Consider the following 72089-nt stretch of genomic DNA (forward strand, 5'->3'; position numbering starts at 1 on the left):
ACGTGATGAGTTAGTCTGTTACCTTTAGCTGTGGACAATCAGGAGTTGAACTGAGACAGTAGCCTTTAAACCAGGACGTCTCTGTATTCGTCATTATTTAGCAAAAGCAATAGCAGCACCAATAAAAAAAATGAAATAAGTTAAGTTCAGGACTGTAACTGTGGACTAAAATTTGTACTACATTGATGTAGAATAGGATTGTGGTTAGAGTGTAGAAATTGTTATCCAGTATTGACTCTCACCGTCAGACTACAAATTCAAATGGGCCGCCCTCAGGTTGGATGGAACTGTTCTGTACTACTTGCATCTATTTCCCAGAATCCTTTTTGACCTGTGTGTGTGCGTGGGTCAGGTCTTCAAGAACAAAGACTGTGATGTTTTAGCTGTCCTTTTGAAGCACCCGTCCTTCCCATCCAGAGGCCCAGATCTGTGGAAGTGTGTGTGGTGAAAAACGACCCTGTGGATTCCCCACACTGTACATATGCTGTGCATTTGCTAGTTGGACTTGGACATATTTATAAATTCCAGACTTATTTATTTGTTCTGTGGGCTGACCTATTTTTCAGTTTCAGGTTTGTTTTATCTGCCACTGTTCACGTAGGTCTGCATGACATGGCAACGCCGTGGATAGACCACCAAGCCAAGTGTGCATGTAATAAACCATTCTTTGTAAACAACTGAGATTGCTTTTGACTCTACTACGCCATCAATTCTACTTTGTTTAGCAATAAAGCAATACAAGTCGCTAAGTCTTTGCTTTTCTCAGCCTGCTCCACCTTTAATGAATTTGGGAAAAGTTTATACATTATGATAAACCAAATGTTTATATTTTATTTATTTTCTGAATCAGGAGTCCGATGTTTACCAGAGCATTCTGTCATTATGTTACTGTTTCTTCAGATTTTTCAGAACAGGATTATTAAACCTCCACTGCCACCTAGTGGCATAAGTAGTGCATTGTATTTGTTCATTTCATTAGTATATACTATTATCCAAATATAAACAGTGTACAATCCAGACACTTTGCCATCTGTTTTACTGCAGATGTTTAACATTGCTTATTTGATCAAATGTACATAACAAAACTAAAAAACATTCTTGACATTCTACCACAATTAATTCAAGCCATGCCTTGCCATGCCAATTGCATGAAACAACAAATCTTACAAATTTTCCACACAGAAGTCCTACAATACCAGTCTTTCAACTCCACACCAACAGTGGAGTCTCCATCTGCTCTCGTGGACATTTAACCAGGTGCCCTGCCTAGCCTTTAACATGCCCATCAGCATCCTGACACCCTGCTGTGCCTGGCCCTGCACCCTGCCATTTGCTCCCAAACACTCGGCGCACTGTATCATTTCCCTGTCACCTAATGACAGGCTGGCTGCCGTGGCGGCATAATGAGAGGAAGAGCCGGCAAAGGAAGACACACTGGAGGGTTGAGTCCTCGTCTCCCTCTGGAAGACACAATACACTGAGTCAGTACCCCTCTCTCTGCTGAGGGGCCCTGACAATGTGGCGGCCACTTTGGCTCCAGGAAGAGATTAAGAACAACAACACTGAGGTTATTTGTGGGCGAGGAAGGGGGCTCGTTCTCACTTGCGAAGGAAACAAGGACAACAGTGGTGATTACTTCCAAACTGGAAACACGTTCGCATGCTCCTGTTTCAGGTTGTCGCTTTCAGGGTAAACGTGTCCATTTGAAACAGAAAGCTCACAAACGCAATCACATACGGGAGCTAAAATAGACTTGGTGCCGCGAGAAATTTCACTTTTTTCGACTATTCACAGGTTTGCAGGTTGTTTGGAGAGGTGATTTTCTCCTACACTACCTGGAAGCACCAGATGGCGTCATAGTCCAGGAAATGTGCAGGCAACTACCCAATCAACTGAGATTACAGCTTCACCGAACATGACCCAAGGCATCAGGGCCATCGCTGAAAACATAAAAGAAACACAATTTCAACCTAGAATGCAAGCTACAACGAGTACAAACTCAATTACGAAACACCCTGTCCTATTTTGCATATATTTACTACTGAGTAGCGTAAAACAAGAATGTAAATTTAAAAAGTTCATTCTAATTATTGGACACCATTTTTAATCTTGGTGGAGCTGGGCTCTTTAGTGGAGATTCAAAAAGGAGTTCCTCTGGGTCGGATATGATCAGAACCTTGACTCTAGACCCCTCGTAATATTTCATCCTGCTTTGCCATACACCACAAAGCTCCCACAGCATCAATCATTCTTCAACGCGACACACCTTGGAAAAGCACACTCTTCTATGCAGCCGCACTATCCAGGTTTAGCATATTTAGTTAATCAGGTCTTTTTTTAACCCCCTCTCTCCCCCCCCCCCTCCCCCTCATCTCCCCCCGTTATCACACGAATCCGCTACAGCACAGAGGTCATCTCAACAGTTCTATGCACTGTGGATCGGGGCTCTCCGATTGTGCTGCTATCGGCTCGTCGGGTCTGTGGTTTTTATATTCTGTCCGTATCAAGTTAATCAGAGGCTAACATAGCGCAGAGATAAAGGATTGGATCATCTAATGGCGTGCCTCTCATGGAAGGCTATCAGTAGAAGCCTTTCAATGGCTCTCTCGTGGGGCAGAATGAATTACACTAGTCTGTTAGCATTCTGCCGCAGGCGTACAAAAGGTCAATGTCAAATGCACCTCATTTAAAAGTCAATAGCAGCCAAGCACATCATCTCCTGGGAATTCTAGGCTGGGACCCCTCCAGACGGTATTGTGTATCATTCAGTTAGGAGAGGGCAGCCCGAGAGCTTTTTTAATCTTGACCTTCCAATAAAATATGCTCCGCATCTAGAATTACATGGTCTAAATAGAGACATAAGCGCTCCACAAATCATTCCCCTAAACGCATAGTCTCAGGGGAAAGGATTGACACAGTTTCACACACACACATGTTTCTGTCCACACACATCCCTTCCTCCCCTCACAACACACTGATAGCCACAGCGTATTCAAGTTTGTTCATCATTTATTCCCTGGACGTGCAGTAGCCTACATGACCATAGGGAGTAATACTTTTCAAACATATAACACTGATTTGTTTTCCATCCTCACAAAACTGCACTGTTGATACCATAATACATTGCCTTTCAGAAAATTGGGTAATACAAAATATAATTCCAAAACATCTTTACAGCCAAACAGCCCCTACCAGTCACACATCCACCCTGAATTACTAAGAGAAGATTTGACACACAAAAAAACAAAACAGAATCAGCATTGTCCGTTTGACCAAATGAGTCCCCACTACCCTCCTGACCAGGAAGGGCGGGGGACTGCGGCCCCTCCTCACACAGACAACAGCAGCGCCACCCCAGCCATGACCCACTTTGCAGGGGGCTGCTTGGTCCGGAGGTGGAGGGTCCACACGTAGCTGGCTCCACGGAGCTTGGTGCGGTACACAGGGCACTCGTACGTGTTCCTCAGCTCCAGCTGCTCCGAGGGCACCGCCTTGACGTAGAGCACCGGCATGGCCGGGGTCAGCTCCCTCAGCACGGCCTCAGAGATCACCCCCGCCTGGGTGTCCCACCTGGCACCTGGGGGGAAAGAGAGAGAGAGAGAGAGACAGAGAGACAGAGAGACAGACAGAGAGACAGAGAGACAGAGAGAGAGGAGTTCATAAGGCTGTGTGTTAAATACACTAGTAAAGGTTTCATTACCTAATAGAGCAGAAACGTAATCTCCTCTGGTTTCACAGACATACAGATCAATACATTAGGATGCGAAGGGATTGATGGCGGTCAGGTTTTGACCAGCCAGGCTCTCACCCTCCATGTACAGGCCATGGATATAGGCTCCTTCCCTGGGTGGGTGGCCGTAGTCCTCCCTGCTCTTCTTGGTGACATCCACGGTCAGCGCCATCTTGTCCAGGGGCCACTGGTTTTTACGAGCGATGCTTTGCATGACAGCTGAACACATGTTTCCAGGTCAACGCCTGAAAACAGCCTCTAAACAGTCCCAACATAGCCTCCACACAGCCTCTACACAGTCCAAACACAGCCTCTACACAGTCCAAACACAGCCTCCACACAGCCTCTACACAGTCCAAACACAGCCTCTATACAGCCTCTACACAGTCCAAACACAGCCTCTACACAGTCCAAACACAGCCTCCACACAGTCCAAACACAGCCTCCACACAGCCTCTACACAGTCCAAACACAGCCTCTATACAGCCTCTACACAGTCCAAACACAGCCTTTGCGCAGCCTCAACAAAACTCCAACACAGCTGTAAGTGTGTGTGTGTGTGTATGCGTGAGTATAAGTGTGTGTGTGTGTGTGTGTGTGTGTGTGTATGTTCACCGGTGAGAAAGGACTGGGGGTTGAAAAACCCAGACAGCCAGACCACAGCAGGCAGAACCAGATCCTGGCTCCAAGAGTCGAGCTCACGACAGCGACAGAGGACGTCACTGAACCTGCAGCAAACATGAACGGCACACCGTAAACATTCCTCCGAAACCCAGGAAGCTCCCCCTGTTGAGGTGTTTTACTACCACACCATAGTTCATGGGCTCCGTTAGTTACCATTGTGCAAGTGTGTTGGTGGAGGGGTAGGCTAGCCGGGCCCAGGATTCCGGGACCGTGTTGTAGAACAGGGCTGACTGGAGAGTCTCCATGTTGGAGGAAATGGTCAGCTCTCCCTGAACACAAAACACATCTCCCATCATGCAACACATGCCTCAGAGACTTGTGCATCTGATAAAAGTTTAATATGAGACCCCCCCCCCAAAAAAGAGTAAAAAATACATATTTAAGCGTTTGGAGTTGAAGTGCTCGAATGACCTGGCTGGGTTCTCTTACCTTCAGCCCCAGGTCCAGCTCCTTCAGAGAGCGTCGTACTTCCTCCAGCAGCACGTTCATGCGGTCGCACTCCTGGAAGCACACCAGGATGTAGGGGCTTCGCTCGGGCGTCTTGGCCATCACGTCGGCCATGTTGTACTCCTCCGGAAGCTTCTCCAACATCTCGTCCAGCACCTGCTTCACCTGCAGAACAGAAGTGCGGAATAAAGGTTTGGAATGGTCAAGCTGTTAAGATGGTGATGGTTGGTGAGGTTCGATTTGTTCTACTGTTGGCCGCTCGGCTGGTATTGTGTGGATATTCAAGACTGGGTCTGTAATCTCTGATACCTTCTCCTCTGAGCTTTGCGCAGCCCCCTCTCCAACAGAGCAGTGCTGGGGCTGCAGTTCCAGCAGCGTCCTGAAGAGGCAGTGTGAGGTGACCGTCAGGAAGTCCAGCTCAGCGTTGGGGTGCAGGCCGTACAGGACTGGGTTCTCCGGCGGAAGCTTGTCGTCCACGTAACTGTGGTAACCGTTGTAGTCCATGTACGGAGGAGCCAGGAAACCAGGGCTTAGAAAGAGCTCACCTTCAAACTACAGGAAGAACAGGGCACAGTCTTCTCAAACAAACATGTCTGCGAAGGAGTTTACAAGAGACCAATCGTCTATACAATAAGTTCTAGAATGCCCTCAACCAAAAGTATGGTTTAGGTGCATTTTACAGAGCTTTGCTTGGAACAGAATGGCACCAAGCTTTTACTCAATATAATAGACAGAGGTGGGCACATGTGGATGTGCAGAAGGAGAAACAGTGGTGGATGACTGCTAGGCCGGGCCAAGTGGGACCCTGGGAGTCAGAGAGGAGCTGGACCAGGCAGGTGAGGGAGTTTCTGCCAAGGTTGAAGTCTCACGTTGGGGAAACTTTTTTTTTTTTTTTACCGAGCTCTGTATGAGTGATTGTTCACCGGATAATTCTCTTCTTCTCTAAGAATGGAAACCTGACTAAGTGGCTCGTGACAAGGAAGATAAACTGTAGTTTTGTACCGACATCTCAAGAGGGCACCCTTTCACTATGGTACACAGCAATACAATGGGCTTCTCATTGAGCTTTATATTATCGGTCAGTAAAAATGAAACAGTCTAAAAAATGAATATAGTGTATATACATACTGTAGTGCCTACATAAAAGTAACCACGTGATTGTTTGCTTGAAAAACCAAAATGTCTGCAATGACAATAAAGTACTGTCTACAGAAGACTGGAGGCCTATGGCAAGCTTTCCCACACCATGTTGGGATGCATGTACTCTTGTAGGAAGGTGCGACACAGTCGTCGGTCCCAGTCGTCTGTGATGTGTCCTCCGTACAGGATCTCCCCAAACAGGTAGCACAGATCCTCCCAAGGGACCTTGGGACACAACACACAACACAGAACATAAGGCTATGGTCCAGTTACCCATGACGTATCTGCTGACATATTCATTATTGTGCAAGTTAGACATCTACGAACAAAGTCGTACAATGTATTGTCGCCGCATACATCCGAGTGAACATCTATGATCACCTGTTCTCCAGTCGTTTCTCATTATGATTGGAGCATTCTTACAGCGTGTCGTTCGGACTCAAATGAGATTAAGTTAGAGGGATGTTTTGTGACATGCTTTGCGCCATTTCCCGAAAGAAGCGTCGCGTTCTCTGCGGGAGGTCGCGATCCGACCAGGGTGAAGGAGGAAGAAAAAGAATATGGGGGAAAAAACGACAAAAGACAGAGGCGCGCAATCATTTGTACCTGCATTGTTTAGCAAATTGCTTCCTTCATCATCTCTAATTGCAGTGATCACTTATGCAATGTTGTGAACTGTCACATCAGCTGCATGTAATTACATTTAGGAGAACGCTTCATTGCCCCCCTAATGAATTCAGTGTATACGTACATACAGGTTACTGTTTGGTTAACATAATGAAGGACATTCGTTTTTGGAGGGTAGAATACCCTGGAGACATAATTGGTTGTGACCAGAGTAATAGGAGCGAAAGGAGAAACACATTAGGAGTTCTGAGGGGCGCAACGGGATCAGAATGGATTCTTTGTCTCTCTCAAATTAAGTAAAATTATAGGTAAGGTGTTGGTGGCTGTACGCATGAAAATATGATAAGGATCAAACATTTGTCACGCTTATCGGCAGAACAAAAGACTTCTACATAATGGGAGAAAGTGTAGGATAATTCGTTATCGCTGTCTGAATCTCCAAATTCTACAACAGTTTTTCCTTGTACACAGCTCAAATAGAGGTGGACTAGAACACAACACGTATAATAAGAACCTTTTTAGTCTTGGTTTGAATATAACTGCTACTTTGGTAGCTTGGCAGAGATAACTGGGCAGAGTCCTCGTTTGGGAACTGGGCAAATAAGTAACTGCCTCGTTGCTAACTAGGCAGAATCCTACCTTGGTGTTGGCCTCCAGATAGTTGTAGAGCACGTTGACAGAGATGGCCAGGTCCCCGGTGTTGAAGGGGTAGCTGCGGTTCCAGCCCTGAGGCCCAAACTTGCGCCTCTCGGTGACACAGGCGTGGAAGTAGCACAGGGAGAAGAAGAGGCCGTTAAACTCCTGCTCCCTGGAGCACATTTCCAGAGTGTCCTGCGGGAGAGATCCGACTTGAATCACTTCATACTTTCATGAGTTACACCCAATAATTAGCAACATACCAGCTAAAGCAGAGTAACCTGCACGGAAGGTGAAATCCCACTCATAAAAAAAAATCTTAAGCCATCTGTGACACTGCTTGTAAAATGGGCTATACAAATAAAATTGTATAAAAACAAAAACATTATTAGTTCACCAATTCTTTTTACTGTACATTGTACAACAACAAAAAAACTAAAATTTAGTTAAAAAAAAGAAAAAATGGAATCATAACACAGGTTTCCAGCCACCAGGCCCTCGTCGCCCTCCTCACTTGAGAGAAGCCATGAAGGGCAGCATGCAGGCTGGCGTGCATGCCCGTGGGCGGCTCGTTGGTGATCTTGATGGCGTTCTCCAGGATGCCTCGGGGGATGACGTGCTGCTCCGGACTGGGCGCAGGCTCTCCGCTCATGAACACCCGGTAGTTAGGGTGACAGTCCAGCCCTGTGCTCTCCAACAGACCCTCCAGAGTGGGCAGCCAGCCAGCCACCAGGTGCACGTTCTGACCAAACACAAACACCAGGTCAGACCTCTGACCAATCGAAACATACCTTTAAAGGTCAAGCACGATGCTGACGCAGGAGAATACTGTTTCATAAAAAACATAATCAAAAACTGTAAAAAAAGGAATAATTAAACACAGGAACTTCAAAAGACCATCACAACCCTAACTCCTGCGATGCACAAACAAGGTGTTTGGTGATGTTTGCTGTTTGGAGAACAGTACACCAACAGACCTACTGTTCAACAGCTGTGATAGTTGTGTACTGGCATAAACCTTGTTTGTGCCTGTGAATCTTCATTTGTATTTACCGTATGTGTGATTATCAGGGAATCTTTTGCATGAAAAGAACACTGTAGAGCATATATAAAAGAACCAAGCACCTACCGTACCATATGTCTCTGTAAGCCAGGAATAGCTCCAGGCCTCATTTCCAGCCTCTCACTAACGTAGCTGATTTACCTCATCATGGATTTGATTAAACCAAATTGACTTTGTTTCCCCAGCTCAGGAGGTGAGGTAATTGTCGAATCAGGTGCTCGACTACAACAATGACGGGCTGTTTCTCTGCATGAGCCTCCTGGCTTCCCTCAAGCAGCTCTCTTGTACCCCGGCAGGTGTCCTACCTGCAGAATGACCCAGTGGCCCAGCTGTGAGGCCTTCTCCAGGGCCCTCTGGGCCACCTCCTCCTGACCCTGGCCCAGAGACACGTTGTGCACAGTTCCCTGGTCGATGGAGAAGCCCAGCCTCAACCCTGAAACAGCCAAGGCATTGGTAAACACTGTGTACACTATACTGTACCAGTGGCATGTCCAGAGAAATACAAACAAAATGGTATATTACTGCCTATCGTACCTCAGCTCATTTGAATACTTTGGTTTGTTAGTATGTTTGTTTTGGGGGCGTTTTCTGCGAGGCCGTACCTAGTTTCTCCACGGCATGCAGAGGGTCGACTCCAGGAGACAGAATGAAGAATACAGGGGTGGAGGGGCTGCTCTCCTCGAACGTCTTGTCAAACTCCATCCGAGCCGTTTCCACGTACCGAACACCCAAACTCTCCTCCACAAAGTTCCTGTCGACGTAGCACAGGCTTACGGAATGATGCTCCCCAGGGTGTTTGATATGTCTGTCTAACGTCTATCCTCTGGTAACACCGTTAATTGCCGTTTTAGTAATACTACTAATCCTGAGCTGCTGTACTGACGACACAGTATATGCACTATTTGTATGTCGCTTTGGAGGAAAGTGTTTGTTAAATGAAGAACTTGCTCCTTTTGGATGAAAAATGAAAACCTGACCTGACCTGAGGGCGTAGGTCATTCTGTCGGGGCGGACAGCCCTCAGAATGAGAAGTTTTTGCAGGGAGCTTTTGCTCTTCCACTCCTGAGGAAACCTCTCCCTCTCAGGAAACTCAGACTCCACCAGCTTCCTCCAGCGTTTGGCAGAGCCCTCGATGTCTCGATCCAGCCCCCGGAAGCCCTCCAGGGCCGAGATGGTCTGAGAATGTCAACGGATCTCCTCACGTCTCTATTTATCTCTCAAACACACACACTTTCACACTTTTACACTTTCATTCTCTCAAACGACAAGGTACCGACTCGTCACTTATGCGATGCGGTGAGCTACGATAGCCTCTAAATCAACAGGCACACGCAGAGAGAATAAGTAGCTTGTGGAGGAGCCCCTACAAGGTCGTTGAAAACCATCACTCTCATCTCAGAGAAAGTAGTTATCGGTTCTGTCTCTGACACACACACACACACACACACACGGAGCTCCGGTCATGGCTGAGTGAATAAGACTCACCCTGACAGCCCCCCAGGCCTGAGGGGAGAGAAAGGACACTGGGCTGGATCTGCTTGGCTCCACGGGGAGACGCAACAGGAAGTCCATCTCCTGCGCGTCAACCAGACCCCTCGTGAGGAGAATCTGGCCAGCGGGAAAACAACCCGGGTTGTAGTTAGTCAGCACAGTTCCATGTAGCGTTGTTTATAAAAGGTACTGTGTTACAGTGAGAGCACACATTGAGTTAGCAAGCTCTCGGAAGCAGGGGGTGGCAGGGCCAGATGAAGGACAGCCCCTGGAGGATAACTAGAACTGAGACGAAAACAGTTGGTGCCCTGACAGATACTTGCATAATGCCATCAAAACACACCCCCCTGTCAGAGACAACTGGCTGCATTGCAGTCAGGAGGCCAGGTGGGAGAGCTAATCAATAGGAGCGTGTGGGCCCGCTGACTGGTTTTAATTGAAGTTAATGTGGGGGCAGAAAAATGCTTTGATTGATGAGGATGACAGGGCGGCCCACCTTCGGGGCGGCCCCCCGGGGCCACGTACCTGGAAGGCGGTGTGTGACAAGAAGGTTAACTTGTCTCTCTCAAACAGGCCCAGGCTGGTGTGCAGGAATACTGAGTAGGTGATGGCCTCAGTCAGGGAGAGAACCCTTGCCCTCACTTCTTCGTTCCACGCCGCCTGGCCCATGGCTTTGTGGAACACAGTGTTGAATGTCTACAACAGACACCGGGAGGAAGAAACACATAGGACACCGTGAAAGGGGTTTGGTGTAGTACTGATACAGGTGGCACCCTAAGGCCTAAAGAGATACGTGAGGAGAAAATGGCTTCTGAACCTTATATCCAAAGTAAATTGACCAAAAATTTGACAAAGACTGACCGTATAATGTTTGTGTATACTATATTCGGTATTAATGTCATAATGTAACAATAAGATGCAACATGCTACATCTTAGCAGTTGTATAGCACATCTGAAGCACAAAGCTGAACTCAGGCGCTGGTCAAAGGGCTCACCTTGAGGGAGAACTGGTACATGGGGTTGATCTTGTGGAGGTCGTTGATGATGAAGTAGAGGAGTGACGCTCTCTCAGCCGCTGGGCGGTAGAGCTCTCGAGCCTCGTTGATCTCTGTCTCGTTCTCCCTGGCCTCCACCACCTGTGCGTGCCGCAAACGCCGTGAGCTATGAGCCTTTCAGTCACGCTCCAGATCGCCCCCCCACCCCCACCCCTCGCATTACACGTGTCCTTAAGCACACATCGTTTGGAGTTCATCCAATGAAAAGGAAGCATTTTTTTCCGTCTTCTTTTTATTTTATTTTACTTGATGAGACCCTCCAACACTTGAGGGATGCTTATTGTTGAACTCTCAAATCAACAATCAAGCCGAGGACTTATCTTGATGGACGCCGCTTAAGGCAGCAGTCATTTCCCTCACCGCTTTCCGTTCTAGGGACAGGGTCTGGTTCAGGAAGTAGGCCCGTTGCGGGAAGGACCCTGCGGTCGCAGGCCTCACCTTGCGGTGGATGTGGGCCGCTGTAGCCTTGGTGCCCTCCAGCTGCTCCACCAGGGCGAGGTCTCCCAGGAAGTTGCCCTGCGCTGCGGAGAGACGGCTCAGGAGCTCGTCCTCCAGGCTCTTCAGCTGGATCTTGAAGAGGTTCTGCTGCGTGGTCAGCTCCAGCTGGGAACCCGTGGAGAACACGTCACCAAAGGGCCCGCTCACATCCACAGCAACTTGCATGCTATGCACAGGGACTAACTTCCCATTCAAGGCCGTATCATTCCTTGTGTGAGGGTATTTGATAAAAAAAAAAAAAAAAATGGTCCCAGATGGTGAAGCGCTAGGTTTACCTTCAGGTTCTCCAGGTCTGGTCTTTCTCTGGTGACCACCTGGCCCAGGAGTTGCTCCTCCAGGCCTGCAGGGGTCACTGTGAAGTTGATGAGGGTCATCTGAGCCTGCAGCTCCGGGGGGAAGTGGGGATTGGCTAGCTTGGTGTGGAGGAGGAGCCGGAAATGGCTGTTGTATTCACACTCCTTACCCCCAATCCGTATGTACCTGCATGCAAGTGCAAACCAGGACATTGAATACATTGTACTGTATGCTTACTGTATACCCAGAACCAATATTTCCAGTTCCTAGTTGTCCTGTAGTACTACCAACAAACATCTACCAAGTCTTGGCACACCGCCCTTTTGAGGTGAAACATTGGCTCCAAATGTTAACTGAGAACAAAAAATCTTGAATAACATCTGAAAGATTATCTGCACAGCGGCCAATAGTTCTCTGCTCCTGCATTTCAATTAAATCAGCAGTGGTTTGACAAACCCGGTGGCTTTTCATTTTTCTCTAATTACCCCTCCGGTGTCAGACAAGGCCCCAATTTCACAGCACAGGTTCCTCATGGCTTGGGTCTGGTTCAACTCTATATCTTCACAAGCCGGAATTAATGTACTATTGATAGAACCATTACTCCACCAAATTAAAGTCCCTGCTGATGGATTGGCTGGTAGTCCTCCATCAGCCATGAAAGGAATAATTAGTATTCATTACTTCACACTCTACAACATTCCAATTATTAATGAACTTCAGCTGTGGAGCTTCACCAGATCCATCATGGCGGCCGCAGCAGGCAGTATTAATCAAAGGCAGAAGCATGTGCGCGGGTCATGTACAAGGGATGAACTTATAATCAGATTTACCACAATGAGGTGTCACGGGTCGACAGACAGGACTCCAGGAGGAGTTCAGAGAACGTCCCCTCAGATGTTCAATATTCACACTCCGGTAGAGAAAACAAGGAAGGAATTCGAAGGAAGGAGTGTTCAATGTGGTTGTAAGCATTGTCGATTTACAGTATGGTATTTTCATTTTCCAATTGTTCAGCTGTTAGTAACCACTTTATGGAATTTGTTCAAAGTAATGTGTTTTTCATTAAGGGGAATGTCAGAAATAATTCATCAACGATAATCACAAACAACTGTGTTGCTCTGATAAATTAATATTGTTGTTGGACTGATTCAATAGGACATATGCTGAGGAGGTGCAGATCAGTGTTTTAGACTGTCTTAGATATCCGTCCATAAAACATCCCTTTACGGGACTCCATAATAAGACCATTTTCATGAAATGCTTTTCTGATTGTAAATATAATGCAACAGAGAAGCACCATTTACATATATCATAATCACCACTTGAGCCTGCTGGAGTTTGATACAAAGTAATGATTAAATGATTAAGCGCAAGGACTTTAACGTGTTGTTCTCCTCTTTAGTGAGAAATAGACAACGTCCTTAAAAACCATAGGCGCTGCCCACAATCCTTGGCGTTAGGAACAACTGCTCAGAATTCAACACACATAAAGCATATCTGCACACAAATATACATCTATCACCGGGGCTTTGAGAGGCCAATCAATATGTCTGCCTCTGGGGTTCTCAACATGCACAACAAATCCATCTATAACCTAAAGAGCAGGCAATCATACAGCATTCAGTCATGTGTCTCCGGTGCTCTGGTGCTCAGCAAGACCCAACCATCAGGCAAATCCTCTCCCATTGTCTCCTACATCAGGCTAGCATTTAGACATGCTGGGGCCACATTGACATGTGTATCAAAAGGGATATAGTCGGCAAACCGCAGGTCGATTCGGAATGTTCTGACGGAGAATACCGGTTATTAGTACACCACAGAGAAAAACGGCTTGTGGTAATCACCGTATGTATGGACAGTATAGCAATAATACAAAACCTCAACCGACAAACCCTACCCTTGTTGACTCACAGACTAAAACAAGTTTATAGTTTTGTTCGGTTTCATGGAATGGGTTTCTTGCATACAAACCTCCCTCTCCTGATGGTGTTTCTGCAAAGCAGAGGTTCCAGAACTGGGTCCACCTTTTCCTTCAGGTTCTCAATCAGAACAGTCTCACCACACGCCAAGGCATATTCAATCACCTCCAAGTAGCTGGGAATAACAGAGAGATTTCAAGGACTGGATCATAATATATATATCATAGTATATTTTACTGAGCATGACTGTCGGTGTCTCAAGTCCAACTCTCTTTTGTAACTTATACATTACTCTCTCATATATACTTAGCCTATAATAACTTTTCCTTTACAGTCCTCAGACAAGAAGATTGAGCATGACAAACTATTAGCAAATGGCATTTGACAACTGAACCTCCCTGACAAATACATTCTGATTTCCTGTGATTCCATATCCCGATGTTTTTGCTGGAACATATCCATGGAGCATATGCTTAGCGCTAATTATTCATGCTCAACAACAGCTTTCTAAAGGAATTACACAAACGTTACCATCTGTTTCCCTAATTCGCTCCACGTCTCCCTCTACATTGCATCAGTTCTCTCATCGGTTGGGAAAAAAGGAAGAAGGGGGGGGGGGGGGGGGTTCTCACCCCTTCTGTCCAAGCTGCACCACCCTCAGGCCCGGCCCACACCGGTTACGGATCCACTTGATGCCCTGCTGCTGGGGGTCGACCATGAGTGGCCAGCGCTCGCTGGTGGTCAGGATGGCAGCGTTCTCCATGGACATCCTATCTCCCGGCAGGCCCTGGTTATGCCAGGCAGCCACGGTGGCGTCGTCTGTGAGCATGAGGACGGGGTCCAGGCCTTCTGTCAGTGGGATGGGGGTCTGGAACAGACAGAGGGGGAAGGGGTGTCACTGTATAGTGTATATGTTCAGTGTAAAAGATCCATGTTTAATGTTCAGTGTACAGAATGTATGGTCAGGGTTCAGTATCCGTGTTAAGTGTTCAGTCTCTATGGTCACTGTACAGTATCCATCTAATATAGGGATGGCAGGATGATCTAAACTCATCAACAGGTCTACATGTCTACAGCCCCTGGAAATGCCCTGGGTAGACCCTGGATATACCCTGGGGAGGCCCTGGGGAGACCTTGGGGAGGCCCTGGGGAGACCTTGGGGAGGCCCTGGATAGTCCCTGGGTAGGCCTTGGGTGGGGCTTGGATAGACCCTGGATAGACCCTGGATAGACCCTGGATAGGCCCTGGGGAGGCCCTGGGGAGACCCTGGGGAGGCCCTGGGGAGACCCTGCATAGTCCCTGGGTAGGCCTTGGGTAGGGCTTGGATAGACCCTAGGGAGGCCCTGGGAAGACTCTGGGTCGTGTCGGGATCGACCCTGGGTAGGCTCTAGGTAGACCCTGGGTAGGCCCTGGGGAATCTTGCCTTCTGAGAGCGGAGGAAGGGGATCCAGGCATCGCGGAGGAGTTCCTGCCGGTAAGAGAGGGTGAAGTAGCCCACGTAGGAGACGTACGCCGCCGTGAGGAGCACATCTCCACAGAGGGTCTCCTGCTGCGCCTCGTACTGGACCATGGCCAGGGACCAGCGCTCCTTCTCTGACTGCAGGACACACACACAACAACAGAGGGTCAGCTGCAGTACCACAACCTCACCAGAAATGTAAACCAATCAGGAAAAAACCCAAAGAATGCTATGCTGGTTGAGCCTTTATGAAACACACATGTCCACCACAACTGTCAAACTGCACATGCCTGGTGTGAGGACAGTGCCTTCTTCGCATGTGCAGCACCCTTTGTGATTTGCAGAGCACAGTGACTGTGTATTTCCTGAGCGTCAAAATAGGTTAGCCCTTTAATCAGGACTGATGCATGAGGACAGTCTTCCCCACATCTACTGCAAAAACTATAAGAATGGGAAGCAGTACAGTATACATCTCCAATTTCTCTAAAGTAGCTTTGAAAGTTTGGGCTGCATATTTACTCAGTATCAATTTGGCGTCTTTTTAAGCCCTCACTAATATGACTATGACAGCCCAACAACAATAAATCATGTTTGGCATTTCCTCACAAGAGGCTGTGGTACCAGAATTTGCCGCATACTAAATTCCCAGACAGTTAAAAATCACTATAATTTTACCCTAATGCATTATGGATTGCCTGTAATATCACTCAGTCTGGGGTGAAGTGTTTTTAATTTCCAACAGCTGTTGAGGCTTTGAGGTAAGTTAATGATTAAATATAGACGGTCTGATTTATTAGACTAAACACTATTGCTTCCAGGTCAATGCCATAAAGACAAAACATTCATCTTGATGTGTTTAAAAGCCAAGCTGTCTCATGCAAGCCACATTTATTTCTCAGAATAAGAAAGTCAAACGTATAAAATGGGCAATGAAAAAACAATGACTAATGTAATCATGCATTACAAAAACACAGAGAACCACTTAAATCTTAGACCATAGAGAAAAACAGTTCCACTTCAGCCAGATTTGAAGGGATAAAAGACAAAATAAACAATTATAATTCTTTCTAATCTACCCACAATTTTGCTTAACTACTGGACAGACCATTAGGATGAATACAATAAAAATTGCAGAGAACAAAAGGATTTCAGTGTGCTTATTTCGTCTGTGGAACCAGAACAGTACAGCCACCCAACCATGAACGCTCGCAGTCTCTTTCCCAGACCAGTCTGCTGCCCAGCTTGAGTGTTCTGTTTGCATTGCCATCCTGCCATCTCTCTTCCATTCTCCACCTGGACGTGCGCCAGACAGACAGTCGCGCTTCCAACGTACTTCCGTACCTGCCTCCTACATCGCCGACACACTGCTTAGCCAGAGCAGGGAGAAGCTCCACTCACACCACACACAGCCAGGGCCGGGCCTGGGGATCACAGATCTCTGGCCTGGTTAGTGATGCAGCTCCGTCAACACCGCCTCTCCACGCACACCTCACTATCCACCGGTCACCCAGCGCCAGGTCGGGGCCACTCTGAACGCCCCTTCTCCACCCCTCTCCAAGGCCCTCTGTCCCTCTTTCGCCATGTTGTTTTCTCCCTTTCCATCTCTCGTTATCTCTCCTCCCTCTTTTTCTCTATCACTCACTCTCCTTTCTTTCTTTCTCTCTCTCTCGCCTCCCCCCACCCCCTTTCTATCTATCTATCTATCTATCTCTCTTTTTGCCATCTCTTTCGCCATCTCTTTTCTCTCTCTGTCCCCCCATACCTCTAGACCCTTCACCAGCCGGTTGGCCAGCTCAATAGTCTGGTTGGTGCGGGTCACTTCCTCCTGGCAGCGAAGCTTCTCAGCAGCGGCCTTCTCAAACTGTGCCGTGAGGCTTTGGAGGTTTTCATCCAAGTCCTGCAGACCAACACCACACCAACACAGGGAGACACTGCAGAGACTCGCTTTGGAGGACATTTCCAATGTTTTCGTTTCAAACACGGTTCACATTCACACTTACTTCTAGTTTCTTCTGCACAGCCAGCAGTTTGACCGTTGCAGTCTCCAGCTCTGTGTTAGCTTGGGACAAAGCTTGCCGTTTGGGTGCTACGTCGCAGTAAACCTGCAGATACAATACACTGAGCAACTAAAACATACTCACACAGCATGCCGGGAATTATGCATGCTTTCCGAAGTGTTTGTGCACTACACAGACTTCCAAAACATTTAAGTAATACATAAGTAGGGGAGTCAGGTGGCTGAGCGGTTAGGGAATCGGGCTAGTAATCTAAAGGTCGCCAGTTCGAATCGCGGCCGAGCCAAATGACATTGTGTCCTTGGGCAAGGCACTTCATCCTACTTGCCTCGGGGGAATGTCCCTGTACTTACTGTAAGTCGCTCTGGATAAGAGCGTCTGCTAAATGACTAAATGTAAATGTAAGTACACTTAATTGATAAAACAATGTAAGCACAATGACAAATAACAGTCAAAAAATATCGCCATTTAGCTCAATCTATGTCCAGAATGACAACAAACAAAAAAGTCCATAAATGTGCTGTCAGACCTCGTAGTATCTGACGATGTTTAAGGCCCAGGCACAGAGGCCAGCCGCGGCAGTGGACTTGGTTCTGACCAGGTCGGGGTGGAACTCTGGCTTCCTCAGGTACTCCTGCTTCACTACGCTGAGGCAGGACTCGGGGATGTGCTCCTTGTCGTACGACACCAACGCCAGCAGGAAGTCATCCACCTGGCGACAGGAAGAAGACAGAGTGGCTCAATAAAGATGCTGGGAAGGCAGACGTATTGACATTCAATGACAAATGTAGCTTTAGTTTTAGACGTATTCACCTAAACATGCTAAAACACATCTATTTTTTCTTCATATTTGTTATCGTTTCCTGCTGTATATTGTGGGGGATCTGTGGCTTCCATACAGCACCCAGCCCGCACCCCTCGTCAGCCAGCATATTCATACAGCCCTCTAGCCAGTAACAGTGTATGGAGACGAGCCAGGAGGGGTCACGGGGTCAAGGCCCGCCCAGACGAGAATGGCATCAATCAGTCATTGACACGCTGACAGGCTAACCTTGCCCATGAAGGCCCTCGCAGCCTTCCAGCTCCGCTCCTTGGGCACCCGGCCGCGCGGCGCCAGCAGAACCATCACCGCCGCCGCCACGTTGATCACCGCCGCGGGGGGGTTGGGGAACGTCTTCAACTCCGTCAGGTTCACCTGGAGATGGGAACAGTAAACAAATCAAATCACCTTAGTAAAAGAGTGTTTTGACACACTGGGAGCAGGCCATGTGAATCGCTCAGGCTGGGGTTGGACTGGCTGGTTTTCTTAGGGGAGCAGGAGAGGACCTTGTTGAGGGTGTCCAGGGCTGCTGTTGCAGCTTCCAGAGCCGGCTCTGCCTTGGCCAGGTCTGTTTCACAGTCCTGCTGCTTCAGAGACACCTCTGCCTGGATGACAGCCACCTGCATAACACACACAGCAGACATATCCTCATAGTATCCTGCCTCAATCCTCTCAACAGAATCAGTCGGCAGCAATAATATCGTCATATCGTCATATCGTATCGTGGCTATCATAATAGCGCAATGGTATCTTCAAATGGGAAAAGGGCGGGTGGTCTGTGCAACCCCTGCTGCTGTGGTTGGTGGAGAGGCTCACCTTCTGCGCCTCCACATCTGCGGCCTCTCTCTTGCGGCTGACCCTCTCCGTCTGAAGGCCTATCTTTGCGATCAAAGCCGCAGCGTCCTGGTTCTTCACGGTGAGGTCCGCTTCCTGAGACGCCAGTTTGGATTTCAGGTCCTCAACCTGAAGTCAGGAACACAGACACAGTCCTACAGATTGCCTCAGACGACGCTGGTCCACGAGTTCAGCATGCAATTCACCACGTGAACGGAAAATGTCTATATAAATATGTATACAGCCTAACGGAAACGACGTGTCATAGCTATCTGTGGCGGAGCGATAAAAAACGTGATTTACATCCAAGATTCATGAGTGTTCCATCAGAGATGGGCAGAGGGGACATTTCACATGTACAGTATGCAGTAGTCTATGACTGAAGGCATTGCTAATCTCGTGCCTCAGCCTTGAGCTCGGCTGGTTCTCGATATTAACCCTGCGACATAAAGCTGGATCCCCTACCTGGGAGGCAGTGGTCTGGAGCTTCTGAAGGCCGCTGACGAGCCGGTTCATCTTGCTCTGGAGGTGAGTCCGACTCTTGGCCAGCAGGTTTGCGTACAGGGTGATTTGCTGGAGAAAACTCTTGGGGGTGGTGTAATTGTACCTCTGCTCATTGCGCCGGTATTTTTCACTTGCCCGGTTGACACTGGTGTGAACGTAGGCCATGAAAAGACTGATGGATTCCTGGACGGCGGGCTGTAAAAATAAGCAGAGGTGCGGGGAAGAGGGGGGGGGGGGGGCACAGGGCGCTCTGGATTGAGTGGAGTTTAACATGGCAAGCTGATGGAGCCTGAAATATTATCTTCATAAATTCTGAATTAATCTACAAGTTTTGCCATTTTACTTGGCTAGCTTCGACTTACTCAATCTGAAATTTTTGGTGCAGCTGGCAGGAATGATTAGGCTTTGAAACCACTGTTAAAATAATGTGTTTAGGCCGCTGACATGCAGCTTGGAAAGCAGGATCATGGTTCACGTTATACCTCATGCTCTCCAACTTTCTCTGTTCTCTGTCGGAGCTGTGCCACGACGCTGCTCTAGTATTTATCATAAGGTGCTCGATGACATGGCGTCTTATTAATCATACTGGTAAAGGATCAATTAATGCAGAAACAAACGAGCATAGAAAACAGGGATCAAACATGAACATAACTCACATAAAAACCATTGTTAACGATCAAGAATCCAGCAAGGAAATAAAATCATTATTAATTAAGACCTGACATTATACTTTTTGACAAAGCGTGCGCGTGGAGTTGAGATGCGAGCAAAGTTCTCATTGATTTGATTTACTTGAGCATCAGCTATTTGTCGGTTGTGCATTTCTAACTTCAAATAGATGACCATTTCATTTGTTGTCAGCCCGCTACTTTAATAAGATAAACAATCTGGGATTTTTTGTAGAATATTGATTGCTTTGGACATAATTTTTCACAAATAGTGATTTAATGTTTTCAACCCCTCATACAAGGCACATTTCCATATAGTATATTTTATTGATAAATACACCCCAACGTAATTTTAAGCTAGTGCTATCTATGTTAGCTGGTAAAGTGCAATCAATCATGTCTTGTTATGGATACACCATGCGACAGATGTAACATACTCTGGACCAACGGTAAATCAAAGTGTACATATGACAAACACACACCTCAACAAACACGCGCACACACGACACACAAACACACACGCATGCATCGAGAAAGTCCTAGTTTGCTATGCTGGCACGCGGCCACCGCAGCAAGTGACGGCACTTCCTGGCGGTGACAGCTGTGCCTTCTGAGAGGGTCGTCATGACGCTTATTAATCACTCCACTCTCATTAACATAAATGATCCTGGGTAGCGATCGTTCCACTGCCGCAAGGGACAACAACGATACGTCTGCAGTGTTCGCTCGTCTCCGGGCATGTGATCAGCGATGCATCAGCACCTCAGAGGAGAACTAACGATGAGGGATCTATGGCAAAGGTAATACAGCTGCACTCTGGTCATTACAAGATGTTCATTAAAAGTCTAACTAACTAAGTCTTCCTCTCTTGGAGTCTCATTAGGAAGGACATCCCCAAACATAGGACGGTGTCAACTGTTGTTTTTGTATATTGCGTAGGTATGTTTTTGAATTTGTCTTTATCATGGCCATAACATAGCTCCAATCCAGGAAATATTCCTTGCACGAATCACCATCTCATAGCAGAGAGGAGATGATGAGGGGGCCAGGTCGCATCAGTTGTGAAGGATTTGATTAATACCAGTGAGACAAGCCCACTGGTACCAAGCAATACGAGTTAGATGACACGGTTCAGAACCAGACCAGATTGGGAAGCCCTCACCTGGATGCCCTCAATCTCCTGGATGAACCTGTGGCTGACGGAGCGCAGGGCCTCCGCGGGCCACAGGTGGAACCAGTCCACCGTGGTGCAGTGGACCAGGGCGGGGAAGCGACGCGCCCGGACCCTCAGCCCACAACCCACTGGAGACAGACACAGGACCACCTGCGGAGCAGGAAGCAGAGAATCACAACACCGTCACACAGCTCTGGGAGACGGTGGGGGGAGGACGAGCGTGCCAGACTGGCCGCGCTGGCAACACCCACCCAACACACATATGTGCCCGTACACAAACACAGACGTGCGAGGAAGGGGGGTGGGGGGGTGGGAAAGCGCTGCCAAACGTACGCGTGCAAACCCAAACACCCAGTTTTTAGACCAGAAATGGTCCAAAACCAACTGGCAGGTCTCTTCTATGCACCCGCTCGCCACTGCCGTCGTGGAGGGTCTCTGGCACGCCGAGGCCCACTGTTGGACCTAGCAGACGGAGGCTGCACCAGAAGGTCTAACCCACGCATCAGATGGACAGGGCACATGTGCACTGACACAAAACCTCTTCTTCCTCCAGCCCCCCTCCCCCCCTCTCTCCTTCCTCCATGAGTGTCTGTCTGGCCCGGTCAAGACCTGCCATGTTCTCAACAAGCCACATGTTATAACAGGCTCTGTCGATCGGCCTCTCCAACGCAGCAACGACATTTGAAAGGGAGAAAATGGAGAGAGTGCTGAACGGTGTCAATTCTTTGACATGCGTGACCTTGAGCTGTAGCCGGACGCGGTTGATGAAGAACCTCCAGCAGTTCTCCCTGCTGTCCTGCAGGCCCAGGCCCCGGACCGCAGGCTTCACCCCGGCAACGATGCCCTCCATCTCCTCCTCACTGAAGAGCTCCGGGATCTCTCCTGGAGAGGGATGGGGAGAGGGGGGCGGTGGGGAGGGAGTGATGGGGGGATGGAAGAATGGAGGGGATGGAGGAACGGAGGGGATGGCGGGATGAGAGGATGGGGAGATGGGGTGATGGAGGGATAGAAGGGATGCGGGAATGAGAGGATGGGGAGAGGGGGGGATGGAGGGATGAGAGGATGGAGGAATGGAGGGGATGGAGGGATAGAGGGGATGGGGGAATGGAGGGGATGGAGGAATGGAGGGGATGGAGGGATAAGAGGATGGAGGAATGGAGGGGATGGAGGGATAAAGGGGATGGGGGATGGGGAGGTGGGGTGATGGAGGGATGAGAGGATGGGGAGAGGGGAAGAGGGAGGTAGAGGGGGCAAGCAGTGAACCCCCAAGAGCTGAGATGCTGCATCCAAACTTTCCAACTGCAGCTCTCATTAAGGTCCTTAACATCTCCATCGGGTCTCACACCTCAGTCGTTATACGGTGTGTGTGGGCACATGTGTGTTTGTGTGTGTGTGTGTTCATGGCTTCCCCCCTCATGTGATACCTGAAGCCAGCAGGTCGTTAATGACAACCAGGAAGTGCTCGTCGGGTATCTGGGCATCGGTCAGGAGCAAAGCTGTGGGCTGGTTCTTCACACCTGTCTTGAAGTACAGACCAGCCAGATCCACCTGCACACAAACACTCAGATGTGGCACATGCACTGTATAGAGCACCATTGGTTCAACACAGCACCCATTGAGGAGTAGTTGAGGTGCGATCAATTGAATGGCGCAAACTCAGTGAGAACTCTGGGATCTTTAAGCAGATGATTAAATGGATAAGGCCTTCCTCATCAATGAGGTATTGAAATATTTTCCCGGCCTCTTTAATAGCACCTGACAATTGTTCCTTCATGAGTCACTGGAGAGGGTGAATACCACTAAATTAGATCAATATCCTGCAGGAGACTATTAGAGATATTGATCTGGGAAATGTTGTCTAAAGAAACTTCGATCTTAGTTAATTAATCACAGTCATTTTGAATTATACTTCTTTGGTAGTGAGCAGCCAGTGACAAAAGCTAAAGGATCAACATTGGATGAGGGATTTACAAAAATACCCAATTAGTAAATCTTGTTATTCAAATTACGGACCTGCAAGTTATCTACCTCTTATCACATATACACATGTCTTTAAACTAAAACACAATATCAATAGTTAATCTATTTCACACATAATTTGAATCAGATTAACAAATGATCATGCGCGCAATTACCAATAATGCATTTGGGATTTCCATAGTCAAAGACAATCTCAATTAGGACCTGTGAAACAAATCAAGCCAGCCAAGACCCGGCCAGGTTCTCTCAGTCTAAGGGAGGCAGGGCTTGGCTGTACCTTCAGGTCCTGCATGCTGTAGGTCTTGCTCAGGCTGATCTGGAACACGTCCACCGAGGACAGGAAGGCCGCCAGGCGAGTGAGGCTCTGCTTCCCGCTTCCCCCCACCCCGACAAGCAGCGCGTGACCGCGGGGACACTGCAGGACACGGCTGATCCTACATCTGCCATCACCACCAGCACAACCACGGTTAGTCGGACCTCACTGGACTTGAGCTACACTCCACTGATCCAGGATATGCTCCTTCGAACTAAACTTATTTAAGCTCAGCATAGATGTCAATTGTGTTCTGTGTACTTATATGTTATGTTTTGCCAGGTGCTTGCGTTGTCTTGTCTTGAGAATTTCAGTGCCCTGTCTGACCTCGTGTTGTTCTGTGTACCTGACAAATAAAAGACTTGAACTTGAACTAAACCCTCCCAACCCTTAAGCGTAAAGAGATCCATTACTGACCGGCAAGCTCTCGACACTCGTCAAGATTGTTATTGTATTTTTTAACATAATACAAACCAAAAATGTTTAGTTGCAGCATCATACTTTCATATGTAGATATGAAACTGTACAGATCTAGATCAAAACGTTCTGTCTTAAAACTCCAATCGTGACAGTTTGAGGAATACTAATTCTTTAATTCTGGCACTTAGCCATGAGGGTTCCATTATTGACCGTCCGACCACGTACAATAGAGAAATGTCAAGTTTGATGCTGCACAAGATATATATACTACGCATAGAGTCTTTTCATATTTTAATATTAAAGTAGGATCATTTTTGTATTCTATCCTATTTTTCTTCATTGGACGGAAGAAACGGTCTTGACCGATAATTGGGTCCGGAACATTGAAGAGTTTTAAATGGTCGATAATGGATCCCTTGACTCCCTTGACCCTTTACTCACACATGCTGCATGGCGTCCTCAAACAACACCAGGTCCATGGCGGCGTTGAGCTCGTTGTAGCTGTCCAGCGCCTCATTGAGGAGTCTCCTGAGCACGGCCCAGTCTCTGACGGCCGCGTAGCGCGTCTCTCCCGCCCCCAGGGCAAAGTGGCAAAACACGAGGGGCTGTCGCAAGACTTCCTGCTCCTCCACTTCCTGGAAACACACAGTTAGCACACAGGGACGTCGCTCAAACAGGGTCCGGGCCGTCTGAAGCTGGTGGCATGGTGGAACCCACAGTGAGTGAGCGTGAAGGATAAGCATCTGTGTGGTGTGTGCATGCTTGAGAGGAGGAAGCGTGTTGACGGCACCTCGAAGTTCTCATGCAGGGTGTCCAGCTGGAGCTTGTGGAAGAGTTGCAGGTCTTTGGGCTCCACCAGTCTGTCTGAGTACACCCTGCTGGACTCATGGAGCCAGAGCAGAGCCAGGTCCATACCATGTCTCACGGTCTCTGCTCCAGAGAATAGGAGGCCCTGGAACACACGTTACCCATATTTATATAACAAACCGTACATACCAAGGCCATAGGTTTGTTTTCAAATGAGGGTAGGACAGTTTTTCTTTAAACAAGTGAGAATGGGGTGGGGTGGGGGTTGGACTTTGTCCCTCATGCATACTGTATCTGCAGATACATTGTTTCAAGAGCTCTCTATCTGAACCACCTGGAAGACATTGGACAGATCCCTGAGGTTGAATATGTAGTGGAACTTGATGGCCGTGGGCAGGAAGTTGTGGGCCATCTTGCGGTGGAGGGCGATGGCAGCCTTGACCGCTGCCGGGCCGGTCTTCAGAACCGCGGGGCTGAAGGGCTGCTGCTGTAGGTGGCCACTCAGAACCTGGCTGTAGATGGACTCCAGGGCATCAGCAGACGGGAAGTTTACAGCGAACACTGAGAAATGTCTCTGAGGGAAGGAGATTAGAGAGAGCTTCAGCATGATTTCGCAATATGGGGGCCGTCCTGGTTTTTCCCGAAACGGATTTCAACACTTTGAACTGGGGGAACTGGAACTGTTGAGCACCTGTAGTCTGGGGTTGATGTTGAAGCTTCCTGCTGTTGGATTCATACAGGCGACATATTGCGTGTTTTGGATCTCCTTCAAGGACAACCTCTGTCTGTCATACCTGAGAGTGTGATATGGAACCCAATCGTCCAGATTATGACAGGTCAAAACACATCCACTTATTGTCTGTTTACAGTACTGTGTGTTGTGGTTCATGGCCATCACCAGTGCTGGTAGTCCAGGTGCTGGCGTATAAGCGTGTGAGGCTGAACTGTCCCGTAACTGTCCACAGCCGGCATGTTCATGTCATCCAGGAAGTAGATCAACTTCCTGTTTCCTGGAGGGGCAAAGTTCCTGCCTGCCCTCTTCTCCAACGGCCTCTCCAAGATCGCTGAGAAAATCAAATATGAATGACCAAACGACACAGTTAATGCTCTCCAAGTATTACCAGTAGATGGTGCTACTGTTTAGATCAAGTCAGTGAAGGATATGATTCGCCATGGATTACAAACCTTCTCTCTACCCGCGCACACACACACGCGCGCACTAACTGCACGCCCGCACACACACTCACTCTGCAGCATGAGGGAAGTGGTGTAATAGTTGAAGGGCACTTTGGCGGTCATGAAGGTGTCTGGTAGGCCGTCCAGCTTGTCTCTGACCAGGGCACTCTTCCCCACTCCTGCGTTCCCCACCAACATCAGGGGTTGGCCCCTGTCCAGCAACAGGTCCACGAAGAACCGCAGACACACCGTCTCCGAGGTGTGGACCAGGACTGCCTGCCGCCACGGAAACCGCGGGGAGAAACACGAACCGTGATTATGGCTTGCGATTTATTGACAGACGCGTGTGCCCAGTGAATTGTTCCTAATGTTTCATTTCTTATATTTCCTCTGTTCAGCGCCAAGAGTCTGTCATAATAGCATCATTAGCTTGGAACAAAACCCCACTAATTATGGCTCAGCAAGAAGTCTTTGGAACAGTAGCAGCTGTAGACAAGTGCCTAAGGGAAGACAAAAGCGAGTGGGTGAGATGCAGAGGTACTGAGCCTGTGCCTTTACCCCCACACATTCTGGTAGGTGGTGCACTAGACAGTAATCAGACACAGTGGCAAGGCTTTCTGAAATCCTGGAACCCCCGCAATGACCTGCTTGATGTGTGTATTTGCCCCCTCTCATTATGTTCACTCAGGCATCCCCTACCATTTTTAAAACGACGGATTGTTCGCGACATGCAATTGTTTCCCAAAGAAAACGACGCTTCCTGCGATGCGTGTTTTCGACCTTGTTGGAAAAGTTTTCATGTTTGTGCTATAATTTTGATGACACACTTTTTTGGGGGGTGAGACACAGTAACGGTGTGAGAGGTAGGGGAGCTTTTTTAAATAAAACACAGTAACTGCGTGTGAGGTAGGGGAGGTGTCACCTGTAGCGGAGTATGGGGCTCCGTGTGGAAGACCGGGACCCTGTGGCTCCAGGGCAGGAAGCGCCTGGTCACTGGGTCCAGGAAGTAGTCAAACACGGTCCCCTGGGCGGGCAGCTTTACGGCCTTCATCTCCTTGACCCACCACTGGCTGAACTCAGCCCGGTAGTCATACAGCTGAGGACACAGTTTGTCTGCCTGACATCTCTGCACCAGCACAATGAACACAAGCGACATCCCAGTGTGAAAGCAGTCTGACGGCCCCATACCTGATCTTGATACAGCGCCCCTCCGAAGGCCCAGATGCAAGCGAAGGTGAAGTAGGTGTCGTAGAGCTCTCGAGGAGAGTCACAGGGAATGTTCTCTGGTGTCAGAAGGCAGTCCAACAACGTACAGAGAGTCTAGCAGAGGCGGAAAAGACACGAGGGAGCTCAATCTGTTTTCTCAATCCCATCGCATTTCCCCAATCTGTGTGTTTTGAAGTGTGTGCGTGCGTGGAGTCAGAGAGAAAGGGGGCGATCGGGAACCTGGATCATCGTGTTCTCTGGGATGGGCGTGATGGTCTTGAAAGTGCTCCTCATCTGTTCCACGCAGCGAGGAACGTACTTGTCAAACAGAATGGTGAGGTGCGCTCTCTCGGTCTGACGAGCCCTCGAGTCGATCCAGCTGGTGACATACCTGGACAGAAGGCAGAGCCTCTCAAACATGACAGCGCCTCTCAGAGGTCATATTTCACACTGGTCACATCTGAGTACTGTACATAACTCTTTATTAGGGGAGGGTGGAGATTAGTGGTGGAGCATTTGAGTGCAAATCAAGAGGTTGGGTTCAAATTCCACCTGTCGCTTTGGATAAATGGGTCTGCTAAATATGTTTTAACCTTGAATTTGTCAGCAAAAAAAGTAAATTAAAGATTTTTTTAATCATAATCTGCTGGATGAAAATCAAAATTTGGTATTGACTATACGGTGTGTATATTTCCACAGTGTGATATTACATTTAGCAGACGCTCTTATCCAGAGCAACTTACAGTAAGTACAGCGACATTCCCCCGAGGAAAGTAGGGTGAAGTGCCTTGCTCAGGGACACAACATCATTGACACGGCTGGGAATCGATCCAGCAACCTTCCGATTACCAGCCCGATTCCCTCACCGCTCAGCCACCTGACTCCACCTGACGTCTCTGTGAGGCTGTGTGAAACTCACGGGTTCCAGCCCAGGTCCTGGGGGTTGACGTAGAGGATCCCTCCCCTGGACACGGTGGCCGGCGTGGCCGTTCTCAGGTGACTGATCTCAAACACCAGCCTCATGGACGGGGTCAAAGGCACGCGCTCATTACTGGCTAGAGTCAGGACCTGCCACAGGAGGAATCGCGTGAAATGACACGATCGCTGAAATAGTGACTGAATGTTCCCAGACCAATCAAAACTATGAGCAAAATGTTTTGATGGAAAGACTGTTCAAACTTGCTAACGTTTTTTTTCTAGATAACAAATGAAATGGGAAGAGGCTGAGTAATTTAATTTGTATTTATTTGTTTCTTTTAATTACTTGATTTACTTTATTGCTGAGGTGGTAAAGGGAGAGATTCTGAGACGACATATCAAAACAAGACAGATCTGTTCTGGCATGTTCTGCACGTCAGCGCAGCATGTTCAACGTTTAGATGACCGGGAAGGAGGATACCTTGTTGTCGTCCATCACCGTGTTGAGAGATTCAATCCACATGGGATCAATGTCCCCGTCCAAAACAATCCACTTGGGCCCGGGGTGTGAGGCGTTAGACTGCTCTCTCATCAGCGATGACAGCAGACCTGATACAGGATGACATGTTCATTCAGCGTCAGTAAAGAAAATTGGTCATTTTGGGACGGTTACTATACGTGGCCATACGTAAATCAAAACCTTTTTTTGTATGTTTTTTTTCTTGACATTTGTTTAGTCATTTTTTAATCTGGTGTCTAATTCGACTGAAAAATGGTTACCATCCTTCCACTCTCTGGTTGCAGGATGGATGAAGCCAAAAAGCTCATCGGTGTCCACTGCCTTTGGATTCAAATCATTCCAGACTGGCTTTCTCTTCAGGTTCAAATAGGTTTTATTCAACGTCCTCAATATCTATCCAAACACAAATCCCTCCGCATCAATTTGATCTTGACTTTGACACACGTCAGTTGACATAATATATTATCATCAGGCAGCGTGTCGTTAACATTCCCTCTGTGTTACCTGGCTCTTCCCAGTCCCTGCGTTTCCCACCACAAAGACTGAATGACGAACAGCCATGAGCTCCTCCAGCTGAACCACCTGAGAAGACCAGCGAAACAGTCTCACCGAGTGGCCCTCATCCAGGACTGACAATCGTCTAACCATTCACCTGGATCTTCATGGTGGAGCTTCATCTAACCTTTAGGATGAAGGTCTCCTCGGGCTGCAGCCTCAGCTCCAGGGTTGCCTGTCGGACCGCCTGTTCAAACTCTGGGTCCCTCTTCCTCTGCACCACCAGACCCGGGAACAGGTCTCCCATGAGCCCCATGAAGATGGCTACGTCCTCAGTGACGATCTTAGGCATGTTGAAGTCCCTCAGAGCTCGCATCAGCACCTGGGAATGAGCTTCTGTTAGGACCTCCCAGGGACAGGAAGTTCTATTAAGTTTGTGAGGAAATGGTTCAGTTGCTCACCTGATCCTCTGGTCTGGTCTTGTCCCCTCTTTTCAGAGCACCAGCAACCACCAGGACCGACTTCACGGCACGCAGACCCCAATCATAGTGGTCCTAAGATATGTCAGGTTCAGATGGTCGTGAACATCGACACCTGTTCCAACATTTAAGACAGCCTAATCTGGCATCTTTTTCCTGACCTGTTTGGAGAGAAGTTCTCTGCAGAGTGTGTAGAGGGTGATGAACTTCCTGGCTAGGAGCTTGGCACTCAGGAAGCCCTCTGCCACCAGCATGATCTCACAGATGAGCTCAATGTCAGGGACCACCATGGCACAAGGTCTAAAAACAGGCCACAGAGAACGAACAAGTCTTTTTAAAAGAGGAAAACCTTCTGACAAAGATTCAAGACAGACATTTCCAAATATAATATGTACTATTTTGTATTTTAGATGGTTCTTTAAGACCTGAACGGATTTGCATATGGGACCTTTACAGAGTAATGTTCATATACCCTGTTTTTGGTGTGGGCCTACAAATGTGTCCCACGTTCAAGCTCTCTTCAAGTGGGGCTCACCTGAAGAGAGCCTTGAGGTTCTCAGGAAGCTCTGTCCGGCCGGCATAGCCAGGGTTCATCGTGATGAAGATCCCCACAGATGGTTTTAAAACGATGTCCTCCTCAAGGAACATGAACCTGAGATGGAAAGAGAAGGTCAAAGAAAAATTTTGCACGCACAATAAATTATTTTTATAATTTCTAATTAAAAATATTTAAACTAAATTATATCTATGTACCTATAATAGGAATTGCATAAATACTGTATTTGTAAGTGATGACAAATGCCACATTTTCAAACTCCAGTCCATCTCCTCACCTCTTCCTCTTGTTGCGAATGGCGTCCTGTATGGTTTTAACTTGGACAGCCACAACCGACAAAACCTCCACCGCGATGCGGTTGAACTCATCGAAACAGCCCCAAGCTCCCACCTGGGCCAGGCCTTTATAGATGTTGCCGATAGACTGAGAAAAAAACATTCAAACAAGACAGGAAGTGTAATAACACGACTTGACAACATTACCCACAATCCTACACAAACACTGATGTGTGGATATTAACAGTAGAGCAGCTACATGTGGCTCCTGTACATGCTAACCTTGTAGTCCATCTGTTCGGAGCAGTTAAAGACATACACCATGACGCCCAGAGCCCTCCCCAGGTCCTTGGTGGTCTCAGTCTTCCCCGTGCCGGCGGGGCCCGCTGGGGCACCACTCATGGTCAGGTGGAGCGACTGGGTCAGGGTGATGTAGCATCTGGACATTCCCAGAACAACAAACAACAAACGACCAATGGACGGTTCCATCAGTCCTGCATCACTACTGAATGAGGTCCATTAACCGGATCAGAATCTGAATCAGAATGTGACTTATTCGCCATGAAAGTTTACACAGACAAGGAATTTACTTTGGCTGGAATGTGCATACAATAAACATATAGGAACCAAAAATGTAAATATGTGGACTATCTATACTAAGGGTACATAGGGTACAAAAAATTGCAGTAGAGAACATGGAGGGATGGTCTGGGAGGGGTCAGGGTAGAATGATAGAGGGTTAGGCCCAGCCTACCTGTCTGTGAGGGGGGTGATGACGAGGCGCGGCGTGTTGCCGAGATACTCGTACGAGTAGAGGAACTGAGCGTCACAGATGTTGGCGAAGCACTGCCTCTGTGTCTCGTCCCAGCAGTGTCGGAGCTGGGACAGCCACGGGAAGGCCTGCGCATTGGTGACCTTTCAAAACATGACAAGTGGACATGATACCAGTGCCCAGTCACATTACTGGCACCAGTGGAGAGTAATATCCATCAATAGATTTTGGCATTCCGTAGATTATCGACTTGGATATTTCGAGTTGTATTAACCTTCTGAGCGATGAGCTTAGCCACTACGTCCCTGGCATGGACGTCGATGGTGCATATGGTCATGATCTTCTGTCTGTCCCCGGACCTCAGCTCCCCCAACAGCATGCTAATCAGAGAGTTGAGCTGTGCAATCTGGACAAGGGGAACCCGGTAGGTCAATCTGAATTAACATACTTGTAATATTGATGTTTCCTGATAATGACATGATGTATCGGTGATACTTATTAAACAGTTAATGATGTAGACTTTTCTGCAAGCTTTACTGTTTTTTTGTGTGTCTCTTTGCAGTAGAAGCGAACACTGCTTTTATAAAGCAAGGTCGTGTATTCCAGTCTAAAAGCAAAAAAGACACATGTACCTCATTCATCAAAGTGCTTTTGAAATAAGTGTGCGTGTGTGTGATGCCTGTGTGTGTGTGTGTGCGCGCGCGCGTGTGTGTGTGCGCGCATGTGTTTGCGTGTGTAATGTATATGAAGACAGTCTTCCGCATCCTTATAACTGCAGAGCAAATGAGAAGTCATCTCAGTCTCCTGTTTTGGCTAAAACACGGAGGGATAGCTTGCATTTATCACCAGCTCTGCATGACAGCAGATCCAATCAGTACAGTACTGCAGGTTGAAGGGAACGAGGGAGATTATTCAAACAGCAGCCAAGGACATGCTAACCTTAAGTACTGCTGATGAATCTGACAACCCTGAGAACACACCAATTGTGAGCACAGCCCCTCAACACGGCAGCACCCACCCTCGGCACGGGTCCCAAGGTCCGGGGTGGGATAATGGAACAGGTGTCCACACTCTGACAGCTGTCCACACCTCCACTACAGGTGCATGGGATAATCCCTCCATGCGGTAATACCTCAGTTCGCTCCGTTAACAATAGCTGGGTCCGCGCACCGCATAATCCTCGTGCCAGTTTACGTGATTGATCCCTGCAATTTCAACATCTGGGAGTTTGACGGCAGTTATGGTTTCGCGCTTTGTTTGGTTTTGGTTGGCCGTGTCACCTGTTTCTTATTGTAGTCTTTGAGTGCAGACTCGAAGCCCTCCTCCACTCTCTGGAACACCAGCTCCATGTCGTTGCTCCACCAGACCTGGGAGCTGGTCAGAGCCACCTGGGCCGGGTAGGCAAGGACCCACTGCTCCCTGGGCCGGTCCTCGTACGCGGACACGGCCTCCGCCAGGTGAGCCCTCACGCACTCCCTCATGGTGCTCTCCAGCCGCGTCAGCCAGCCCTCCACCTCACACACACAGCTCCATGTCATTATTACACCCTCGCACGTTGTTAACCGCAGGTACACTTGCATTTAAAGTGGTTCATGTTGTTTAATTGTAAAATTGTAACAACTGCATGCTCTTGTGGTTCTTCCCTTTGGCACTTGTTTTGGTTGTTCACAATATGTGCATCATGTTTTGGCTACTCGCAATGTTTTTGCGTTATTATCAGTGACCAATGCACTTTGTAAAGCTCTCTCTTGGTAGTCGCTTTGGATAAAAGCCTCTGCTAAATGTAACTGGCAACATACTTTGAACTTCATTTACATTTAGCAGACGCTCTTATCCAGAAAGACTTACAGTAAGTACAGGGACATTCCCCCCAAGGCAAGTAGGGTGAAGTGCCTTGCCCAAGGACACACCGTCATTTGACACGGCGGGGAATCGCTCCGGCAACCTTCTCATTACTAGCTCAACTCCCTCACCGCTCAGCCATCTGACTCCCCTGTTCAATGTTAAATGCTATCCCTTGCTATTGCAACTCGTCTCATCTTACCGGACCGACACAGCTACAGCGAGTCGGAAAAGGAACATATTCCTTCTCCTTGCTGTACATTCCTACGGCAACGTTGTCAGTCTCAACTCCATCATGCCCGGTGAAGTCTAGGTCTGCCATGTTATCAAACAGTTTTGAGAGGTGACACGTGACCTGTGAGAAATGCCAAAAGAAAATGAACAGAACGGTGAAATGAGATGCAGGCGTCTATGACGGCAGTGAGGATCCTACAGCACCTGTTTGGGCTGGCTTCCTTTGGAGAGGATGTCCAGAAGGTCGGCCGAAGACACAAAGTAAAAGCGTGGAAAGGCGAGTCGTTTGGTTTCCAAGTATTCGGCCAGAGCTTTCTCACACAATGCCAATCTGCAAAAGAGAAGAAGCATTGAAGAAGAACATGCAGAAATCCCATCTCATACAGTTCATGTATCATGTACCCTTTGTATAAATGTAAACTATATAGGTTATAGATCCAGTAGATAAACAGTCACCTTTTCTGAAGATCCTCTATCTTCTCAAACACGTATGGTTTGTTTGTAGCCTCAATTACATTTTTGGTTTTGGCACTATCGAACATCAATTTCTAAAAGGATAAACACCAAGCAAGACATCAATTCACAACACTCGGAATATTCGATTAAATTCATGATTTAGATGAGGATTTTGAATGTTGGCGTCCAGAATACCTGGAAGTCGTGATCAATAGCCTGGAATCTTCTTGCATCGTCAGGCAGCTGGAGGCTGATGTCCTCTGAGCCGATGAAGATGCTCTCCAGGTGGGCCCAGGTCCTCTGGATCTCCAGCCAGACCAGCAGCACTGAGTCTGCCACGGTCAGCTGGCCCTGAAGGCCCGACACCTGGAGCAGGAAGTGCTCCACATGCTTGCACTGGGAGATGCCTTGGAGCTGCACCTGATTGGGTGGGTAAAGTGTACGCATCAGTTTAAAGAGCTCAAGATCCAACTCATTTATATAACTTAGGGTTTCCCGCAGCACTTTTCAGTTAGGGTGGCCGCCTAAGCAACACACGCCTGCCGCCTTAACAACATTTTTTTCTTCTTCTTTTTTTAATAGCGATATCTGCTGTTGTCCTGTTTTCTCACTTTCATTCCAAACAGTGACCAATATGCCAGTCTCCCTTCTCTGCAGAATGCAGTTGTCTATCGCACAAACTACACCCCCCCCTCCCCCGCCCCCGCCACCGGTCTGACAGAAAACCCTACCACCTTAACTATCAAATTTTCTGCGGGAAACCCTGTAACTTCACTTTGAACTTTTTAGTTGGTGACACATTTCACTAATTACAGAATGTTTAACACAAACACCCCGTTTACAGTTCTGTTTGAACTCAATACATTTACCTATGGAGCAATATAGATATTGAATTGTACTGAATCGCTATGGAGACCCCAAGTTTCCTAGTTTAGATTGTGGTTGAGGACGCTGGTCCGTTTACAGACAGAAGGACACAGTGAGGTGGGGGAGGGGAGATCTAATTGCTGTGTGTAACCTCCTGCACATGTGGTACATGCTAACAAAGACCCTCTGAGGAGAACAAAGGCTCCTCTCCCAGAGCAGTCATAAATCTGGAGGGACTCAATAGGGCCGCATGAAAAGGACCTCTACTCTCCCAGCTTCGTAGGAGGCAGACCACCCCCCTGTGCATTCTCACCACCACTGTAGCGACATAGCAACACCAACACAACATCCGCACCACAAACGAAAGATACTGAAGAACACCTTCACTATAAACCCTGAATAAACCCCGATAAGGGGTTTACTAAAAACTTTTGTGGAAACTTATAACATCAAACGATTTAAGTATTCTAATTCGCTCTGAAGTGAATATAAAGACTATTAAATAAATCAAATACTGTATAAATGATATACCTTATAATATTGCTGTATAAATGATATACCTTTTCAAAAGAATTGCTTAGATTGCTTAAGTCATTAGATGTAATGCATCTCCACTTCTGAATAATGGAGTTTACAGTCTAAAAGCGTAACAACACACTTTTTAGTGATATCATTCACCTGATGGTCCTCTAGTGTGTCTATGAGTTCCACGTCACATTTCAGTAGAGGGACGGATGTTCGATGGTGACTCTCGTATGAAAACTCCATCTTTGCCCATGTCTGACTGATCTCAGTTAAAACCTGCAACAATAAACAATAATATGTACAGTATATTGACCATTTAGTGTCAATACATTTACCTTGTTTTGGATGCAATGAATTAAAATGGATAGTTTTAACCTTCTCAATAGCCATCTCTTTCACTGCCTTGTCCACAATGTTGTGAACTTCCTCTTCAAACAAATGAAGCTGTAGTGCCAAGAGGTCACCAAGAGTAGTTCCACTGGTCATTGTGAAGTCAACCTACAAGCGGACAGATGCTTTGGGGGTTATTCTCATTTAAACTGAACTCGTTTTAACATCATACGTGAGCACTGACTGTGTGTACTAAAGAAGCTGAACATCATATGTTCACATCATATGTTCACATCATATGTTCACATCATATGTTCACATCATATGTTCACATCATAAGTTCACATCCTGTGTTCAGCTTCTTTAGTCAAGCACCTTGGTGGTTCGGATGAGCTGGGCCCAATGGCGCTCTCGTATGGCCAGGGTTTGGAGCTCATTCACAGCTCTCAGAGACGTCAACAGGTTCTTCACGTAGAGGTCCAGACCCGAATACACATCCCACATGCGGGCCTCCTTGTCCAGCTGCCTCATGTCCTGCCCAGACAGAAGGTAGGCAAACACAATTACTGTAGCTATCTGGACATCTGCTTCAAACCCTGTCCTGGTTGATACGGGGGGCAGGACAGTGTGCTGATATGAGGCCACAGTGATGGTGTGATGTGTTCGCTGACCTCACCTTGGCAAACCTCCTCAATTCGGCATCCATCTGGTCGATGTTTATCTCCCTCCATTTGGTCATTGTCCAGTCCTCCACACTGCCCTGCATAGATAAAGACGCACAGGCAGAAGTGAATGGGCTGAGGGTGCTTAATGAGGACATTCGGATGCTGCAGGGGCCTCAGAGGTGTTTCATGGTGTCAAGGACAGGCTCTGAGGGAGATGTCTAATGCTAATAACAGGCCAGGCTGCACTGTTTATATTTCCTCCTCAGTTGTGAGGGCATGCCATGGCCAGTATCCAGGTACCGGGCTGATGTACTCACCTGAACGTACACAACAATGTCCCAGAGCTCTTTGAGGACAGTGATCTCCCGTCCACAGGACCTGAGGTCTCGGTAGTCAGGGATGGTGACTTCAAACAGGTTGGTGGATTCCTGAAGCTCTGCCACTTCTCTCTCCAGGGCTTGGATCTCTCTGTGGGACTGGACAACCAATCCCTTTCAACACATGTACTTTGACACACAACTGTTACACATGAGGAGAGCGGTGAGGGAGTCGGGCTAGTACTCAGAAGGTTGCCGGATCGATTCCCCGCCGTGCAAAAAGACGTTGTGTCCTTGGGCAAGGCACTTCACCCTACTTGCCTCTGGGGGAATGTCCCTGTACTTACTGTAAGTTGCTCTGGATAAGAGTGTCTGCTAAATGACTAGATGTAAATATGAAGTGTATTTTTTTTTATGATGGAACACTTACTTTTTCCAGTGTGATATATGGGTTCACAGCAGTGTAACTGAAAGGTGCTTCTGTTTTGAACCTCTCCCTGAATTTGCTTTGCTTCGTCTGTGGAATGGCATGCATAAGAAATGGGTTAATCCCTCACAATCGGAAGAGAACGGGTTACGATTCTGAATACGTGGGCATAAGTCTGAGGAACATCTCATTAGTAGGAAGACTGCCCCTTCACCTCGAAAGCCGAACACCATTGACGAATAACGGTCACTTCCGCATTCTGCAGAGGCGCTACTTCATGCCTGACTGACAAAGCCAGCTTCTTGGCACCACTCCATTTCTCAGGCAGCTCCTGAAATAACCGTTGTTTTTAAAGAGCATGTGGAGCACATGTTAATGAGTGGCTAGATGACCATTAGGGCCAAAAGGAAGTACACTTCCACAGAAGTTTACAAATTGAATCGCTTTTTATAGACTAACTAGGGAAAAAGTGCCATGTTTCCCGGCTCCTAACCTCAAGCTGTGAGTAGACCTGGTCTGGCATGGCCTCTCCGTATCCCTCCAGCAGGGTGATGGTGTCCTTGAGAGGCTCAAACAGCCTGTCTGTGGCCACCTGTCTGTCCCTCACAGCCAGCAGGTGACCCATCACCTTCACCAGGCCGTGGTGGTCCCCTTTCATCAGAGGCTGTCCCAAACCCTCTCTGGTGGCCTGGACAAACTCCTCCAGCTCTTTCAGACTGGGAACAAAACAGTGCATACTGTGAGTGTGTGTGTGTGTGTGTGTGTGTGTTTGTATACAGTACAACATATACATATGTAAAGGATACTGTATAGCATTTGATACAAACTGATTATATTGTGTCAGGTACATGGAGCTTATTCTTGCTTCACCTTATACTTGTTTGTTATAGAAGGTACAAAGTAAAAGGCAGTAACTTTTCCCAGAGGTTTACCTGTCTGTGACGTATGCCATGAGATGTTCCTTAAACAGCCAGCTCCACTTTTTAATAATGTTCAAAAGACTGCTCTTGAATGACCTGATGTCCACTCTAAACCATCCCCCGAACACTCTGAAGTCCTCAAACTTGCTGATTCGTGCATACAGGTCTTCGTAATAGTCAATCTGAAAAAACAAGGCCACAAGTTTAACATAAAATCCATGTTAAAAACCTGAAGTTTGAATATCAACATAGAACTTTACCTGTTCTTTGAACTTCTCAATCGTTGGTGGGGTCTCTGGAAATTCATATTCCCCATAACTATCCACCTCATCAGAGTTAGGCACCTGTCCATAGATGAGGAAGTGTCTTAGTATTTCAGCCCTGTCATCCAGCCACAAGTGGGTGTAGCACTCAAATCTTCTCTGGTACTCCATGGCTTTTCTGAGGACATCCTCCACTCGTTCCATGATGTGCTGCCTCATGTCTAAGAGATCCAACAAGTCATCCATGTCGTCCTGGAAATGAAAAAATATACATAAATATGTGTGACTAAGAGTGATGCATAAACAAACAAACAAAACAAGTCTGTTCACAAGATGTTTCTGGTACCTGGTAGCTCTCCATTTCCAGATAAGATGCCACCCTCTTAACCGTGCCCGACATCTTAAAAATGTCTCCGACCAGAGTCTCCACCAGCTCATAGAGGCCGTCCCCTGCCTCTCTCTCTAAGGAGGGCAGGAAGGACACCGCAGAACCATTCAGAACCATCCGGGCCTCCAGCAGAGGAACCTGACGTGGCCCCGCCTCCATGTTCTCCACAAAGAACTCCAGGGAGTGGCTGATAGCGCAGAAGAAGCCCTCCACCACCATCTCGTCCACGTACTCCAGGTAGGACTGCCACAACTCCGAAGCAGGGTCCGCGCAAAAGTAGGACATGTTCTCCTGAGGGAGTGAGAAGTTTTGACGAATCGTGGACAAATCGTTATAGTTCGTTTTGTCGTGTCATCTGTCACCAGACTAAAACGGATTAACATAAAACGGACTGACCACTCATTGGTGAAGACAAATGTCTCTCCTGCAGTGGTACTGTAGACATTTATAACATGTTCACCTGTATCAGTTTGTGGATGGTGCATCCATCCTTCTGTGTGGCGCTGTATCTTTTGCTCACGCGGTCGCTCCTGTCATCCAGCTGTAAGAGCGCGTCTCTCCTGTTGTCCTTCCTGCAGAACAAAGCCTGCTCGCTCCAACCTTTCATCAGGGTCTGAATGGCGTCGCAGTTATCTTTGGTCCTCTGGACCCTCCACTGCAGGTTCTGAACCACGCGTTTGGTGGCTTGGATGAAGTTCCAGCTGTCCGGGTCCTGCCAGGTGAGGAGCGTCTCAGCCCGGCTTAGCTCCAGGTCCAGGTCCGCCAGCTCAGCTCTGATGAGAGGAAACTCCACCTCCAGAACCGTCTGCTTTAACGTGTTGTACCACTGGACCAGCAACTGTAGACTGCCTATGTACTGCCAAACAACACCGGTTGATAAACACGAGGTGTTTGTTTTTTAGGGTGATTTGAGGATGAATGATTTGAGAAGCTCGATGTTTCTAACCTTTATGAACGTTTCTCTTTTCTCATACACAGCCATAGCAGCAGCAGGGATGTTGGTCTGATCGAGAGCCAGAATGTACCTCACATCTCTCAAGACTGCAACTAGCTAAAGTGGAAAGAAACATGAAGGACAAGTCAATTTGAGGAGATAGCAATATCTTCTGAAAAAAAGTAATTAAAATGTTACTGTATCCTTCATGTTATTTGACAAGACCTTGGGATTGAAGTTGACTGAGATCAAACCAGATGTAGGATGTCTATTGATGAGAGGTTGTTCCAAGTTGAACTGACAGATCTGCTCCAAACCACTACACCAGTCATTGTAGACGTCATCCTCGAACTGATCCAGAAGAGTAGACATCTCCATGTACATGTGGTACACCAGCTCGATCTCTGCACCCTCCATCGGCCTATGGAACAAACATGGTGGTTTTGTCATGCCAAATAGTGTCCAGGTGCCAAATAATAAGGTCTTTATTTAGCATCATGGAAAATTAAGTATAATTGGCAAAACAGAAAAATGACCACTGCACTCACATGTCCAACACAAATCTGAAACTTTCCCATGGGGTTTGGATTCGCTCTCTGAGCATTTTTGCCCACTTCAGGGCTCCCGACATGCGTGGCATGTTTTTGGGCACAGGGGTCAGACCTTGTAACTGGGAGTCGTATAGGTGTTTGCACGTTTCCAATTCGTCCATAAAGAGCTGAAGTAAAACTTGGAAGTTGGGACTAAAGATCTGCTTGACAAGTCCTCTCCCCAAAAAAGTGCCAAAAACCGCCAGCAGCTGTAATTATCATAGGAAAACAACAGCAACTGTCAGTCCAGATGACTGTGGATGTTACTGTCAATTGTAATGACGTCAATGACTTATATGGTGTCACCTTGAATGCTGATTCTAATCCTGAGCAATCTTTGAAGGCCAAACAAAGAATAGACGCGAGACGGCGATCAAAGTCCACAACCCTCTCTTTGAAGGCGTCATAGTCCTTCTGAAATTCCTGTCAATAAAAATAATTGGTATCATAATAGAATATAGGTTGACTTCCGTGAGTCCTATGTTACAAAAAAAAAAACATTTCTACATTATGTGCATTCCAGGCAAGGAATTTCTCTGAATTTCTAAAATACCACTGTGTTGCTGCATACTGTGTAGTGCATCATAGATGTGTACACACAACTGAACGGTGGATGTTTGCTAGTAACAAACGTTGCTAGGTTTTGCCTGCCTAAACACATCGTCTGTTCAGCTTTTACAGCCCTGCATCCTGATTACTGCACAGTTAGAAACCACATTTCTTGTCAGTATCTTATCTAAAGCGAATACTTGTTTAAAGAGAGTCACGTACTATGCATATATGAAACAATAGAGACTTAAATCACATACCATATCAGAGAATTGGGATACGACACTATTGGTTAATATCACAATTTCTCTGTCAAATTACATTGTTTAATTTTGAATTTCATTACTTGGGAAGACAGCAAAATATTACCTGAGCATTGTAATCAAGTGGATTGTAGTCACTGTCCTTAAACACCTGGCAGTGCTCCAGGAACTCCCTGTGCATCTGAGAGGCCTGGTCACTCAACACATTCCCTTTAAGGCCACCAAACTCAAGCTTCTCCAGCCTCTGGAAGTCCAGAATAACCTCAAACAAGTCCTGAGAAAAACACCACATCAACTCAAGGTCAAACCGTTTTCAAAGGTTTGAATCAGGCGAGACACAATGACATCTAGACACTGAAGAATCTTCCCTAGATACGGAGGTGACTGAAATCACAAAGTATGATATTTCACCTCTAACTGAAGGAGTCGGTTCAAGAAACGGTCGAAGCGTCCAAAAACAATGGAAGACGGGAAGTCCCAGAGAGCATGAGTGACCTGGCACGCCAGCTTCTCGCGCTGAGCCTGGTAACAGTGCCGGAAACATCTGAAGACCTTCATCGCCGCCCGCACCTTCTCCAGACCCTCCTCTGTGTCTTCCCTCAGCAACTGTTCAGGTGCAAGATAATCTGTGGCCTGGATGAGATTAGAAATATTACAACATCAGGTGTCCTCTATTGTGACTTTCTGGGCTGATTATTAATCTGTAATACATCCATACGCTAATTAATATTACGGGATTATTACTAGGTTATTGTTTACCTGTGTCATATCAAGTTACTTAGCACTAACCACCGTAACATTGTAAGAGCTGTGCACTTTCATTCTTAGATTTTTCTGCTGAATTTACTACATGCAGTATTTGTATGTCGCTTTGGGTGAAACCGTCTGTTGAGTGGCTGTATGCAAACTTGACGGCCTTTCCCAGACGTTTCACTCACTTGCTGGATGAGTAGATTGCACAGCTCCTGCTGCAGCACCACCATGCGCGTGGGGTAGCTGTACGCAGGACAGCGGGTCCAGATGAGGAACAGCAGGTGGAAAAGCGGCGGGAGGAGAGTCTCGACACGAGGAAACTCTTCCTTTTCCAGTTGAAACAAGTGGACACTCAGTGGACGCAGGTGCAGCTCAATGCTCCAGGCTTCTTGTAAGGCTGGTAGTGTTCCGTTCAAACACAAACAGTCCATTTTATTACCGTAGCCAGGCTGGAAAGCTTTCGTTTGTTCATTACAAAACATTCGAGTGTGACTCAAAGGTTTCTTACCGTCAAACACGTCTCCGATCAGGGTTTTGATTGAAGGGTAATAGCTGCTCTCTGCCATTTCTAGAATCTTGACCATCTTTTGGACTATGGGACTTTGAAGCTGTGATTGAAGAGGCAGAAGACATACTGGTTTAAAACACTTCTATTCAGAAAGACGGGCTTCATATTTTGGGGGGAGAAGTGTTGTATGATGCAACACGCAGTACTAGTACATACCTGCTGATGTATATTGTGCATATTGGCATTCCTGGTGATCCAGAAGTTAAGCTCTGCACTGGGGCCTGGGTTCAACCCCTGCACAAGGTGCTCTGAAGAATCCTCTTTCAGCACCTTCTGGATCAGGTGTGTCCAACTGATGACCATGGACTCAATAGCATGGACAACTGTCCTGTCAAAGTTATCAGGCCTAATAAAAAAAAAAGGTTGACTTAGAAAGGGTACTGTGTTAAGATTGCATCCTTGGAGACATCACGTGTTGTAAAACAGTTGTTGCAAGCCTTCTGATGAGTTGTTTCTTACATTTTGACATTACACTGGGAACCTTCTATCCCAGCTGTTGCTGTTGGAATGGGAAGGATAGTTTTCCCCAGGAAGTGTCCCCGCACCACTGATGTCTTGTTCCTCATGTGCTCGACATGACGACTAATATCTTGAGACATCAGATTAGGCCACATATGATGGTTCTTCTTATTTGACAGAAGTGGGACACACACCTAGACAATATTCGGCAAAGAATGCTCATACACAGTTGATATGATGTTCGGTATGAAGCTATAATATTGTGTAGGCTATGACATTGTATTTCCGTTTGAGAAAATCAATAAATGGAAAAATCACCTGCTGTAGCGTGTTTGACAGCTGTGGCAGAGGTGACTGAGAGACCAGCCCAAAAAGAAGTTGTTTCCTGCAGTTTTCAGGAGTAATTGGCAGAGGCTTCTTCTTGAGGATGTAGAACGCATTATTTTTGGGTGGTGGTGACACCTACAGAGAATAATTTTAAATGTTAAGGCGTTTTTTAAGAACATTTAAATACTCAAAAATATCACGCAAATTGAAATATTTACAAGTCTTACCTCCTTAGAAGCAATTAGACCACCAGTCGATGTTGTTATAAAAAATAGATTATTATTTTGAACTTCAAAAAAACTTTCAAGTACTTTCTGGTTTCCCTCAATTGCTACACATTTATGCCATATTTCCTGTTTCACTTGTAATATTTGACAAACTTGACCCCCAACAAACTTTACTCTGTCGTCCTCAGAAAAAGAGTTTTCATTTTCCTCGTCGGACATGTCCTCTCTGGACATTTTCTATCTTAGTAGGCTATTTCACGACTGCCGACTGTTAGTTTGACTATCAAAGTAGCGTCTGTTATTATTTTGTAACATTAATCGTTTGTGTTTTAATAAATATCCAGACTGCCCCGCACAAGCTCAAAAGATTTCTTCGTGCCTAAATGTTAGTGGGCGGATACTGCGTTTCGTTCCCTTGGTGACAACCATCCGACGCTCAAATATATCTTGAACTTCAGAGACAGAGGCTTTGGTAAATTAACTACATGATAAGAACATGGTATGATATATTTTGTTTGTGTGGTTGCACAGACCGATTCGAGATTTGGTGCACTTTCTGTCGCGTGGTCAGTTTGAGCATTCCAAAGCGAATTTGACAAAACAAAGTCGATTCCATTTTGACATACAACCACTTCGTATGCATGTTTACACTCATAACGTCTCCGATTCTTGGCACTTGCCCAAATGTCACATATGGCATACATGACCATACAGTAGGACAATTAATCAAGGCTGAACAGGGAGGCCAGATATCAAAATCTGTGCTGTTAGTGGGAAATTAAATAGTGCGGGGGGGCGGGGGGGGGGGGACGGCGGGGGGAGGGGGTGCCCTGTGTGCGCTACAAGGATGCCCTCTACAGGATTGGTTATTGGAAACCCATTAGGTTACTTCATACTTGATCACAGAAACTATTTTCCCACAACAATCCCTCACTGTTTAGCTGTGAAAAGTTTCACATAGGGAGAGAAAAAGGAAGTGAAGATTTTCAAAAGAAGACACCACAGAAAAAAAGACTACTGGCCTTGTCAGAAACAAACAGACATTAGTAAGGTTATCTCTGACATCCTGCAGAGGGCAGTGGCTTGTCTCTTTTGTAGCCAGATCACAAGACTTAGAATCAAGCTTGCCTCGAGAAGACATCCCTTACGGTTGAATTGGGACCCGGACATGAAATCGGCAACTCCATTGGCTGAGACGTAAAGTTGGTGAGTATCAAAATCGTATCATAAAATATGTGTTCATCGTGTAAATAAAGTCTATTATTCTCCCATAAAAAATATAAAAAAAACATTCTAGCCTATGGGCTACCTGGCTACCTAAATACACGTAATCCCTATTTGTATTTTTACCTAACAATATAATGACATTTTTAAAAGATAGTCCTGCCTAATATACATTTATATTCAATTCCTGTTTTACTAGTTTACAAAGAAAAAACAACTGTTCCAAAAATATGTTGACAATAGGTCGGATGGTTTAGCAAAAACTTCAATGTTCCATGCGAAAACAAACAACATGTTGAGACCACTGGAATTTCGTACAGCTATCAGAATTCCAACTCCGACCCCACGTAGGTCTCTTGTGAGCCTCCCGCGGAGTTATGTAAGCCCCAGAATGAACAAATTTGTTATCCCACACCCGAGGGCATCTGTTGATGGATATGTTGTCCTGGGGGACGCGGTAAGCTCGGCACAACCGCCAAGGCGCTTATCTTGAAGAGGCTTGTTTTTTTTGTGTGTTCCTGCGTGGAAATACAAAATAATTAAGGACACATATTACTTTACAATTGTTATGTAATTTCCTGTATTTTATTTGGCTTTTAACTCATATTTCAACCAAATGTCTTGTCGCTGCTTGGTGTTCCGTGGCTGCTTTGTTTAGATATACTTAGGCTCTTCACAATTTATATTGTAGCCTAGGCCTACGTTTCAACAAAAAACGATTAAAACCACACTCATTACTTATTTGGCTCTTGTACATATCAATTTAGTTGTAGTACAATCAAAATCATAAGTGATTAGCCTATATGAGACACAAACATGCACAGTGACTGTGTGTGTGCGCATGTATGTATGTATGTATGTGTGTGTGTGTGTGTGTGTGTGTGTGTGTGTGTGTGTGTGTGTGTGTGAGAGAGAGAGAGAGAGAGAGAGAGAGAGAGAGAGAGAGAGAGAGAGAGAGAGAGAGAGAGACTAAGGGGTGTGGTAGGGGGCTGGGAGCAGACCATGGAGACCTGTGGGGACTCCCCTGAGGACTGCCGGACCACTTGTGTCTGAGAGGCTGGTTTATCCCACTTAATCAGCATCCTGAGAGACTGGCACTGCCCCCGTGGTCATAATGCCTGGGGTCACTGTGGGCTTCTCCGAATGAAGTGAAACCCTAGCAGACAATGCCACTGTCAGTCAGCCTTAACCTGAGCTGGCTGCTTTATTTTCTCATATATAGTGTACTTGTGTAATTATTCACTCCATAAATGCAAATTAATCCCTCCAATGTTCGGACTAACATTTCAGGACACCCCCAGAAGTGTTTAAAAAGCATGCGTTTGCATTACCATGATTGCTGGATTGACACAGCTACAGTATACAGTATTGTTGTTCCTACTTCATAGCTATTTATATTTATTCACAGTAAAGCCAAATGCACAGAATAGTATCCCATGAGATAATTTTCATTTACTGTCAGGAAAGCAAATTACTTATTACCGATATATTTACTATAAAAATAATCATTAACCCTAAGCTAAAGTGGAAAAGAAAAACTGCTCCAAAGTTATATCATTGCCTAATTCCCCCCCCCCCCCAACAAAAAAAATACATTAATCTCCAAAACCAACAAGATAATGAAGACACCGGATAATGCTTCCTGCAATTAGCCGCGACTCTTCCGCTGCGTTTGGGCCATAATTTGTACTTGTTTGGATGGCACATGCCGCCAGTGGTTTGGGGATGGTAGCGGTGATGTCCCTGGGGCTGCTGTCAGTCCCGCACTGTAATAAATGACAGAGCTGAGTGAGACTCCTTGGCTGCCTCTCAACACTCCCGCTTCCTTGGGGCCTTGCGTAACATTTGTCAGAGCGTGTGCCCTTTTGATTTTCTAATCCCGGCACAAGCTGTGGAATGCTGGCCCTCAGTGAGATATTCCGCTCACAAACAGTGATTTATGTTCTTGCGGTGCAAAGGGGGCTCAATGGTGTAGGGATTGCAGGTGTTGTGGAGCTCCAGTAAAAAAAAAAAGAAGAAAAAACAGTTTTAATATGCACACCTTGTGGGCCCAGGCAGAGCCCGGCAGTAGGACGACTGGCGATGGGACGGGTCAATAAACATTTAAAAATGCATGTAAGACCCTACAGTCAGATTGATATTATACAAACAGTATGTATGTTGTTTTTTTCCAACAGTGGAATAACAACACGGTAAACTGTAGATAAGGCAGTGAATTGTATGTATTGATGTGGATTTATGTATTGGAATTTTTTCATAAAACGAAAAGGAGCAAATGTATTGCACCAATATCTGTCAAGATTATCCTGATAGTCTTGCGTGGTAACCACTTCATTGTTAATCATAATATAACAGTAGCAGTGTTTACAAGATAAAAGCCAATTTGAGTATTTTGTTATGAGTGAGTTGAATGTTGTTCGTAATCACTGGTCTACTCACTCACTATACGAAGCAAAGTGGTTGACCTTTGCCCAAGTTGTATTGAAACTCGTGACATAAAAATCTAGAGTGCAAACGAAGAGGTATTCTTCCCTCGCTCTGGTGTTTGCCCTCTCACCAGCACAAACAGTGTTACAGTGCTGCAGTGGTGCCTTTTTAAAGCCCAATGGAAGCTTGACGAGCTCATCCTTTTTTCTCATGCAAAGCAGAGTGGAGTCTGAGTTTTAACTTAAGAATTGCATTGAGAAATAAAGATCCCATTGTAGTGAATCCCCCCCCCCCCCTCCCCCCTCAACCTCTGCTTTAAGATTTACGACGGCTTGGTGAATGGATTTTTCAGCAGTAGACTGTCGACTATTTACCATGCGTACGTTTTATTGACAAACGTAAAAAGAAACAAGTTCCTCTCTGAAAAAAAGCGAAATTGCAATGTTGTTCAAACCAGTTTGAATGTGAATGCTCCCTCTAAACCCTCAAAAACATTTTGAAAAGGCATTGTTAGACATTGTTCTAAGACCATTTATTGTTACCTTATAAATACATGTTATGTATTCATACAGCATCAAAAATATTAAGTTGGAAATACAATAAAATTGTCTTTAATGCATTCACTGCTTTTAAGGAATACAGCTAGTTCAGCCGTCCCTTGTGACTGGCGGTCAACAGGCAGCTGTTTGTATCAAATGTGATGTCACATGGTTTTATCTATATCCCAAATTTTCATTCTGAAATTTTACTTGAAAGTTGATGCATGTAAAAAGTGTTTAATGTGTTTGTCATAACGTGTCCCAACCACCTGGATGTGCACTCACAACCTTTCTCTGAGATTTAATAACAGTGATCTGTGTTCATTCTTTCCCCCACCTTCTCTTTCTTTCTTTGCCAGAGGGATTACCGTAAACTGCACCAATTTACCTGAGTCCAACTAGAACAGGAGGGGGCAGTTGGGCTTTTTGGCCCTGTGGCTCCTGATTGGTTAGTTTGAGCTAAACAATCTTTCCAACTCAACTCCTTTTTACAACATGCCCCCAAACGCCTCACCCTTTAGGTCATCCCTCTCTCCATCTGACTCTCTCACACAGTCTCTCTTTCTCTGAGTTTCTCTCAATTCAAACAAATGATTGCCTTCATCTGCACAAAATGTTCAACCGTTCCATAGTAATATCTTATCCAGCACTCTGTATGTCGAAGTTCCAATGTGTGGTATAGTAATGCTCTCCCTTGATGTCCTCTAGGTTGCTCTAAAGACACAGCTCTGTGCTTTTCTACTGAAAATAGCACAGGTAAGACAGATAGTACAACATAGGCAGAGGTTAAATTACAGTGTTTCAATTTGTTATTAAATCATCCAGATTTTCTTTACCAGTGATTTAAATTAAGTAGGCATCAGTGTTATTGCAATTATGTGCCTGCCTTAATTCAATTTGCCCCTGCGAACTAAAATGAGTTCTAAACTTCCCCATTAAACTTAATTGCTGCTCATTCAATTCCATAAAATGGGGAAGCGTCTGGGGAAATTCTGATCATAAATGTAATTATTTTAATAACGGGGGCTCCGGTGTACCGTCCCCCCCCTCCCCCCTTACAGTGACTCATAACTTGTAGGCAGACAAACCCATACCAGGAACCTTTAATGACTGTACCTAGGGTTAAGGTTAGGGTTCATACCTAGGATCAGGAAGAGGGAGAAATCAACCCAGAGCAGCCAAAATACTAATATAGATATGGCCCTATCCTTTCATGTAAAACATTGAAGTATTTTGACATATTTGAGATCCTCAGTCGGGTTTCAAATGATGAATTTTAAAACACAGTTTGGAATCTTGCTGGCCACAAAAAGTCAGTCTCCTTGTCGGCATGATGCTTGAACCTCAAGGTTACAAAGCTGGAGCTTTTTAGCTTACTGTGCCATCCCTCTCTTGTCCTTTCCCCTCCTTCCTTCCTTCCTTCCCTCCCTCCCTCACTCCTTCCACCCCCCCCCCCTCCCCCCCCCCTCCCCCCTATTTCTTCCCATGTCCATTAGACCTTGCAGACTAATCGAGCAGGACCAATTGCTCCCGCGGTGAGATCATTAAGTAAATTATTTTAAGATCAAACGGGCAGCAGCTACAATGAAGTCCTGTGTAATGGTAAAAGCCTCAGAAGTCGCCACCCTCCTTCTCTCAAATTAAAGCTCAGCGGGGAGTTCTCCGTACCTCTCAGGTGGATGTCCCCGCCATTAGACGCCTTTTAGCTGCAGGCTAAGGTAGGACCCACTAATTGGTCCCTGGAACAAAACTAACCCACTGACAGGATCAGACCTGCACACAGCTTAAAGAGTGTGAAATTGTTCTGGGCCAGAGACATCCAGTGTAATAGTCCACCCCGAGAGCGAGAGAGCGAGGGAGTTGGAGTGGACCTCCTACTGACTGGTCACTGCGTGGGGTAGGAGTATTGGTCTTTTCACCTCAGAAATCCGTCCAAACAACTTCCGCTCTACATGGAAATACTGTAGAAAGGTAACTTGATAGAGGTATTTTGTTGTTATCCAAGGCCAAATATATAATAGAAAGACCCAATTCATGTCAAAAATCATTGACGGTCTGAATTTTTATCTTTGACAGTTTGGGCTAATTGAACTGAAAAGTCCATCGCAAACCTGAAGATTATTGTGATACTGTATGAGTTCACCTCCCACACGGGTTCCGCAGATTGTTATAATACAAAAACGAAAAGTTCTAGAGGTTGTAGCACTGTAATGATACTGATGATACTATCTATCAGATTAGATCTATTGATGTACCAGGTATAGTGAATCACTTTTAACTGTTCTCTGTCAACTAAGGTCTCCACTTCCCAATTAGAGATTTCCCAGCATGCTTTGGTGAGGTTAGATAAAGGACACTGAACCAAAACAAAGCTTTGATCAGGGAGTTGCAGGTACAAAGAATCCAAAGCCTTTGTGTGTGTGTGTGTGGGTGTGTGTGTGGGTGTGTGTATGTGTGTGCATGCGCGTACACAAGCGCATTTGTGTGTTGCATTGGCCCAGTTCAAAAGCCATTAGACAGTGATTACCCACTAAGTGCTGTCCTTTGACGGGTGGCTTGACAGCTAGCCTTTTTTATGGGTCAGAGTTCCTGTAGGGTTAACATCATTAAGAGCAAGGATGTACAAGCCAGGTCACAACGATATTCACTGACCACAGATTCACATTCTAATGATGCGATTCATGTGAGATCGTATTTAGTCTCAGCGCTTGTGTTGACGTCTCAAATCATCTCATTCGATTCACGGGAATTGAACACAATGTATGAAATGTGAGATATTGTACCGATGAGGACAAAAATCGAGTCACCTCCACACACAGTAAGGAGGTGTGACCACGTACAGAGCTTCGTAATGGTCGTCTAAGCACAGATGATCTGTCTCCAACACAGATCCACTGTTCTATCATTGTGTAGTTCAATCATTCACAAACGGGGTTTGCAGCACACAGGCTGTGGAGATAGCAACCAAGGCTACGACGTGGATAGAGTGATTTATTCTCTCCTGGCATGACGCGTCAGTGTCATCAATCACATGGTTTTAATTAGTGATGGCTCCCCTTTGTGCATGTAATTCAATTTGGGGCTCCCCTGGAGTTTCAAACACCCCAAGTGAAGATTTGTCAATTCAATGTAAGTTCATGCACACTTACAGTGGTTGAGACGGCCTAAAGAATGAGACTTAAGGTAATTGCATTTGATATGCTTTATGGAAGGAGGAACACGTGACCTTAGTATAAAGGTATCACTGTTCTAGGATCATTTTCAAAATGGAACCTTGGTTTTTTTCCACTACTATAGGTTATATGATCAGTCAGCCATGTGGGTGTGAATGCTCGATCTGACAGCTTTCTGTCACAGTGGCTGGAGCTGTGAGGGCCTTATGTTCAACTTACTGTAGCCTAATACTTCTCCACAGGACCACACTGGCCACCCTCCTTTGTTATCAACAGGCAACCTGTTCATTGAAACTGCCCTGTCGGTGTGATTTGATTGGCTATCATGACGGGCATTTGGAGTTCTCGGGGCAGCCTTTAGACAGCTGTCTCTGAAAGCATTGTGTATTTAAAGCTCGGTAACTTTATAAAATGAATTTGAATGATGAGAAAAAATGCCCTCAATTTGTGTCTGAACTTCCGCGCTTTCCTCAGGCTCAAGTTTGATTGGCAGTCGTCTCACAAAATAAGCCAAAGTGGAAGGCCAGACTCGCCAAACAGATTGGCTGGGAAAGGATTGCTGGGACATAGTTGGCTGGAAAGTAGTGGTCAGCTCCAAAAATGTTAAATTCCACTGACACTGAGCTGTCCATCTTCTTAAACAACAGTCAGAGGACGTCAATAGATTACACATTTGGCTTAAAGGGGAGAAAACATTTTACCTAATGTACCTTCAAGGGGATCTATCAAGGATCCATTAATCATTTAGTTAGCATGTGGAGCATTAGCTTGAGTGTCGTTGAAACTAGATACATATGAGAGGTACTGGAAGTACCTGAATGTTGGGTGGGTAAAGATCTCCCATGCTCAGATAGACATTTGATCTTATTCATGACCAGAGAGTGCTTATCAGCCTTACTCTGTTTGCCCTTTAAGTAATCATTTGAAATAACAATAAAGTGATGGGAAACAAAACAGGTCCCTCTACCCCTTGACATACAAAGGCCCCTGGGCCTCTTATCCTAAATTTAAATGTTGGCCTTGTGATTTCCTCTTCAATGGGAGACTTAACTAGTACGGAGGGTATAGGGCCAAAGCCGCAAGTCAAAACAATGAGAGCTTTCAGAGTTAAAGTGGCCATTGACATGCTAAAACAGCAATAGCTAATTATTTAGTTCTCACAAGACACTTGAAAGTCTCTTATCTGACACATGTTAATGCCAAGTCACTGTAGTGTTGTTGATTTCACAGCGGTTATCTGCTTTACTGCCCTATTAAAAAAAGTAGAGAAGAAGAAAGGAAATGTGCCTTTGGTGCCCTTCGTTGTTGTCCTCCAGCCGGCTTGTGTTCTTGTTTTAGATCCCAATTCTGGTGCATCTGTACAGTATTCAATGTGGAAGAAAAACCATCCACAAAGTTAACAAAGTTACACAAATAGAACACAACAGGTTTTTCTCTTCATTTTCAAATTTCAGACAGATGTGTCCAATATGTAGAGTTGGAGTTTGTGTTGGGGCCTAGCAACCAATAACATCACAGTCTCTACTTCTTTCAGACTCTGTTTAATTATCGTAATAGCAGGTATGTAGAACATAATATGTAAAACCTTTTGATATAGGTTACTTAGCAACAAGATATTTCACTTGTGGTGAAAATACTTTCCGGCAACTGTCTAGAGTCATACCTCTGAAGACATGGTCTCTAGGTATTATCTCAAATACACCAACCTTGCCTTATAATTCTTTACAAGAGTCAGTGGTTTCTTTAGTAACCCAACTGCCATTGTAACCCACATTTTTTACCTCTACCTTTCGCAATGTCATCTCCTAACGACTCTGACTGACTATGTCTTACTACACCCTCCATCTGACACAACTGATGTTGTGGTCTCAGATAATATCTCTCCTTGTTATTTGTATTAGCATTTTTAGGGGGTATCTTGTGGAGTAAAAAATACAATAATACACATTCCCATAGGTAAACATTTTTTTTAATTAAAAAATATATCAATGATGTCCTCTGAATGCAATTAATTCAAAAACTCTGACTGCTATCACATCGAAGAAGTGGCCTCCTACCTGCAGAAACTCTGGACATGCAGAAGCAAAAATGCTAATGATCCTACCATTCATTCTTGATTGTGCAGTCCAGAAGGACACAGTGCATGCTGCTGATCGCAGTTCTAAGATAGCTCGGCTCAGTTACAAATCCTCTCCAATCAGTTTGTTTGATATCTGTTTTTCTATCTAGGTTTTTACACCGTTGATTGGGTTCTGCCTCTCCTCTCAGCACCAGCTTTAATGGCACTGAATCAGCATGCCAACTCTGCTGGGAATAAAAATGAGAACTGTTCCCGCAATCAGGCCTCACCCCGGCCCACAACATTTTTGGCTTTGCCATTAGCTGATGTTCTTTGTAGGGACATCTTGGGAGATTGTTGTGGTTGTTTAGGGGTGAGTCTCAGGAGATTACAGTCTTTGACCACGGATGATTGACTCAAATCAACCAAGCCATGCCAATGTACATTATCAGGCAGTCCTGAAACCAATGTCTGTTGTTGATTGATTTGATTGGATGTGTTGAGCACTGCAAAATGCTCAGTGATCAAATGCAACACTTGATGTGACTTTAATAGAGGCAGGTTTGAAATATAAATACTGTGCGACACTAATCGTTGTTTTAAATGTACACTAGATTTTAAGTTCATTTAAATTGTTTATTCCTTTGTAACTAGCAAATACATAGACTTTCCTACTTTTCCCCAAAAAAATCCAGCCGTGCTTGCAATGTTGTGTGATGCTCTGTGCATGAGCTCTAGTGACAGAATCTTAATCAATTCTAATGTTGCACAGACCTACAGTTCTGACTGCGAGTTTTGGCATGCGCCTCACATTGGTGAGCAGGTCGTAGAGACACATATTTCTGACGCCAGGCCCTTGTCATGCTGTCTGGGTCCGCACAGGTTCAAACTCCACTACGGCCTCAGGCTCCTCTCACACTGCAGTTTCAACTGAAAGAACCACTGCAACATTCTCATCAGAACTTTTTGCATCAACAAAAAGGTCCTATATCCATAGTGCAATTATGTGTGCTCTCTGACTGTCGACCTCAAAAGACATGACCTTTGGGGTCCAATGCTTTGTCTACCTGTACACAGGTCAAGCCGGGGACACAGAGAGAGAGAGAGAGAGAGAGAGAGAGAGAGAGCGAGCGAGAAAGACAGAGAGCGAGAGAGAGACAGAGAGAGAGAGACAGAGAGAGAGAGAGAGAGAGAGAGCGAGAGAGAGAGAAGAGGAGAGAGGGAGAGAGAGAGAGAGAGAGAGAGAGAGAGAGAGGAGAGAGGGGAGAGAGAGAGAGAGAGAGAGAGAGAGAGAGAGAGTCGGGGTTTCTCAGACAGTCACTTCCTAGTAGTGTATCCTGTAGTTGATGGCGCTCAGTAACAGGCCTCACCTGGGCTGTAATCTGGGAGGACTGATGACAGGGGACGGGAGTGGAGTGAATTCCGCCTGTCCCACTTCAAACATGGTGGGACAGTAAATCAGGCAGATAGACGACACCAGGCGGCCCTCTCATCCCTGAGCTGCACCGCTTCTAAGCCCCTGGGCTCAGGTAGCGGGTATGTCAACAATGTCACCTGACCACTCTGTGGAGCCTTTTTAACACTTAACCGTTTTACGAGACGGGTGAGGATGTGTGTTTGGAAGGGTGTGTGTGTCTGATTGTGTATACGTGTGTATGTGTGTGTGTGTGTGTGTTAATGTAAAATTAATATTAAAATGTTTTAAAACAAGTGAAACTGGCCTGTGACAAACATCTTTTTTCAACCCAACAATATCAAAGTTTGTTTTAAGATTATGACGTGAAAGCTGTGCATTTCGAAGTGTGGAAATCTGTGAAAGAAAATAGATATTTTCCAGGATGTAGCCCCAAGTATTACTAGCAGATGAATAACTGTGACAAATCCTATCTGTGAGAAAATGTTGGGGGAAAGATGAATCAGAGAGGAACGCCAAGGTCATTGTGCTATTTCAAGCCTCTGCTTTACATGGCCGCATAGGAAATGAAGGCCCTCAATCAAGCCGGATTGGGTGGCTGGACTGTATGAACACCAACACAGCACTGAGAGTAATGACAAAGAAATAAATCAATCAGAAGGAAGGAAAATAAAGCTGGTCTCATGGTCAGAACAATACAGTTTCGGGAGAGAGTTTCAAGAGAGAGGCTACATATCAGTGCATGTGCCCAAAATCTGGATTATTTTACATAGTTCATTTGACAAAGTAATGAAAACAGCAGTGGAGTCTCCATCTTTAATTTCGACATGCATACATTACTGAGACATGCGACCAAGGCAGTATATTGTCTCTGTGTAGTGTTAGTGTCTGGCTTTATGTGGGATGACAAGTCCTGGCATTTCCCTTAGGAAGAAAGAAAAAACCCGCACGGCAGAAACACACCATCCTACGTGTTTATGCAAGTAGCTGACTTACCCTCTGTAAAGGCCATGATTTGACAGTTATTTTCAGAGTAATGAACCTGTGTGTAAGATGTGTTCTTCCGGACGACCGTTTATCTTTGTAGCATGTGCCTGAGGACAAGGATGTGGATAAACCCAAGATAACACCATTTATTTGACCATTTATACCTTGAATACACAACGCGGTGCGTGTCAATCACGAGGACCCTTTAGCTGCTATCGAAGAATGTCTTCGATATTGAGTTAGTAGAGGGGTGGATGTATTTTCCCATATTTCTTTTTCTCAAAAGTTTGCCTGAAAATGAACCAGCAAGCCAATGCACAAGTGCTTTAACAATCAATACATTATCTTGCGTGCAAAGTCTAAATGTTCAGGGCCTGTTATTTCCTTCGGAGACTGTGAAACAAATTAAAATCACATGGCAGTTGGTAAAAGACCAATTCATGAAGGTGAAAAAGTAGGGTGCATAGCAGTGACGGGAAGGGCCAGTGAAAAATCTCTGCTGACCCTTTCATCCCCCTGCTCATCTATCTCTCACTACTGTCCACTGATAGATCTCCCCTCAGTGATTTATGGGAGAAAAAAATGTTACAGTGGAATGGGCTTTTGATAAAATTGTTCAAGAGATTCTGGGCAATAAATCCTGATCTTTACATCCAGGTCGCGAGCTACTTTCACATTCTCACACCATCAATAAGAACCGCCAAACATGACAAGTAATCCATAACTTCACAATATTCTGGGCAGTTTAGGGAAACAGTAACGTTTATATTTAACTGAAAGGTGTGAGTAACTCTTCTATGTCCCAGGGATTATGGGTTGAAGAATTCTGACTGAAACTTGGAATGAAAATCAGTCACATTATGTTTGTACTGTCTGTAAAAGAGAAATTGTTGCTCTCACATGGCGCTATTTTTCGCCGGACAACGTCAATTTGTCATCCAAATGTCTTGAAAAATAATGCCATTTGGGAGGAGTGTTGCACATCACATAACCTGGTGTAAAATACCAAATTAAAGTCCATTTGTACTTTAAGGTACTTTTTGTACCACACCAAATAATCATCTTGATAGATTATAAATATCCCTATTCCACTGATGAATATAAATGATCCCTATTCCAATTATATGATGTACCATGGTGCTACACAACAGTTTTATCAAATGGTATATTCATGTATTGATATTATGATTAACTGTACTTTACATTCAGATAAACTATTGTGTGCCCTTTAGCAACGTAGCTTGAAGTTATGTTAGTAGCAACGACTAGCATCTGGTATGTCAGGTCCAACAAATCTCATGACATTAATGTTTCTGACAGGAACTCTTCAGTCAGACGAGTGGCGCCAGGATGGTTGAGTGATTCAGCAAAGCCGCCTGACGATGTCTCAGAGGTCTCTCAAGCTTTACGATGCCAGTAAGAGGAAAACAACGAGCCTGTTGCTCAGTACAGGTGTTTCAGAGAAAGGATGACTTGTAAAAACAGGTCGATTTCCACTGAGACTCGGATTGACTCACATAAAGGTTGCTGCTGGTGTTACAACTCAAAATGTAGCCCTGGCCGTTTGCCCGGGGAGTGACTGAAATCAAAACACCGCTTAATTTGATGTGTGGCAATGTCCTTGCATAGCAGGGTATAAAAAGTCCCATGTAGCTGTCAGTATCTGACCGTGTTTGAGGTAATCCATTGTAGCACAGTAGATAAACATCAGCGCTGACAATGTTCAGATTGAAGACAAATAAGAAGTCACTTAACAGGAAATGTGCTTCAAAGGTAATCACATTTAAGAGGAAGAAATACCTGAATGTTGGGTGGAGTGGCACTGAAGGCAAATGTTGTCACAAGAGGAGGAGAGGAAAGAGAATATCATGTGGAAAAAAAGGCAGCTGACTGACTGCCTGGCTGAGTTTGTGTTTCAGATTAAGGGCTAACCAGCAAGTGTTAAACAAAGCAAGGGGTGACAGGGAGAGGAAATGAAATGTTTACAGTAGGGGGTATTGATAACTGAGGGGACACAAGACGAAAGGAGAGACTTCCTCTTGACTGTCGCTCCAAGTTACAAATGAGAAGTGGTCATTCTCAACACGGGTGTCATCCCCGGGCAGTGAAAAATGGACAGCCCTGAGCCCTCGGCCAATTGATTTACCCGGTTGGCTCTCTTTCTTTTTTTTAATACATTACAGCATTTATGTTGGATGGAATATTTTTCACCATGTCATCCAAATACATACTTCCAAAATGTGGAGTTTAGAGAAAATAGGTGAGGATGAAGTTGGCTTTGTTTTTCAATAGAAACATGTTGTATTTACTTAAGATGAGAATAAGATGGAGTCTGAATTGACTCCAAAGCCGCAAGGGTAAGGACACACGACGCAGCAGATAAAAAGCAATCTATCCTTTTGAATTATTGACATTGTTTGTGACAGGCTGGTATGATTTCAGAGGAGTGAGTGTTATTATCCTGGCCCTTGTTTGTGGGGGGGAAATGAGACATTTACTCAGAGATGGGCTCCTCTCCTGATTCCTGGGGCTCGACCGGGGAGAAAAGCGCTATGTTAATTTAATCTTCACCGGCCCTACACGATAGACTGGTGCGTAACAAGACGCGTGTTCTCATCTTTGTAATCACGGCGACGGGAGCAGAGGGCACATGTCCCCAGCGTCTCATCCCTGGGCTGATCTTTCATTCCGTAGCCCATCTCTCCATATCAAACAACACAAACGGCTCAATTTGCATGACAGGATTCGTAACAGGGCGAATCAGGTGTCAGACACGATTAAACATCACACCGGAGCGCTATCATAATCAGCAGCCTAATGAGCGAGGCCAGCGGCGTGCTGGATCAGGGTGAGGGGCTTTTCCACGCTTCCCAGCGGGGGGTGGCCGGCTGGCGTGGGGAAAAGGGGCCGGGGGTGGGGGGGGGGGGGGATTAAGACTGAGGTGCAGCGCTGACTGAGGGACCCCTCTGGGTGGCATTGCTGGGGTCCTACGACGCCTGAGTGTGCTGAGGCTGGCTGGGCCACACACACACGCGGAGAAGAGAGCCGCGCAGGGGAACCGGCCTTGTGGCTGAAACAAGGAGAGCCAAGAAGCAACATCTGAAGACTGAGTATTCCTGTGTGTCACCAGCTTTGAATACTAATGCTGGGGGCCATTACAGGAGAGGAGGCCCATTAGAATGACCCCAGTCCTGGATCACAACAGGCCCCATCGCTAAAATGAGGCAACAGGATCATTAAGACGCTGGGATATTCTGGGCGAGAGACATCATTTGTGTGAAAGGGAGGCTCTGACAATACTTTGTGAAGGATTATTCACCATGTCGGTAATGGCCAATAGGCTTTTAACACAGACTGCAGAGCTGATTATTCTACATTCTGTTTACTCCACATTTTCACACCTTTTATATGTCCAAATATTATAGTTTTTTTTTTTTTTTACAGTTCATTCAGAGGCATGTCCAATACATATGACAAACTTGATTCTGGGTTTTAAGACGGAATAAAAAAGACACATTGACGTAAAAGAACATGCGTTTTTATGGAAATATTTCTGTAAAACATTTTCCAAGCAGAATATTTGTTGTTGTTCGACACGTTGAATCAATATTTCCATTGCATGAGATCACATTTCAGGAGTGGTGTCACAGCGTCCCTCCCACTAACTCATGATTCCCTTTCTGTCCTCTGCTACCTCCTCCCCTGCCTCCCAACCACCCCCCATACCCCCTACCCCCCTCTATCCCCCCTTCCCTCACACTATCCCTTCCACGAGCGTACAGTGTGCCCCCTCCTTTTGTCTGGCCCTCATTGTTATCTGCTGAATATGCACCGATGCTAATTCCGTTGTCCGCTGTCTCACCGCACAGATTTGGGTTCGCTGGTCCACAGAGAATTCCCCATTGCCACCAACCTACCACCCTCAACACCGACCTCCGTCTCTCTCCCCCACCCCCCAACCCTCTGCCCCGCGCCCCATTCGGGGGTGACCCGAGTGCTGTTCCGAGGGTCCCCCACACCCCAGAAGCTGTCAGCGGCCTCCTTCCTTCCCATGAGCAGAACACACAATAGAGAAAGAGCTCCGGCTGAGAGGTTCAGTAGCCATTAACCTCTACCAGCTGTTCCTGCCCAGGGTATTCTGTGCCACAATACGTGCCCCCGAGGGGGCCCTCACGTCCACTAATCTAGCCATTGTTGGCCAGGAATGCTGACAGAAGAAAAGAAAATTTTCTTGTGTCCATGCAAGCGTGTGTATCCATGTGTGAGAGCTGAGAAACGTAGGGCTAATTTCTATAGTTGCCCGTGAAGAAGGGACCGAGAAGAATACCCTGTTTAGCTGCTTGACAAAATTCTTTTGCTGATAAAATGGATCACTATTGTTTTCAGGAGGGCTTCTCTACACTGTCCTTTTTTTCACCTCACATGTTGTGTTTTTGGGGGGGGATTCGGTAAATGCAGCAAGGTGTCGAAATAACTTTTGAATTTCAGCAAGGGTATGAATTTGAGGACTTGAAGTCATCCATGGCATTTTAAAAGCACTACACTTTATTTTTCCCAAATTCTCATCACCACCAAATCCTAAATGGATTTTGATTTTGAGAAACCCATTTCCTTTTGGTCCTTTGCTCTCAGAATATATTAACAATTAGTCCATTTCAATTAACATGAAAATTAAAACAGCATTTTCCAGTCAATTTAACCAGGATGCAGCCATTAAGGGCTTCTGGTGGGCTGAGCATATTTGCTACACAGACTCCCTTATCTGAAAACCCTACAAAAAAGCTTTGAAATGCAGACCTTCTCCAAGAGCCACATCAACATACCAATTTCAGTACTATTCAGTATCCCGTCTTTGACAAAAGAGGAGACTGACTGATATTTTACAGGCATGTTTTCCACTTTAGCCATGTTTTTCATCTCAGTTTGTAGCATCACTTTAACAAGAGATAATGATTTTTACTTATCTTGCCTTTATTTGAAACCCACATGTTATGCATGGCCACACACTGCACATCACTACTGTAGTTTTCCTGATGAACAAAGTCTGTTTTCCTCTGGACTCAAGTCAACAGATCTGATATCAAGAGTGACAACATAAACAGGAAGCTCAGCTCCATAGCTGAGTGTAGGAAGCAGTATTAGCATACAAGGAAGTAAACACAACACCTAGAGAAAAGGGGAGGTGGTGCTCAAAGAAAGTGTGAGATGAGTTTTTAAGGAAAAGTATTTTTTGTGTGTGTGTTCTTCATTCTGCAGTCTGGGCAGTGTTTTGACAGACAGGGGAGGGATCTGCATCAGTCAATTATCTGTCCCAACAGACTTTTGTGCTAATGAGCTGGTCCAGCCATCGGCAGACTTCCCCTGTCGCCCAGAAAAGATCACTTTCATTGCTTGCAGAACTAATTCGGGGCACAAAAGTGGGAGCTTCACCATTGCGGCCTCTTTTACTGCTCCTTTTGTGGGGGCTTTAGAAGTGCGCTGAAGAGAAGGCACTGCGCTAAGGCCTCTTCATCTCCACTCCATTGCCTGTCATTAACATACATATCCATATGAAAAGTGGAGTAAGTCCTGAACAGCTGTCCAGTAAAGAGGCAACGATCCCCTTGCCCCGAACGCTGACAGAAGCCTTTGGCCTCCCTTGGCCAATAATAAACCAAACCATTTAAACAGTCTTTCAGAGAGTGAGAAAGAGATCGAGGAGCATAATACTACAATTCACAGGCCATGGTGGCCCTCATTGGCTTGCTACAGTCTCCAGTGAGCTGCACAGAAGTTAGGGGAGGGACACCCCTACCCCCTGGAACAATGACAATTGCAGATATATCTCCCGAAAAGAAATTGCAACTGATTCATCTCTTGATTTGAGAAAGCCAACCCATTACATGGACACATTACATAGCAATGTGTGTGTTTTGTGTATCACAAACCGTATGTGTGATCAATTCATGTTTTTGTACATACAGATGGCACAGAACTAAAGAGGACTTCAAATAAGCACAGATGGTAAATATTTGTTGAGGGGGCATGGAGATCAGGGCTTTTCAGCTAAACGATTTGGTCCTAGAGGATTCCAAGTGGAGCTGTGGAGTGGATGAGGATGGGTGTGAGCAAGCCCCTTGTTTAAACTTGGGTGGTGGGCATGAACACAGGGGTTAAGTGACTTGCCCCAGGTCACATGGGAAGTCATTTACTCGGGGTGGATTTGCTCACCTAAACCCTCATACTTCCATCCACTCTGCATCGGGGTGTTTTGGTCACTGTGTAAGACTGTTTTCCCGGTGAAGGAGCAGGCCTCTACTCTTGGTTGAAGACAGCTCTTATTCAATGTTGTCGTTGTTGCCACTCATGCTACTTGCAGTCATGCTGTTAGAATTGCATCATAAAGTGTTAATCAAGAGACAGACTGATTGGAATTAGATGTTGGTTATTTGGTGTTAGACACTTGACTGTAGTAGAGGAAACAGATGTTCTGGTCTTTTCTGCAAAGGTATCGGCACCGAATGTTTTTGTCTGTCTCGGTTTGTCAAATAAGTGGATTCAAATGTCAGTCTGATCAAAGAGAGCAACAAAATAACAAAATAAAGTTATTGAAAAATGAAATTCAACAAATTATTTAGGTTAGAATAATAATCTTACTCTGTTGAATTTCAAACATCCTATACTGCAACATCCAATGTTGCATAAGTATTATGTAAATGGATCAACCAACTTATTTTTGTCCATAAGTTAATTACAGGAGAACTTTTCATATAAATCAAACTCGATTTCTGAGATGCTGTCTGAATGTGGTGCACTTTCCCCAAGGTTCTATGGCCAAGATTCCCTCATTCCCCAGCAAAGGGAGGCAAAGAGAGAAGCCAGAATCCAGATCTAATGAATAAGAAAAGACCTCGGTTAAAAGGAGACTGGTTTGTCTCTTCATGGGTCACTTTTTATTCAGCTTAAGAAAGGCGAGAAGGTCTGATTGATAAACCCCCTTACCCCCCCTGCTCCCCCCCCCCCACCCCCTCTGGCTCCTGTGACCCCGGAGTCACCAAGTACAATGCGCTGCACCTTAAGTTTCTAAATCTCCGTTTGAAAAATAGAAGGAGCGAATTTGTGTCCATTATGGGAGCTTTGACGTGCCTCGGCTAGGGTCATTATACTGGGCCTGCTTGCTCAGCGGGCGACGAGCAGCTAACTGCATGGAGGTTTTTATTCCCCAGTTGAACCCCACCACACCCCCCACCACACCTCCCAGTGTATCAGCAGCATCTAAACGGCACTGTGATCTCACTTGTTGCCTCCCCCCCCCCACCCCCCGCCCCCCTTAACCCAGCGGAAACGTTTCTCCATACACACCCAGCCAACGCCTCGGGCCTTTACCTACACCTCTTCCCTCCCAACCCGCCCTGGAAAACAAGACCCTTATTTATTAGAGCTGCAGTGTTTGTTGTCTCTGCATAGTTCCACAATTCATTAAAATAGGAAAAAGGGGGAGATGGAGGAACCCGGGAAGAAGGTGAAAGAGAGGGAGAGCGGGAGAGAGAGTGAGTGTGGCGGTGGAGGGGGATCGGAGAGGGGAGCGATGAAGTTGGAGGGTGAGAGGGAGGGATTAGGATGACTTTTTGAACACATTTTTCCCCCTTTTTGCCGCAATTAAACAAAGTAGGCCTGTGATTAGCGCAGCGCGGGGAGCATAGAAAAAGACACCCTTGAATCCCAAAGGAGGGACCTGACTGGGCATTACCGCTTGACAATGCCTGAGTTTATTGCTGGGACCTGCTTACCCTCCTGCATGGCAAACCATGGGAACTCCAGTCAGGTGGAAACGTTCTCCCCTTTTCTTTTTCCCGCTCCCTGTTCCTCCCCCCCCCTCTGACCGCGGAAGCTCTCCAGGACCTCACAGGGGGGCTGGGGTTACATCCCCCCACCTTCCCACCGCCCCCACCTTCCCCCTCCTCCGGTAACTGAGATGTTTAGGAGAAGCTCAGCCTGTTTTTTATTGTTGGTGTGCGCATGAGCTCGCACTTGTCTGCTGTTGTTGGAACACAGTTAATGATGAGCTTCCTCCGTTTTCTTTTTTTTCCTTCTTCTTTTTCACACCCCTTTCTCTCCTGTCTTCCTCCTCCTCGTCCGCCAACTCCTCTCTCTCCTCTCTCTCCTCTCCTTTTCTCCTTTCTTGTTTGGAGCTAAGCGGCTGTTTAAGTGGTGCGCCTCCTCCCTCCGGCTCTTGGGAACGCTCTCAAGGGCCCCTTGCCCGGCTCTGTGTGCATGACACATAATGAAAACAATTTTACGCTGCAGAGGGAAGTATCGGGCAATTACGGATGTGACAGCCACCTGCAGAAGCACCCCCCTACCGTCTCCAACAACTACACCCCACCCCACCGCCACCCCCTCCAACCCCCCACTCCTCCTACCACCCCACCCCCACTGTGGAACCCCCCCCCTCCCCAGCTTCATGAATATGTGAATGCGTGATGATGTTGTGAATGGCTGGGGCAGGTGAGGGGGAGGTGGGGGAGGGGATTGGAGAGGAGAGGAGAGAGAGAGAGAGAGAGAGAGAGAGAGAGAGAGAGAGAGAGAGAGAGAGAGAGAGAGAGAGAAAAGGAGAGCTAGGGAGGCCAGGGGCTGTAATAAGTCTCCCAGCTGGAGGTGATGTTGTGGCCCTGTCGCCCTGTGGCAGTCCATAGAAGCAGCCCCCCAGGAGTGCTGACCCCGGGCCGGGCCCCTCCTAAAAGGGGCCTGAGGGACGAAGTGACAGGGGCGTGCAGAGCGCTCCCCCAAATCTCTTGTTGGCCAATTTTACACATGATGTCTGGCCCAAAGGCCTGAGTGGCAGGCCTGACAGAGCCCTGATTTCATTTGATAACCCGCTTATTGAATGGGATTTAAATGAGTATTTCACATACAAATGATCTCTTTGCCTTGCACTACCGCAGAAGGCTCTAGTGCTTTGCCAAACACAATCTGTGATCCCCTGTTAAAAAAAAAGAAGAAGAAGAAGAAGATGAAGAAAAGTTTTTATATCTTTTGAAGGCAGGCCTCCATTTGGTAGTGGAGCGGAGACAGTCCACTGCACTATGAGTTATGAATGTAAGCTCTCATCTTCAAAACAAACACATAGGAAGATGTCGGCCCATCCTCTGTGCTGTGGCATATAAATACTGACCATCCCTGGACTCTGACAGAGACTCTGTCTCTGCTTTCAACATGCACTATTTGTGTGTCGCTTCGGATGAAAAGCAACTCCTAAAGGAATCAAATGGAATGGAAGTGCAAATCTTTGAGTAGAGGGGTGGCAATAAGGAAGTGATACTTTGGAAGTTCCCACGGAGTTAAACAGTGGACTACAGCCTCCCGCAGCCCCAGTCATCCAGTGACAACCCAGCCTCCAGGATGTGTATGGTGACTGGCAGGGCTTCACCCAGTCAGCCTTCATCCTGATGGGCCTGCTGGGTGGCTGATGACCCCAGGTAGCAGGACAGACATCAGCACACTGGAGGACCAGTGAGAGTGCTGGGTGGGAGAGGAAATGAAGACGGCAGAGTGGTGCACACACACACACACACACACGCTGAGAATCACTCAGACATACACTCACACTCGCTGACAATCACTCACACACACACACACACACACACGCTGACAATCACACACACATGTTGATATACACACATCCATGCTGACATGCACCTACACCCACTGACATACGCACACGTGCAATCTTTTTTTCTCCATACACCTCCAATCTCATGCTTATGCATGCGTGTCTCAGATATATGATGTCTTACATGCGCACACAATGCATGGGTATAACACACACACACATGCGCGTGCACACACAGGCACACACACAGGCACACACACACACAGCTGAGAAGAGAACCCATGGTGAACACTGATCAAATGAAACACAGGAGGGCACGTGGTGAAAAATGGTGTCCTGGAAGTTGATATTATGCAATGGTTTCTGTACCCATCAATCCAACTGAGCCATGAAGACTATATTCACTCAGTGCCCGGAAGAAGTGCAATATAATAGATGAGAAGATCAAGGTTAAATAGGAATGAATACGAGAAAACAGCATATCTAAGCATGAAAAATATCAAAGCAGACTCGCTGGACACAAAACGGAGGAGGTAAGAGATGAAAAGCAGTAAATTAATCTCCCTGCAATATCTCGCAGAGGAGAAAAGTGCACCAATCTTTATTACTTGTAACAACTCAAGACAAATGACCACAGTCGGCACATTAGTTCTGATAAAGGACATGCAAGAAAGACAATGGCTTTCAATTTCTGATTTAATCAACCCCCCGGCGTGATGTATTTCTGAAAATAATAAAACAAATTAATCAGGAATCAAGACACAGAGAGCGGGTGCAAGGGCAAGTGTCTGATTTCTCGTTGTGGCGGCGATGAAATATACATAGCATAATAAAGCGCCTGCTGTCGCCAGCACACTCTGCCACGACAAGGCACCTGTGAGATTGAAGCTGTGGACACAATATTACCAAAATACAGACTGCGCTGAATTAATGAGGCCTCGGGCTTCTACTCCGCCGCGCGGTCTGCCCCGATCTGGGGAGTCTTAATTTATTTTCCCTTTCCAGCTCATCCTTTACAAAAATGACAGTGTCTTCTTATCGATTTTACACTCAGAGATCAATCAGCTTTGGCCTGACTCAGAGAAAATTTACAGTCCGCCCCGACCGCCCCGACCGCCCCAGCCCCAGCCGCTGAGTACCAGGCTGGTGGAGCCCTAGAGGAAGTAATATATGCCCTCTCCATCTCTCTCTCTCTCTCTCTCTCTCTCTCTCTCTCTCTCTCTCTCTCTCTCTCTCTCTCTCTCTCTCTCTCTCTCTCTCTCTCTCTCTCTCCCTGTGTCTCTCCTCTGTTTCTCTCTTTCTCTCTCTCTCTCTCTCTTTCTCTCTCTCTCTCTCTCTCTCTCTCTCTCTCTCTCTCTCTCTCTGCCTCTCTCTCTCTCTCTCTGTCTCTCTCTCTCTCTGTCTCTTTCTCTCTCTCTCCTCATCTCTCTCGCTCTCTCTCTCCCCGTCTCTCTCACACAGTCACACACTTGCCTTTCTTGCTCAAACACACTCATACACTTATACTTTCTCTTGCTCTCGCTTTCTCTCACATGCACACAGACATGCTTTTTCAGTCATACACACACGCACACACTCTCTTTCTCACACACACAGACACACACATGCCTTTCCCCACTCATACACACTCGCGCACACAGACTCTCTCCCTCTTGCTCTCTCCGACTCGCACTCACATACACACAAAACATAGCAGGCCCATCCCCTCTTTCTGCAGAGCCATCTGACCGCAGTCAAAATAGGCTAATCTCCAGGGGAGGGGGAAGTCTCTTCCTCGTTGACACTGTGGTTAGCCCCATTTCTCATCCTCCCCAGCCCACATTTCAATCCCCTGCCTCAGGCTCTGGTAATGAGCTCACGAGGGCCGAGGCGGAGAGCCAGGCTGTGGGAAGCACACCTACCCCCTGGGCCGTGCCTATCAACAAGAAGAAGACAACCGTCTACAAGACAACATGTCAGGGTTTCGTAAGTGGTGATTATCTGCTCTTAGCTGTTACTGAGTAGCAGATTAGTAAGTTCCATCATAAATGAACCCATCTGTATACAACGTGATGATAAGGGAACCGACAGCTATTCCACACAGGAATCATAAACACCTTGCGCATTGTGTCGGATATGAGATGAACACTTTTGACCGTGACTATCTGGCCCATGACCTTATAAGTGGTGTGAGGTCACCTCTTGAGTACCTTGGTTTCTCCTTGTAGCCGCACAGCAGGAAACATCCGGCCTCACGTTCCCAGACACAGGTTCTGTGGATTGTACCAGGACAAAACCAAGCAGTCTGGTGGAGCCGGTAGGGATGACATATCTGCCTGCTATACCCCTCCGCTTGGCAGGAGAGGAGACACGGTGCCCCATTACACCCTGCCTGGCAGCGACACGTGTCTTCCAGCTGTACGGAGACGGTCATGCTGTCACGCTGCCCCTCGGATGGAGCCGACTGTGCCAGGGAGAGCCGGCACTACCTGGCAGCGGGCACACATTGACATTAACCAAGGCCGTTCCCTCGCACCCAGGCCTGTGGGGTTAACCCGGGGTTAATTCTGTTGGGCTCTCTCTCTTGGAGAGAGACGGGCACAGACTGACAGCACCTCGGGCACGTTTCACATCCTGTGTGTGCGTGTGTGAATGTCTCGGGATCGTCCTCGTGTATTTTAGCTGCAGGGGGTGAAGTTGACATTTTGTAGATGACTGTTTTGATTTATCAAACGTATGTAGATCGGGAACAGTTATTAAATGTTTTTTTATGGTATTTGGAAACAGATCAGACCCTAGGGGCACATGTTTTCACTTCACAATCTATCCATTACCTCAGAAAAGTTGACGTTTGGCTGTTGGATTTGTATGATCAAAGAGTTGACAAGTACAGAACTGTGAAGAAATATAAACTACTGCTGACTTTTACAAGTTGAAAAGGGAGCAATAATTGTCAGATACATGTTTTGGGGAACCCTTTTTGAGGGTGTTTGGCATTAGTAAGGCTTCTTAACAATAGACATGCGAGTTATCTTGTGACTTTGTTGGAGATTAAAACTTGCTTGACAATCTAGAAGACAGCCATTTCAAAGAATATGTTATTAATAGTAGTGCCGTAGTGACATTGCCTCCAAAATGTAAGTAGGGCCATAAGTCTCATATCAAGCATACACACTTGCAGTAGGCCTGCATGCTTGCTTTGAATATTCTGACAAAATATTTCATGCCATCCTTAATGACTTCCTTAGATGAAAAGGGCTATTAGTTAGCCTAATAACTGTTGCAGACCCTGACTCCTGCGTCCATTATCTTTCAACAATATTCTCTACAAAGACCTTCGCTCCGCAACATCATAGCAAAAAAATGACACACTGTTCTCTATCAGTAAAAAAAAAAAAAAACATTATTGAAATCTGAAAGTTCGTTTACAAAAGGACTAGCTGTCGCAATCACAGCTCTAATGTAGTAGTGAGGTGGAGAAAAAAGGGTAATTGGTTTGGTAAAGATCGCTTTCCATCGCCCCATAAAGCACTACACAATAGAAAAGGTCGCCAATTAAGCAATCATGAATACCAAGTACCATAGCTGATGAAAATAGGCCAGTGGTTTAAATAGATTTGCAAGCAATTTACCTTTTCACAATGTTGGCAATCTGATGCAATTTGCTTGCAATTTTGTCTGCTTTCAGTAGCACTCTGAGCTGACACTACACAGACCAAATGGCAAAGAGTACCGCAGAGAAAATGTAAAACTATCTTGGCCACATCAAGGTATCAGAATGGCGCTTCATCAGGAAAATTACAACAATTAGCATAAGTGCTCAAAAATCAACACTTTAAAATGTCAGCGCCAAAGGTTCGTCCAGAGACGAGCAAGGGCGAGCAGTGTCCCTCTGGATGGACTCGCCTCGGAACGTCGAGCAATCACCCATCATCCCTTGCCTGTGATGGCCCTACAATTGCTGTGACATTCTCCCAGGCCTGTCATTCTTGGTCACAAACTGTTTTTACCCTCTGCCTTGATTTGCTCCTCGGCAATATTACAACCACCTCTTCTTTCGCCTCGTGTTTTTTTTTGTTTAGTTTTTTTTAAGGAAAAGGCTCTCATAAATTTGTGCCACAAAGTCAATTGAATGGAATGACTCTTTGGCCACAAAACAATTGCGTTTGTATAGGGCAGCTTGCCATGGCTCAAATACAAATCCCCGAATCCATAGATTTGAAACGTATGCACACGTCCCAGTGTACGTGAGAAGTGCATTGCTCAAGTGCCCGAAGACGATGGCTAGTGCCTGAGGGAAATTGAGTCTCGCAACCTCACTAGCCGGTCATCCACCCCTCACATCTAGCCCTGCGTATTTTGGTATTCAAACTAGCAACCCTTGTACAGAAGCCTTCCCCCAGCCCCCCAGCCCCCCAGCCTGGGCTGGACAGTTCAACACGTAGACCACCTGCATAGTGATTACCTCTCCTTACTTTAACTACTCGTCTCATCTGTGGCCTGAAGGCCTGTCTGAAACGGAACTTCCTGTGGCCTCACCCAGCAGTAGCACTCCATCTTCTGGGTCTTCATTTGAACTTGCTGGAGCTGGCTCGAGGGGACAGATGTGGAAGTTGCGTCAGCCTGTGTGTCACGCCGAGATACGTTCCGGCACGGAGACTTAGACAAAGAGCAAAGTGTTTGTTGTAACACTCTCCTAGATTGACGGAACAAAAACAAGGTTTATTTAAAGAACAAAATGTAAGACGAGTTTGTTTGTGCTGTGGCGCTCTTTGGCTCAGATGCAACTTGGAAACTCTCAACTTTTGAAGGTGTATTGTCTTCAGTCTTACACCGGGAAATAAATTACCTACAAAAGACACCAAACTGCTTCGGCAAAACAACTGTTACGCATCATTATGACAACAACACAGCTGTGCTCTAGAAATAAATGGAGACAGGCTAATCAGAACGTTCCAGCGACCAGTCAGAACAACGTCTGTGACCTTGTTAGCCTTAATCAAGAACTATCGATGAACTGTTCAAATGAATCAATTGACCATAACATATCGGGATGGTTTATTAAGGGATGATACCCGATGTGTGTACAGTGGTTGATAATACACTGAATGATAAAACTCATTGGCAAAAGTCAACGACCGGGCGTCAGATCATACAAACAGCCTGTAGTTAGCTTTAGTGCATTAGTGTAATATGAGTAAAAGTTTCTTGGGGACAATCTGTTCTAATTATAGATTTCCTCTTGACATAGCTTGTGTCAATACCTCCTAAGGCTACCTCGAGACCATCCTTCCTGTCTGCAGTGTACTTAGTATGTGGCAGTGTTCAGGCCTTATTAAGGCAAGATGAATCAGCCAGTTTAGATGGATTCTCTTTTCAGTGCAGACGGGGGTGGAGGGGGAAGTGGGGAAAAGAGGGGGGGTGGGGGGGAGGGAGGGAGGGCAGGGGGTTGAGGGTGAGGGAGAGGGAAGTGGTGAAGAGGGAGGCAGTAAAGGTGGGAGGGAGGGAAGGAGGGAGGGAGGGAGGGAGGGAGGGAGGGAGGGAGGGAGGGAGGGAGGGAGGGAGGGAGGGAGGGAGGGAGGGAGGGAGGGAGGGAGGGAGGGAGGGAGGGAGGGAGGGAGGGAGGGAGGGAGGGAGGGAGGGAGAGTGGAGGGTGGGAGAGAGGGAAGTGGTGAAGAGAAAGGTAGGGAGGGAGGAAGGGAGCAATGAGGTTTAGGGTGGGAGAGAGGAAAGGAGGGTTGAGGGAGGGGAGGAGATGGGAGGGAGGGAGGGGGGGTAAAGTTTGAGGGGTCCAGTCTGGCCGCGGGGGCCTAGCTCGGGAGCGGCCCCCAGTGTTGGAGGAGCCGTGCGCTCGCTGACGGCGGGGCTGCACAGATGGGCTCGGGCCTGACTCCCAGCAGGCTCCTTTGTGTAGGCCCTGCTCTCTAATTACAGCTGATGAGTGTGTGAGAGAGAGGGGGGGGGAGGTGCGGGGGAGGAGAGGGGAAACGGAGGAGGGAGTGAGGGAGGGAGGAAGGGAGGAAGGGAGGGAGGGAGGAAGAGGGGGGCACAGGCAGGTGACAGGACGAGGAGAGGAACCTGTGGCAGATCCGTACGCCATCAGGCACAACGAAGCCGCAGCCTGACAGCTAATTAGGAAACGACACAGATTTCTCCCAATCTAACAGATGTTGCCTAATCAGTCCAGCTCGGGAGAGCCCTGCGCCAGCAGCATTTCATGCACAATTTAACCATCTAAAAGGGATGAAATACTTAATGCATTGTAAGGCCAGCACAGCTGTTTGTCTCGTCTGAAAATTTCCCAGTCAAAAATATACATGTTTTATGTAACTCTAACCAAGTGTTTCTAATGCTTTAATAGCCATAGAAAAATTGCTATTGCACATCTGCCAAAGATTTCAGCTCTATCGGTTAGCCTACCATTGACAGAGTAATAGATCAGAATGCTGATTTATTTTTTGCAGTGCTTGTTTGAGACACAATTTCATAGGTTGTCTCACACAAACAATCAGAGCAATTTCATTCAGTGTAGAAAGTAGAAAAGCTCCGTCTGAAACAAAAATAAGACGCTCAAACTGTGACATTTCTATCGACAGCCTACAGTGTCCGTGACACCGTTTTACATACGCACCACAAAGATTCGAAAGAAATGGTTCAAATTCGGTAAATAAAATTACTCTGACTAACCTTTGTACTGTTGAGATTGGTGAGGGTTTTCACATAATACAGGTAACATTCTTACCAAGAGTAAGATGAGTTGCTACCCTGTTGCGTTCTCAGTCCGGTAGACTTCAGCAACAGCCTCCTTGACTCCTTTACTACCATCCAGTCACTCATTCCGCCTCCCAGCTCATGCTATTATCAGGCTAAATGTTCCCCATTAAACATAAAAAAATCACATCATCACTGCCCTACACAGAAAGAAAAAAAAAAACGACATATGTGATGGTTATTGACTTGATTTGTTCTTTTGTGTGGGGCTATCAGATAAGCTGCATACATTTGTCTCTCTTTCCCTGTTCCTTTCATTTCCAGAGGTCTAACAGCAGACCCCTTCCTCTCGCTATCTGCTCTGGCGTCGGCTGTATCTGGACAGCTCGGAATTTTTATCTGATGCACTGGATGACAGGTAATCTAGCTGAAAGTTCCAACAATTGCACATGGAGGAGAAGAAAAAAAAAGTCCCGGCTGATGAAATCTGAGCAGTTATCACACTAACCATTACCTGTCAAGCCCTCCGCTTCAATTTAAGGGCGCATCAATTTTCTGAAGAGGAAATCAAGGTTGGGAAAGAAAAGCAGAGCAGATAAACAGTGACAAAGGCCTCTTTTCTCCCTCTTTTATTTATGATGGGCTGTGTCGCCGTTTGGGGACCGGGGTGAGGGCTTTATCAGACCAACTGATACATCTCTGATAGGCCGGGAGTCTTCACCTTGATGAAGTGTTGCACTCACCAGGGAAGATTTCGAACTCAAATGACTTTCCAGGAACCCCTCCACCCCCCGCCCACCCTCCACCCCTCTCCCAGGAGATGGGGGAGTCCCTGAGCGGTCACAGACTCCAGGGTACACTGACAGGCTAAACAAACAAGCAGCTTTCACTCCTCCTCGGCTGTGTGTGTGGGGGGGGGGGTTGTGTCTCTGGGGGGTGGTTATGTGCATTTGTGTGTGTGTGTGTGTGTGTGGGGTTGCGCCCGTGTGTCTAGATGTGTGTGTGTGTGTGGGTTTTGCCTTTGCGCGCGCATGTGTGTGACTATGCGCGTGGGTGTAGGGTTTGCGTGGGTGTACGTGCGTATATGTATATACAGTATGTGTG

General features: G+C 46.4%; 2 protein-coding genes across 3 annotated transcripts in view; one reads left to right on the forward strand and one right to left on the reverse strand.

Annotated features, from left to right (window-relative positions):
- rapgef5b (Rap guanine nucleotide exchange factor (GEF) 5b) overlaps window positions 1-749 on the forward strand; it is a 23607-nt gene extending 22858 nt beyond the window's left edge. For both annotated transcript variants that reach the window (XM_084702965.1, XM_084702969.1), the window contains one exon: window positions 1-749. This exon is cut by the window's left edge and continues 888 nt beyond it. The gene's annotated coding sequence lies outside the window, so the exon portion shown is untranslated.
- Window positions 750-3212: 2463 nt separating this feature from the next.
- Window positions 3213-43133, reverse strand: LOC146300497 (dynein axonemal heavy chain 11). The gene is made up of 81 exons (XM_084702985.1): window positions 42881-43133; window positions 42645-42788; window positions 42327-42520; window positions 42024-42213; window positions 41808-41907; window positions 41485-41696; window positions 40958-41179; window positions 40653-40820; window positions 40041-40157; window positions 39693-39943; window positions 39370-39565; window positions 39157-39261; window positions 38671-39066; window positions 38169-38501; window positions 37820-38074; window positions 37572-37741; window positions 37133-37355; window positions 36854-36970; window positions 36643-36729; window positions 36213-36371; window positions 35907-35990; window positions 35606-35764; window positions 35276-35398; window positions 35054-35176; window positions 33704-33928; window positions 33509-33600; window positions 33257-33383; window positions 33021-33173; window positions 32257-32490; window positions 31251-31382; window positions 30959-31119; window positions 30487-30643; window positions 30207-30352; window positions 29909-30025; window positions 29535-29673; window positions 29356-29448; window positions 29082-29276; window positions 28904-28981; window positions 28660-28792; window positions 28361-28488; window positions 27881-28029; window positions 27202-27352; window positions 26944-27075; window positions 26678-26851; window positions 25827-26031; window positions 25478-25643; window positions 25271-25373; window positions 24914-25153; window positions 24563-24724; window positions 24214-24407; window positions 23317-23479; window positions 22484-22607; window positions 21799-21941; window positions 21048-21209; window positions 19179-19412; window positions 18696-18842; window positions 18386-18499; window positions 18111-18254; window positions 17589-17771; window positions 17045-17146; window positions 16807-16941; window positions 15009-15182; window positions 14218-14453; window positions 13638-13760; window positions 11648-11852; window positions 11313-11477; window positions 10815-10955; window positions 10344-10514; window positions 9813-9935; window positions 9310-9503; window positions 8930-9078; window positions 8633-8760; window positions 7779-8006; window positions 7268-7459; window positions 6107-6226; window positions 5171-5413; window positions 4844-5026; window positions 4568-4683; window positions 4346-4458; window positions 3809-3949; window positions 3213-3577 (listed from the first exon to the last, which is right to left on the reverse strand). The coding sequence occupies exons 1-81, from the start codon at window positions 43112-43114 to the stop codon at window positions 3330-3332; spliced, it is 13392 nt and encodes a 4463-aa protein (XP_084559111.1). The 5' UTR covers window positions 43115-43133; the 3' UTR covers window positions 3213-3329.
- Window positions 43134-72089: the final 28956 nt, after the last annotated feature.

The sequence above is a fragment of the Hypomesus nipponensis genome, chromosome 2 (assembly GCF_054491055.1).
Source record: "Hypomesus nipponensis isolate SF chromosome 2, ASM5449105v1, whole genome shotgun sequence".
NCBI lineage: Eukaryota > Metazoa > Chordata > Actinopteri > Osmeriformes > Osmeridae > Hypomesus > Hypomesus nipponensis.

Bases quoted from the DNA above. Each gene is read 5' to 3' on its own strand.
- LOC146300497 (XM_084702985.1), bottom strand. From the start codon at position 43,114: ATGTCCAGAGAGGACATGTCCGACGAGGAAAATGAAAACTCTTTTTCT. The intron at 39,566-39,692 runs GTGAGTGCAGTG...TTTGTTCCATAG, and splicing joins TTCAGATTTGTGTTGGACAT to GCCGATGGAGGGTGCAGAGA. The intron at 31,383-32,256 runs GTGACACGGCCA...CCCCTTGTCCAG, and splicing joins AAGACTACAATAAGAAACAG to ATTGCACAGCTCAACTCTCT.